We start from the raw sequence: 71,809 nt of genomic DNA on the forward strand, positions 1-71,809 counted from the left end.
GGCAGCTCGGCATCACATCCTGATTTCTCATCAACACACAGTTGAGACCACGCTTAGCTAAACAGGGAGATGTGAAAACCTCAGAGGTGAAATATCTGCAGAGATAAAGTGTGGTGAGACTGTGTTGTCTACAGGGACTTGTACTTCACAGTTTATATAAAGCCCATTCTAACTCAGTGGGAGTTTCTGCAGCAGGGCAGTATTGCACAAGTAACTTCCAGAGTGGGTTAGACCAAATGGCTGTCCAAAGGCAAATTTTGATTGGAATAATGCGTGAAGATCTGATATTCAAGTTTCCTCTGCCCATGCAGTTCAAAAACGTTCTGTATTTTCAAGTATTTCTTAATCTCGAACTGTATTGTAGTTCTAGTATTATATCTACATCTTCAAGCAAAAAGAAATTGCTTTCAATATAAATAATACATTTGATTGATGCTTGTTTATTGTCTTTGGTCATCAGCACCTGCCCATACCAAACCGTCACACATGCCTGTAACTGTAGGCAACATTTTCCCATCCTGATTCATCCCAAAGTCCTGGTAACAGGTTCACCACTGGCAAATGTAGGCCTGATTCCCCAACAACCAAGTGGGGCTGTACTACTTGACGGCAGTATTTTATATTGGCCTCAAATCTAAATAGTCATAATTCCATATTTCATACTTTACATTAAGTTTTGTAACATTTGTGTGTGCTATAAATACTTTGCAGGTTCTCTCATAGCCCTCTGCTTAAGACAGGAGTCCTACCTTTAAAGGCATACAGGCTTGGAAATAACCAATTCCACAAATTCAGTATTAGAGCAGTAATTTATATAAAACCTTTCATCCTGCCTGGCACTGCAGAATTGATTATCTGAGCCCTCCAAGTGTGATTCTCTTCTGAGAAGAGACCCAAACATATAGACTTTACTCCTTGCACCCTGCATTAAATAAATGCACTCTTCTCTGTGGTAGACGGCAGCAACCATCTCTGTCTTACCACATTACATACCAAGGGAAGGACAATTATAGTTAAGGATATAAAGCTTCCTTTTCTTCAAAAAAAGTGCCACATGGAGCTTTCAGTACATTCCATCTGAAAGAAGACCATGCAGGAATCATCACGGTCTTCATTTTATCCTAGTCAAATATGAAGATCTGAAACGGACCTTCTCAGTTGTGAATCTTTGGTTCCAGAAAGTCTTAAATAAAAAGTGGAGAGCGCTATACCCCTATGGCCTTTCCAGACTCTGACACAAGGGCAGGAGAGAGCTATGAGATACTTGTGTATCTACACAGGTTTTTGGAATCAGAGAGTTGATAGTGGAAATACTAAAACCACTGGACAACAGTTGTGTATAACACTGCAATTCATGGCTCAGTACTGCATAGTGCTAAGCACCCTCTTAAAGGCTGAGAATTCTTCACTCCCAATGTCTTTTCCAGCACTTGAAGGCCTTCAAATCCTTCCAAGTTTGAAACACCTTGTCTCTTCTGAGATTGGCAGTCTCTGTAAAATTCCATGTCTCAAAGCTTCCTTGCCTTACACATTAACCAGAAATTATTGTTCCAGAAGAATGCACCAAGGCACAGTTTAGTCAAAATGAAGCAGTCCACTTCTTGATGACTCACAGGTGTTTTTTGTATGTGTCTTGGAAAAGGCAGAGGTCCTCTCAGTGTTACATGATTTAGTGTTTGCAGTGCCTCAGTTAAGCAAAGAATATGACTTGGAAGTGTTTTCAGAGGAAGAGGTGGATGGCTCTGAAGAAGATACTCTGTATTTTCCTGCAAAACAAAGCATAGTGGTTAGACATAGGGACAGATAGTGTGGGACGTGTTGGCATTGCAAAGTAAGGACAGTTAGACCTGTCCTGGCACCCTGGGTGGCTTTGACTTGATCTGCAGCCCTGCTACTAGCTAGGTTACAGCAATTCCAGCAACCACAGAAGTCAATATGTTTGGTGACATAGCCAGGATACGTCAGCTTGAACTGACGATCATGCCGTAGGGTAGTAACTTACACAAATGAAGGGACTTGGTGGTCTTCCTTGAGCATGAGGATGCATCTATAACACATGTTCTTGAGATGAATCCCAGCTCCCTGTTGTGACCATGGGGGGTCTAAACTAAGGCCTAGGTGTACGAAGCCCAAGAGCACAGCGTGGAAGGGAGCGCTAATAATATGGGAGTTTCAGGTGGCAGCAGCATGGAAGGCAGTTGTAGGAAAGTCCTTGTCGTGGGAGGCCTCTGTATCTGACTAGTGTACTCATGTAAAGTTACTGTAGCACGCTCAGAGACCAACTTCTTGTTCCATTATCTGACTAATAAACCAGCTCTTAAAAAGCAGGTGCTTGCCTACATTGAACTCCTTCATATCCCACTTTGACCATCTTTTCTGAGCAATGGTTGGATGCAAAGAAAGATTGACATTTAGGAATGAAATTATTCATATTATCATCAACAATTCTTGCAAAATAAAGTCATAACTGAAATGGTGACATCCAAAAGAAGGCCAAATGCAGGTCCTGCACATGGGTTGGGGCAATCCCAAGGTGGTGAAGAGTACATGAGCAGTAAGTGAACTGAGGAAGCACTGTGTCGTGATATCATTAAGCTCAAAAGAAAGCTCAGTTAGTGGGTTTTAGAATTGATGAAACATGCCACCATCCAATACTTTTTTAGCATTAGACAATTACGCTGCTAGCGTTATACTACAATCATGAGTGATTATGCTAGTGTTTCCAATGACATATTACAGCTCTTTCATATTGGAAGATGAGATACCATCTATGGATGCATAGACAAATAGATTGGTAGATACCATGATAGACAGACCCTGACAGTGACACTGCAGGCAAAACCTTGTTTATGCTTCAGTAGGAGAGCTATAGTCACATACCTGTTTTCCCACATAAGTTGTTAAAGGTTCTTGAAAATGGGTAGCTCATAGCAAGCATTGGTGTCACCAGGATCAGGGAGGTTGACTGTAAGAGAGAAAATTACTTTTTGTCAAAAGCCTAGGACTTGGTTTGTAGCCATATTGAAAGGGGGGAGAAAAAAGCTTACAATAAAAAGGTTCAGTAGTACAAGAAGGCAATCCGCAGAGTGACAACTTAGATGTTTTTGAGGCATCAGGTTCACCCATTTGCACATTTGTGATGGTAATGAAGGAGACAAACTTTAAAAGAAACTATAGGACACAAACAGCCTGTTCCTAACTGTTGGCCAGGGAACACGGCTTAGGCTCCAGAGTCTACCATATCAGACAGTACAGAGTTCTGGTCCCTTATCTGAGGGAGTATCTCCATTAAGGTAGCCAGAAAAGTAAAGATTTATAACCTTGGGGATGATGGTTGAGGGCCAATAACCTGAGATAATCAGAGGCAAATTTAACTTTACACACTAGAGGGCATTGAAACACAACTTTCCCCAGTCCAGCTGCAAAGGAAGAAACTTTTTGCTGCTTAAATGAAGTTTCTTTTTTTTTTTTTTTTTTTTTTTTTCTTATTCTGGAGTCGTTTGAGAATCTAATGGGCTTCTTTCAAAAGACGTATTAAAAAATACAGAATACACATCTTTTTCTGTTCCGTTCCTCTCCATTAATTAGGTTGTACTATGGTGGGGGAAATTGGGCAGTTTTGTGCATTGACACCTATATCGTAAGGCAAATAGAGGAAGATGGCAAATGAGTCATATCTAAGAAGTTTGATCAAAGACTTTGATCTTACTTTATTTACTCCTCATCAGCAGAACTGCCAAAGAAATATGTCAGTTCCCACTGCGTGGGACAGGTTTCACAGTGTCAACTAGAGTTGGAAGTGCCTGGCCCAGGATATTTTGTCTGAAAATGAATTCAGAATTGAGGTCCAAGACTTAACAACTTGTTCTCTCTACTTTACTTTGTTAGATGTGTCAGTACAGGATGGAATGAAGAAGCCAATGTGCTTAACGATAGTTGTATCAGTTATTACTGCCTTCTTTACAGTTTCCTGAGAAAAAAGGAGTTTTTCCCACAGTCAGACTAATGCTACATCCAGCAGACATAATTTTCAAGCCATAAAGAAGGAATGGCACTTTAAAAATGCGTTAGGACCTGGATTCCCAGGAGTAATCCTCCTGCAGAAAACACTGGAATACTTGGAGTACCAGATAGAAAAAATCCAGGCAGATGATTCTGAGGATCCTAAATGAAGAAATGTGAGGCAGAAACTGCATCTTTCTTGTCTGTCCTGACAAAATATCTGAATGTGGCAGGTGGTTGGAGCACTTAAAGCTTACAGCACTGCTCTGCCTGGCTGGTCACAGGCTGCGTCCTCCTGGCCTTCAGCACAGTGCTGGAGGGGACATGCAGAGAGGTCACCAGTGGGTCCAGTACTGGTTTAACATTTTCATTAGTGATATAGACGATGGGAAAAGTGCAGCCTCACCAAGTATGCAGATGGTAAAAAACTGAAAGTAGTGGTTGATAGATCAGGTGGGTCTGCTGTCATTCAGAAGGACCTCAACAGACTGGAGAAATGGGATGACAGGAATCTTATGGAGTTCCGCAAAGGGAAAGTTGAAGTCCTGTCCCTGGGGAGGAACAAACCCACACACCAGGACATGCTGAGAGGCATCTGACTAGAAAGGAGTAAAGACAGAGACAGACTTTTCTCACTGGTGCCCAGTGAAAGGACAAGAGGTGGTGGGAATGAACAGCCAGGCTTTTATCATTTGTGTCCAGCGAAAGGAAGTGGAAACAAACAGAAATGCAGGAAATCACACTTAAAAATATACTTTTTTCACTGAGAAGGTGGTCAACCACAGGAACAAGCTGCACAGAGAGACTGTGGAGTCTCCATCCTTGGAGCTGCTCAAAACCCAACTGGACACATCCCACTGACCATGCTCTGCACGTCAGGGTGATACTAGATGATCTCTGGAGGTACTTTCCAACTTCAGCAATTCTGTGATTCTTGTGGAAGCTGGAACGGTTTGAGCCAACGCTGCTCCTCTCAGCTGACAGTCCAGCCTTAATGGACACCTTAATTCCTTCAGGGCAATGTGCCTATCTGTCTTAATTATGCTGGTTTTTAAGTCTGCTTCCCAGTTCTTTAATCATACCTCTACGGGCTTTTCTGAATAAACATTGTTCAGGTACCAATATGAAACTAAGCTCTGTTATCATATAAGAGTGATGCCAGGATTTACCACCATTTTCTTTTTTCACCCCAAGTGCCGATGGCTAGATTCTGATGCCTGCAATCCCTTCTGGTGTGACTTCTTTGGTAAGAGGTTATAAATGCAGAAATGCAAGTCGAAACAAGCATTTATTTATTAGAATATAGAGTTATCCATCCTCATGCAGCCATCCCAGATAGAGGTATTTTATTCTTGCTGGCTGAAACTTTTCTATATTCTGTGTCTGGGAATGTGAACCCCTCTTGTGCAGAAGTAGAGATGAACACACCTTTGGCGTCAGTGGGAAGAGGATAACAAACAACTCTGTGGCTGCAATGTCTTCTACAGAGTTCTTTGTGAGGTGGATATTAGTCCATAGCCTCAGCATGTAGGACACATCCTGGGTCACTGAGGCTATGACCCCCCGGTGTGGCCAGCCTCCTAAATTCTGATTTAAGAGGTTTGTCAAGCCTCATTGTAAAAGTGGTTAATTCGGTGTTTTTCCTCCTTTTGTTCACACTGAGAGACAATTCCCCCAACCTTTCTAATGGGTAGTGATTGCTTAGTGCCCTAAACAGTTTTGCACTTGGTTGGATCCAAGGATCCTCTAGCCCAGTTGATTCTTATCCAACGCAGGTTACAGCAGAGGCCCTAGGGAAGAGTTTTACCAAAGGAAAGCTTGTAGCAGCACACCTTCAGAATGTTCTTTCTACCTCTGGCTGTCAGAGCTAGAGGAATTCTGGAGGCAGAGGCAGGCTGTGGTGTTTAACAGCCCTTAATGGCCTACTGAGCTCACACAAAATGAAGTAAACTATAGTAAAGCCTAGCAAAATGTCCAACATCCACAACATCCAGGAGCAAGGAGCTCTATAGCTCCTCTGCTTGCTTTGAGTCTGCCACTCATTAGGCTCAGTTTTGATCCTTAATTATCAAACTGGGTGTCAGACTTGCTCCATGGCCTCATAGCAGCATACATCACTTTTACACTTCCCATCGCTCATCCAGGCTGAAGAGTCCTATGTCGCTCTAGCACAGCAGTCATCCCACCTCTTTGGCCCTTGTTCTCTGCATCTTTCCAATTAGGCTGTATCTTTTTTGAACTTAATTAAGCTCAGTTGTAGCAATGCCAGCATTTTCCTATGGCTTAAGTGGCTCTGCCTCCCTTTAGGTGTTTTGAATGAAAAGCCAATGGTGCCATGAGATGTGTGGAGGTGAAGGATGCATGCAGAGAGGAACCAGGAGCTGCTGAAGATTTGAAGGTGTGAAGAGAGCAGATATGTGGCTGGCATAAGACAATCTAGCTCCATGCCTGCCCAGCAGCTTATAGCAGCTGAGCCTTGTTTTACCCCTTGCAAACAGCCACTGAGAATTTTTTTTTTCCAGAGCCTTGATCTCTGGAGTACAAATTGAAACAGAAGATATTCCATTTAATAGTAAGAAAAAGGGGGTTTTTTTTTATACTGAGGGTGGCAAAATACCACAGCTTTTAATCCAAAGTGTTAGTGGATTCTCTGGCTTTACAGAAACTGAAAATCTGATGCGACAATGTCCTAAGCAACCTGCTGTAGTTTACCTTGCTTTGAGCAGTGGGTTTGGTCTAGATGATCTCCAGAGGTTCTTTCCAACCCCAACTGTTTCATGCCTCTGTGATATCTCTCTTCTGCAGGAACACTGCCTGCTTTTGTGTCCTAATTGTATTCCTCAGCAGCCATTTTCCTGACACACTATGTAAACTTCATTTTTTCTTTTAAAGATGGCAGTGGAACTGGTTTACTCCTTTAATGTGAATGCCTATCTTGAGCAGAGGCATTTCCAGATGCCTGTACAAGCTGTGCTTCAATGCAGGAATGAATGCAAGAGTCACCAAACCAGAGAAAGTCTCTGTGCAAGGAAGAGAAGCCTTCCAGGATCTTCTTTAAGGATAATTATTTGGGGTTTTTTAGGCACTGAATGTTTTGGGTTACATGCAGGAATTTGCTGGGTATGAGACCCAAGTCTCTCCTCTTCTAAGAGTGTGGCCAGGTCACTTCGTTCCAGAATTTTGCTCATTGAAAACTGAGTCTTTGCTGCATACGAACACCACCCTCAGCAAACTCGCCGATGTCACCAAGCTGTGTGGTGCCGTCGACATGCTGGAGGCGAGAGGTGCCATCCAGAGGGACCTTGACAGGCTGGAGAGGTGGGCCCGTGCCAACCTCATAAAGTTCAACCAGGCCAAATGCAAGGTCCTGCACATGGGTTGTGGCAATCCCAGGCACAAATACAGGCTGGGTGGAGAATGGATTGAGAGGAGCCCTGAGGAGAAGGACTTGGGAGTGATAGGGGATGAGAAGCTCAACATGAGCTGGCAATGTGTGCTTGCAGCCCAGAAAGCCAAATACATCCTGGGCTGCATCAAGAGGACCGTGGCCAGCAGGTTGAGGGGGGGGATTATCCCCCTCTACTCTGCCCTGGTGAGACCCCACCTGGAGTACTGTGTCCAGTTCTGGAGCCCCCAAGATAAGAACGACGTGGACCAGTTGGAGAAGGTCCAGAGGAGGGCCACGAAGATGATAAAAGGGCTGGAGCACCTCTCCTATGAGGACAGGCTGAGAGAGTTGGGGCTGTTCAGCCTGGAGAAGGGGAGGCTCTGGGGAGACCTTATAGTGGTCTTCCAGTACCTCAAGGGGGCCTACAGGAAAGATGGGGAGGAACACTTCAGTAGGGCCTATTGTGATAGGACTGTGGGTAACAGTTTCAAAATAGAGGGTGGTAGATTTAGATTAGATATTAGGAAGAAATTTTTTACACTGAGGGTAGTAGGACACTGGCACAGGTCACCCAGAGAGGCGGTGGATGCCCCATCCCTGGAAATATTCAAGGCCAGGTTGGACGGGGCTCTGACTAACCTGGTCTGCTTGGAGATGTCCCTGCTCCTTGCAGGGGAGTTGGACTAGATTACCTTTTAAGGTCCCTTCCAACCCTAACTATTCTATGATTCTATTCTATGATAGACATGATTTGACAAAAGGTTCATCCTTCATCCCATTTTCTGTTCCCAGCATAAAGTGCAGGCTTACCTGTCTCCTTGCCTCACGAGTTCAAGTTGCAGCATTTCCATCCTTTCCTGCTTACAGCTAAAGGGCATCTTCCCCAAGAAGTTCCTTTTGCATTTCTCTTAGATTGTGAATAAATAATGGTGCCTCTGAAATGTTCTGTTTTCTAACTTAAAGTTTCAGTTACATTTTTTGGTTTATTTCCTGTGAAATTTAGAGCAAACACCCACCAACCTCCTTCTCATTTTTTTACCAATTGTAGGTGAAATAATGAACTTTGAAAAAGTGGGTGCATTTGTATTTATGTTTTTAGTGTCTTCTCATTCTCTGACTAGTTCTAGTAAATAATTTAGAATATAAAGTGCATTTGACTTAGAAGACACTTGGAGAATGTTAGACCACTCAGCAGTAACTGAAATATGTTCTTAGGTCAATGTTCTGACCTTTGTTTGTTGAGAACTCCATTTGGACATTGAATTCCTCTTCAGCAGGGCTTCTTGTATCTGTTTGTTAAAAAAAAAATAATCAATCAGTAAATATAGCAATTATGTTCAAATTCCAACAGTATTTTCACATAATATAAGAAATAGTTTGAATTCTTACCTTCTTGTCCCAGAGAGTCCCAAACACCAAAATGAATAATCCCTAGGAGACAGATAATTACATGCAGTTTAAGACACCAACCTTTTAATTGCAGTACCCCATAATTAACTCAAACATTTTCCATGTTGACTATATGAACTCGGAACTCTTTGACAGAGGACATTTTTCTAACCGCCTCTCACATAACGTACTGCTGATGTGGTAGGAGTTCTCCAGGCCTGGCCTACTTAAACTGTGTGTATATCCCGTGTACAAAAGTGACACAGATAGTTTGCTAGCACTAAACATATTTGGCAGAAGGGACCTTTGTGTGTGGAAGACATGCCCTGCTTATGCTCCCCAGAGAAGCTAGCAGGCTCACAATATAAAAGGCAAGTGAGTTTGGTCTGAAGGATACAATTTTGAGGCCATTCTTAAGAGGCAGAGTATACATAACTATTGTGTCCTTAAGAAATCCCATTCTATCGGCGTCCTACCAGCCACTTAAATATGTTCTCGTAAAAATCATACTAACTGAAAACTCTCAATCATGTGTATTTTGGTCGGTCCTTCTCTTTATTATTAGTAGTACTCAGTTGTTCTTGGTGACTTTCATGTTGTTTATACTTCCCCATTACTTGAACCCGCAAGAACTTAATATGATGCCTGCAGATGCACTGTAAATGAGACCAGACTTACTGAGGCTTCCCCATAATAGGGCTATTTTCCTCATCTTCAGGAATGAAGTTCTTCCCAAAGCTACTGGTGAAGCTGGAAGTTATCTTTATGTCAGCTTTATCTATAAGGCACATCTGTTAAGGCAGCCGAGAATACAAAATACTGCTGAATTCCTGGAATGGATTTCCCAAAGGGCCCTTTGGGAATAAGGATGTGTAAGGCAACCTCGAGCTTTCCTAAGCTGTTTTTGTTATCCCTCCAAGTACAGCACTGCAAGAATGTCACTACACGTTAAATGGTTGTAGAGGAAACAAACCCATGCATATGTGTAACTCACCTGCAAAGCATTGAGCACAGCAAAGAGGATGTGGAAAGCTCGATGGCTGTTTTTGATGACGGTAGCAAGGCCAAATCCCCAGGTGAGGCCTAACAGTGGTGTCAAGATGGCCACACTTTTGCCAATTTGATACAAAGAGTTCCTCTCCTGCTTATTTGTCCTATCCCCAATAGTTGGCCTCAGTATTTTTATAATAACAACTGCGGTGATGAACAAATTCATGGCCACAATGATCAGGGCAGGTATGATGAAGGCCAAGAGAGCTTTGCTCTCCTTCCAGTTGAGCCAGCAGATGTCCTTTCTGGTGTAAGTGTTCCTTGGCAGTGTGACAGCAATAGTGATGACTGCAATGACAAAAGGGCACCCATATCCCAGACAGAATGCCATGGCTTTCTGAGCGGTCTTGCTTGTGTCATGAAAGATGAAGATCAGTCTGTAGAAAAGAATGAGGCCCAGGCTGAGCATCCAGAAAAAGACGCACAGGTAGAATAAATGGATGAAGAAGGTGGCCACAGAACAGATACCTCTGCTTATCTGTTGGTTTTGATCGTTGATGGAGGCAGTGACAATGAACCAAACGTCAGCAATCAGGAGTGATGTAGCTATGTTGAGTATGCAGACATGGCGCATATAGGAGGTTGTGTTGTTTGTCACGTATTTCCAGACTAAGAATTCAATTATAATGCAGACTACCAAACTCAAGATTGAAATAGCCAGGCCAATGTAGGTAATATAATCTTCAAAGATTAGCTGGGAGGAATTATCAGGTGACATCAGAATGGAGAATGATGTCAAGTGGTTGCAGGAGCAAGTGACATAATCTTCTACCTCTGTGGGTGTGCAACCACGAGTATCCCAGCCTCCGCCATCTTTGTTGAGTGTGAAGTTCCAAAAGACACATTGGGGCATCTTTAGACATGAATTTTTCTTTGCAAAGGTCATATTAATATAAAAAGTTGGACTTATGTTGCTGCTCACAGTTGTTGTTACCAGTAAGCCGTTCACATACTCATGCTCATTCCGAGGCAAAATCTGTCCAAGTCTTGAGTACATCACACTGACAATGGTTGAATTTTGGGCTACAGACTGAATTTCAGTTTCACTAATGAACACATTAACTGTGAGATTTTCTGTACTGTAGAAGTTCTTATTATAATCTGTGTTCCTATTTTCTGTGACAACTGTACCTTGTAGCTGAAGGGTGTCTGCAGAGACAGGAGGAATGGTATCATTAATTGGTTGGAGGTGCAGGGAGAAATTTTCTACTGAACGCAGTAACAAAGAACTTTTCTGTGTCTCCTTTTTATTCAGGTCTTCCCAAACTTCAGTTGTAGAATCAGCAACAATAACGTCCACTGTGGAGAGGAAATTCTGGAAAAACAACAGAATAATGCTGTTACTGAAATCCCATACAAATAATTGTTGTTTCTGATGGTAATTGCTGCATGGTCCTAGAACTGCCTTTTGAAAAAGCCCAGTATTTTCTTATTTTGCTCAATCCATGTGAAACTTTCAGTTGTTAACCCTCTGCATGCTCCATTTTCAGGTTAAGCTCTCTGAAAGTGGAGCTGTGTGGCTTTTTTTTACAATTTATTTAGTATTTTTTATTTTGCAATCTTTCCCCTCTTTCTCAGCCTTTGTGCTGTCTTTGATTTCTCTCTCTCTCTCATGTAGAGTTCTCCAGCTACAAAACATTAAGTCTTTTTGGACTTTTCTGCTCAGAAGGGCAGTACTTCCTCTGTACCTCACAATCGTAGAATCATAGAATGGTTTGGGTTGGAAAGGACCATAAAGATCATCTAAAGTTCCAACCCTATGCCCCAGGCAGGGACACCTCCCACTAGACCAGGTCACTCAAGCCCCATCCAGCCTGGCCTTGGACACTTCCAGGGACGGAGCATCCACAAGTTCTCTGGGGAACCTGTTTCAGTGTCCACTGCCCTCACAGTAAAGAATTTCTTCCTTACATCTAATCTAAATCTACCCTTTTCCTGTTTAAAGCCATTACCCCTTGTCCTATCACTCCAGACCCTTGCCACAAGTCCCTCAGCCCCCTTTAGGTACTGCAAGGCTGCTATAAGATCTCCCTAGAGCCTTCTCTTCTCCAGGCTGAACAGCCCCAACTCTCTCAGCCTGTCCTCACAGGAGAGGTGCTCCAGCCCTCTGATCATCTTTGTGGCCTCCTATGGACCCACTTCAACAGGTCCACATCATTCTTATGTTGGGGGCTCCAGAACTGGATGCAGTACTGCAGGTGGGGTCTCACCAGAGCAGAGTAGAGGGGCAGAATCCCCTCCCTCGACCTACTGGCCACCCTTCTCTTGATGCAGCCCAGGATGGGGTTCGCTTTCTGGGCTACAAATGTGCATTGTCAGCTCATGTCCAGTTTTTCATTCATCGTTGCTTGTCCTTTCCTCTAACTTAGAATGCTAGAGACATCTATGGGCCCCTAGAATATTTCTAGTTGCTATGCATGCATAGGTTCCTTGTCTTCATAATTTTAACTTTTCATAAACTCTTCTGTATCTTTGCTGTCATTTCATCTTTGTTGCCATTTCTCTCATTTCCTTGATACTTTTCTGTTCCTGACCCTAACAAACTGTAAAAAATTTTCAGGGAGAACATCATCCCCTGTGATAAAAAGGGCCAAAGGGCTTGATAAGTATAGGTAAGATGTTAAATAAAAGCTTACTTGAATAGTGAGCTCCTCTGCATCTGCTGGGATAGAGGAGATCATATCCAGGATGGTGACAATTGCACCTAGGTTTGCAGGAGACCTGTCTATTGTGCTTTGTTCATTTTCTGTCTTTTCCTTAAGCTCTGCAAGGTAGTTGGGTAAGTTTGCTTTTGCATCAGGACTGTTGACCAGGGACTGGAACAGAAGATATCAGTACATCACATGTGTGCAATTTGCCTGGACCTTGAGCCTCCTTCATAATGGTTACCCCCATGCTAGTGAATAAATAAACAGAGCCAGGGTCATTCTAGTCACACTGGCAGCATTCAGCTCTCTGACCATCCAGAACGGGTTATCCTAGCTGCCTGTTGAGAGTAGTCTCGTCTGTGCTAACTCGCAGACTGCTCCTGGAAATTTTGGGGGAGAAAATAAAATCGTTGGCCTGGGCCCAAACCGTACGAGGGAACAACCCATCAAGTTAAGAAAATACATAATTGAGTAGCTGTACCTCTGCCTGGGACCTTGCTGTGCCTGATTTACTAAAATAAGCATAGCAGTATTCGATGAAAGAAATATAATTGTTCTCATCTAACTTTACTGAGACAAGGGTGACTGTGGATGGTTTTTGGGAGTGGTGAGCATCTAAGGTGAAAATCAAGGCCCAGTACTTATCCGTGAAGTGTAGCTGCTGAGGGAGCTCGCTAAACAGCGCCTGGGTCTGAGGCTGGGCAGTGGCCCAGGGCTGCCCCTTCTGCGTCATTGTTAGTGTACTCCGTAGCATGCTTGGCCAACTGGTGTTCACCAAAGCAATGCCTGACCGTGGTTCAGGGAACACCCCAGGCCCGCGACTGCTCCCGCTGGACCTTATGAATAAGGTCACCTTGTCTGGGGAGAGAACGTTGGTGTGCATGGATGTCAGCCATGCAGTGCCACCTGCCCTCTGGGCCAGAGAAGGTGACCTAGGCTCTCTCACTGGCTTGTGTATGCTTAGCCAATAATTCTTTATATCTTTTAAAAGATAGTTGTAACTAAATATTTTATTTTTAAACACTTCATATATTTTAGATTATGTTAAGCATAAAACCACCCAATAAAATTGTTTTCTCTCTCCTACCCCGCTCCCCACCCCAACCTCTAGGAAACTGTAAATGTTACCTCGGCACTAGCCAGCAGGTTGTTTATTGGTATGGAGAGGCAGTCATTCCTTTCAACCTCCCATGATCTGTTGGAGCACTTGTAAATTTTATTGCCTCGGGTAAAACCATATGAATTATTTGACTCACGGCATGGCTTTGTTAATATGGCCCCTTCTATTCCAATGCCAAAGCTGTCTGAGCAGGAAATTTCCTTATCTGTATCAAGAAAATGGCACAGAGGTAGAAAACAAGGAAGCAGGGAGATGAATGATTTACCCCCATCAATCCTGTGACCTTCTGCATTTCAGAGGTCTTTAAATGAGCTATGATTTCAATTTGCTCTCTCCGTTAATTATGACCTTTCAGAGTGTGTATATCTTGCGTTCCAAATTTTTTGGAATAATGAAATGAAAAAGGAAATTTAATAAAGCCCCTTGTTTTTGAGTACTGAATCAAATCAACAAACCAAAATGCAAAGTTTTAGGATCTGTCAGTTTTTTTTTCTGCTAAGGGACTCCATGCTGCTGTAGTACTAACAGAAAATTCATCAAGACCTTGATAGTGAGGCCTCAACATCTTTTCAATGAACAGTGAGTCTTACTAATTGGCTTTGATTAGGTTAGTCATAGCACTAAATATCTGTTGATTAAAGTAAAGTGTCTGCATATTTATCGCCTAAGAGAGTGAAATCTGACCAGTTACAGTGGTTCAACAGCAGGCACCACTACTGTGGAAAAAATCCAAAATGTCTACATTATGGGATGTCCAACACTTATTTATTTCTAATTTAGAATAAGAAGCTGAAATATCCAAACTCTGGTCAGAACCAAACATCAAAATTGGATTTAGCGGTGTTGAATTCTAATTACCCAGCATTTCCTGCAGAGCTGACCTGAAACTGAACCATATCCCAGCAACACCTCATGAAGGTTGCTGCATTTAAAGTGGACATGCTTTCCCACAGGCTGACCTCCCGAGCTAGACAACTTCTTCCTGAAGCACCACAATCTTTTATCCATGCTAAATGGTTGGTGCAAGCTAGGAGCTGCATGACCACGCTTCAACGCAGGAGACAAAGCTTGGTGGTGCAGGCTGCACCAGAAGGAAGTAGGGACAGAAGGTGATTGAACTATACCTGCTCGGGAGCATACCGGGGCCACTGTCAAACACGGTGAAGACAAAACATCTTATCTATTTGGGTTTTTTTTAGTTTCAGCAAAATTGATATTTTCCTCTGTATTTCAAAATTTCCCATCGAAACAGGAGACAAAAATTCTTGGCTAACAAAACCTGCTCCTGTTAGGTGACAGTAGTAATAAATAAATAGGTATTGGGATTTCCTATTTAACGACTTTAAATAGTAACTTTTTCCTTACCAGGTATCACGCGCAGTCTTATACTTTCGCTGTCGACTTCCTGTCCAATGCGGTTAACAAACTTGCAATACGCTGCGAGTTCTTCCTTTGTGCTGCATTCTGTTTCTGTGTAATTGTACACGTAGCACAACAAATTGCCTTTTTGCGTTTTCCCTGTATGGAAGGATTAAGATAGATTAACATGAATTAACATGATAGATTAACAAGAAAGCTTCTGCAAAATTTTATTTTCTGTGGGTCCTAGAGAAAAAAAAAAACTTCCTTTGTGGAAAAACTTCCTTTCTGTATGGATCTCTGTCTCTTACTTCCCACTTAAGCAAACCCTGCCCAAACCCTCTCTTACTGTACAGGAACCAAAATTTTCTTTCAAAACTGTTTTGGAGAATACTCATCCTGCTTCTACTTCTGTTACAGGAGTTTCATTTAGGCTATGATACTTTTTTCCTGTTCTTTTCTGTTTCTTTTGAACTCAGGTTCTGTACCACACTCCCATTGCTTTTCAGTGTGCCTGTACCTGAGGATCCCTGACCACAATCTCTTCCAAGAAGATCTTGGCATTTTTCTTAGCAAGTGAAGGAGCCCTCAGTCTCCACCTGCTTTACACTTCAGCCTGTTGGTTTTGCACTCCTGTACGTTTTCTGTGTTAGTTCAGTTGGGTCTTTGCTTTTTTTTTTTTTCAAATTAACTGTTTTGTAACCCACTTGAAAACTTCTAGTACACAAAAACATGCAGGGAAGCCGCAGAACTGCCCTAAATTTGAAGACATAGAAGCTTAGGCTTTTGTGCTGTTGGAGATATGTTACCTGTATCCTTGATGAAAATAGAACAGTTCTTTGAATTGCATTCTTAATGTGTTATTTTACATTTTTAATTAATTAGTAGATCTTCTTCTTAAGTAATGTTTCCTGAATACTCAGTTAAAAAAACTGGCAGAGTGGGAGATAAAAGCAAATAAATGGAGTTATGGAGTTCAGCAGTTTGGAATCTGAACAATGATGAGGATGCTCACTTCTCACTTCCTGGCAAGGCAAACCAAGCATTGAATTTACCTATTTACCTATTATTACGTATTCATCACTACAGCACTGGCTTCAGTTGCTCTTCTGTAAATCTCAGCCATGCTCCCCAAGCATGGCAGCCATCCTAAAAAAAGTCCATTTCCCTTTTTTTACACTCTCACAAGTACTTGTGGGTTGTCCTAAGTATGAACTGATTACATGGACCTAACTGAAAACAGAAAACCACAGGGACTGGGTTGTGACACATCGTGTGACTAGCGATTCTGCAAGTTCATTGTTTCTTACCAGCTTGGTATGCATTTTGCTGAACCATGAATGTAACAGCGTAATCTTCCACGGTGTTAGCACTTATGCAGCACTCAAGGGCCTGTGGCACTTTGCACCGTATAGATGCTGTGATGGGGTCTATCAGGATGTTCTGCTTCAGAGGCAAGGAGACAACCTTGATTGTCATGTTGGCAGAACTCTCCAAGTCCTTCTGGGAGAATGTGCAGATGTAGGTGCCTGAAAGAAGTGAAACAAAAACTATGTCTCAGTCAATGGAAGTGCTCCTCTGGTTTTAGAATCGTAGAATCATAGGATAGTTTGGGTTGGAAGGGACTTTAAAGGCCATCCAGTCCAACCCCCCTGCAAGGAGCCTGAACAAGTACTATGTTGTTGGTGGCATCACGTCTTGCTGTTCTCCAGCAGTTATAATTTTAACTTTTTTTTTTTTTTTAAATTTACTGCACCTGTGCTTCACAGTGATTTGCAGGCCTAGGGATACTGTAAATGATCTGATACAGAAATTTCATTGCCTTTGTAGCCAATACAAACCAGATTCACTCACCGTTCCAGTCCTGTGTGGCAGTTTGCACTGTGAGCATAGACGTAGCTGGAAATCTGCTATTTATGACGCACGTACCACAATCGACAATTTTTGTGTTATTTCCAGACTGGATTTTCCAACTGATACTGTCATAATTGCTCACATCACTTTTACACGTTACATTGAATGGATATCCCTCGGAAATGGATGAGTCTGTGCTCGAAGATATCGTTACGTAGGCTGAGACAACACAAGATAAATGTTATATTATTGAGAGTCGCTTCTTCTAATCATTTGCTTGCAAATGGCATGTGCCACAGAGGCCACCTGCACGTTAAAGTGGATGGTCTGTTACACGCCACCTGACTCTTACCTGCCCGTAGGTACGTCACTTTGATGTTTTGACTGCGCGTGGCACCGTATCCAGTCTGCAGCTCACACGTATAGGTCGTCACTGTACCTGACTTCTCAGGTGGGCATAGTGACTCCTCGATGTTGAGCTTGTATTCGGCGCAGTTTTCAGTGAAACTGGGGGCTCCTGAAGAGAAATAAACATTCCTTGAAGGGCTATGGATATCCGAAAATTCCTGAGCGCTGGAAATCACAGTCAGTCTAGCTAAGGAAAACCTTGTGGAGTTGTATGTAACTTTTAACAGCACAGCACTTTTAACTCATCATTGCTGAAGTCCATTTACAGCCTTTACTCTGGCAACACTCACACTGATCTTCCAAAGACCTGGAGACGGCACTCAGCACAGTGCTGGGCATCTGCTGCCAAAAATCGGTCTAACAAAGAGCAACTAGACTCTTTGGATACCTCAGAATAAGCCAAAATGAAGAGTCATAGAATCATAGAATGGTTAGGGTTGGAAGGGACCTTCAAAGGTCATCTAGTCCAACCCCCCCTACAAGGAGCAGGGACATCCCCAACCAGATCGGGTTGCTCAGAGCCTCATCCAACCTGGCCTTGAGTAAATACTGCAGATTTTAATGCCATCTTTTTTTTTAAATAAACATTTGGAGATACTTCACAGTCATTCAACTGTAAACCTGAAGAGTGCTGGTTTAGCTAGAAGGGGAAAACCCCACTAAAGCTGTCCCATGCTGCAGCTGAAAGTGCATGTGGCATGAGAACAGAGCTCCTGGGAAAAGCCTGGCCGCAGAGAACCAAGGGTGAACCAGCTCGTTACAGCGGACCAGGATCACCTCTCTCTGCACGCACTGCTCCACACCAGTACCTGTCCTCTGTGGAAATGATGGTGCACGTGAGCTTTGAAGGTTTTTCTCTCGTTTTCCTGTCCTGCTTTCTGCTAAATTTCATTTGTAACTAAAGGTTGACAATAAACTGTTAGTCCATACCTATAAAATATTAAGAGGGCAATACACTGTTTATGACTACGGTTCATAGACATTTATGAGCCTTTCTGTGATGTTATTTTGTAACTCTTTGTAACACACATACTTGGCACTTTATTAACTCTTCATATTCCTATTAACTCTTTGTGTTCATATATTCTCCCTGGAGAAAGGAAGACTCCAGGCCTTCCAGTGCCTAAAGGGGGCTGATAGGAAAGACAGGGAGAAACTTTTTAGCCAGGCCTGTAGTGATAGGATGAGGGGTAATGGTTTTAAAATAGAAGGAGGTAGATTTAGACTAGATATGAGGAAAAATTTTTTTATAATGAGGGTGGTGGAACATGTTGCCCAGAGAGGTGGTGGATGCCCCATCCCTGGAAACATTCAAGGCCAGGTTGGCTGGGGCTCTGAGCAACCTGATCTGGTTGGAGATGGCCCTGCTCCTTGCAGGGGTGTTGGACTGGATGGCCTTTAAAGGTCCTTTCCAACCCTAACCATTCTACGATTCTATGATTCTATATTAGAAATATAGCTTTATGGGATGCCACTGACTCAACTTGCATGTGATGTATCACAGCTACAGGTGAAAAGGGAGACTGTGCAGTCAGTATTTAGCTATGCTGCAGCTGTTTCAAAGTGTACCACCCATGTCTTGATTGCCAAATTTTGGTATGTGGCACATAGAAGCCTTTCATACCCCGAGGGTGATTCTGAAGACAGTCGTAGAAATTATTACTCATCCTTGGTCTCAAAACTATAGAATGCAGAAATAAGCTTTTTGGAAAAGGTCAATATGGTGCTGGTCCAAGCAGCTGTTTTCATCCAGGGTGGCACAGTTTTGAGCATCAATATCTGCACAGTGCATGGAGATGCTCTGGATGCCACTGACAGCTGCACAACACACATGCAGTCTGTACCACACTGTCCATTCATCGTCACACATACACCTTTGGAGCATACTAGGACTTGGCTTTTGGGGTGGCCAATTAGGAGGAGGTCTTTGAAGAACAAATCTAGCAGATGAAGACAATCTTTTGTTAATCTTACCTGTGATATTAATTGCTCCATTTACTTTCCAGTCAACAGTAAGTGATGGTAAGGGTCTGTCAACACAACAGGACAACACAGGACCGTTTGTCTGCATTTCAGGACTGTTGCATGTAACATCGATGTCGTTTAAGTTTGAAGTGATGTCCAGCGGAGAGATTGTTATTGTTTTTGTGGCCTTGTATATTAGTTTGTGAAACAGATTGCTGTTTGTGAAAATGCAACTATAGGAACCTGTAAAACATAGGCAATATCTTAGCGTTGAGAACACATTTTGCTGTTTTTTTTCTCTACATTTGGAGTTGAGATCTGGGATCTACTGCCACACCTCGTTTTCACATCTCCTTGCTCTGTAGTGGCTCTGCTACTTGCTAATCAAGATGTATCCTCAGGTCATCTGCAGACTCCTGGTGCCAAAAGTATCCAGATAGGACAGCTTCAGTGTGGATGGGTACTTGAGAAGAGACCAGCACTTTGGGACTGAGATTCTTAAAATATGGCTGAATTGGTGATTTGGGGATCTGTGTGTTGCCCCATAGTCCATGTGGCAGCAATATGTCACGGTAAGAATGCAGACTGACTGTGCAAAGGGTTCCTACACAGAGTGAGGGAGAGATGGGTGCCCAGGGTGGACTCCACAAGAGCTGGCAATCTGAGTGTAGGCACGTACACTGCTCAGAAAGTATTGGCAAAGAGCATGGAGTATTTATCAGCCACTTTCCCAGGCACTGTATGCAGCCAAGCTTCCTTTTGAAACCGGTCATCAGATTTCCAAACTTCCTTCTTATCTTAGGTACGTGGATTACCCTTCCCCACTGGGATAGCCAGGTGAGTAGACCATTATATAGGAGTGGAAGAACTAAGGTTCAGGGCATCCTTAGCCCAAAGAAGTTTGGACCCATGACTCCTACCTCCAGTATGTGTGCCCAAATACCTGGTCACATGCTACCCTTTTTGAAGTTGAATGTAAAATTCACAGTCCAAAGAGAAGAACCGAGCAGGAGCTCGAGTCAAAGCTCTGATGATACATGATAATTTCCCTGATAACTCCTCCCAGCAAAATGCCATCAATTTACCTGTTTCTGATTTTCAAAAAGCCCTGAACATGAACACTTTAAAAACTGTAACTCTGAGCTCTGACTAGATAGGTTATGTTTGCAAAGGAGGAAAGAGCCACCAAGGACAAATTCAACCACAGGCTCAAGTTACTACACCAAAAGTGTGGGAAGTTCTCACAGCCGTGTGAATCACCTCTGTTTCCTGCGATATGACACTGAAGCCCAGCACTGAGAGTGTTGAGGACTATATAGTCACCTGAGTCAGTTCACAATTTACTGGCAATGACAGTCAGTATGTAGTTCATTAAAGAAAAAAAAATTGCAGGAAAATTATGAGGGACAGTGTATTTTTCACATTTACTATAGGAAAATGCAGTTATTCCATTCCTCTTTGCTTTTTGTAGAACTAGCCACACTAGAGATTTACATCTGATGTTTTAAGGATAGAAAATCATACCGGAATTCTTCATCGTAGCGTTGATAATTTTAAGACTCGACATTGAGTTTGTCGTTGTATTGTTTTGCTCTATCAAATGCTGGAAGCTGTTTGAGATTAACTTATCAAAGTGATGCCAGGTCACATTCTCAGACATTGAATTTATCTCACAAATCATTCTTACTGTATCCCCTTCAAAAATGTCCACAGGACTCACAGTGAAGTTTGTCTGATCTGGGAAGACAAAGAGGAACATTCTGCATTATTGTCATTTCAGCTCACATCATAAATCACAGAATCATGGAATTATAGAGTTGTAAAATGATTTGGATGGGAGGGAACCTTTAAAAGTCATCTGGTCCAACCCTGTTGCAATGAGCAGGGACATCTACTAGATCAGGAGCCTCATCCACGCAGACCTTAAATGTTTCCAGGGATGGGACTTCTACCACCTCTCTGGGCAACTTGTTCCAGTGTTCCACCACTCTCATAAAAAAAAAAAAAAAATCTTCCTTATATCTAGTCTAAATCTACCCTTTTTTAGTTTAAAATCATTACCTCTTGTCCTATCACTACAGGCCCTGCTATATAGTTTGTCCCCATCTTTCCCGTAGGCCCCCTTGAGGTACTGGAAGACCACTATAAGGTCTCCCTGGAGCCTCCTCTTCTCCAGGCTGAACAACCCCAACTCTCTCAGCCTGTCCTCACAGGAGAGGTGCTCCAGCCCTCTGATATGTATCTGACATCTATATGGTGTCTTTCTTCTGATGGGAATTCCAGGTCCTTCTCAATTAATATGCACTCAGCATCAGTTGCAGGGCACCACCTCTGATACAAGCCATGCAGTTTTCCCACAACATATTCTTCTACTATCTTTGTCAGCCAAAGATCCTAGAAGGTACTATGCAGAGAGCCAACAATACTACCACCACAGCTACTTTCTACGTAGATAAACTGGGAGGAGAAGCAACCAGGTTAAAGCAATCCTCTGAGGTGGACAGTCCGGCGCTGAGTGTGCTGAGAGTATGGCACCTCTGGACCACTTCATCAGGGAACTGGATTGCAACACACTGTCCAGTAGCAGCATGGAAAATCTGCTGAGGAAGCCAAGGGAAACCTGTTCTCACGTAAATTACATTTTTTTTTTTTTTTTTTTTATTTTTTTATTTTGTTTGAACAAGTGAGAAGTGTTTGTAGCCTGATTATGTTAAGAGCAGTCTCAGTTCTGGAAGTAACCTTAAAGGTGTTTAATCTCTCTTCCATGGAGACACTGCATCAGGGTTCAGAGTAGCTGGAAGGATTTGGTTTTCCATGAGAGGTACTGCTTGTGTGGTCATCTCATGTAAGTCCTAAGCTTTGGTGTCATATGATGAAATGAAACAGCCAGAGAAAAAAATTTTTTTGAAGGTTCAGTACCAAATAAACAGTAAGGTACCTACATGGTTCAGGTTAGAAATACTAAAATAAAGGTCAAAGGAAAATACTCACAGAGCTTTAGACTTACTAATTATTTCTGTTGTGAAGGTATTTTGGTTTAGCTGGTACAACGCATCTAGAAACTGTGGGACAATGTTGTTGGAATTTGTTATCTGATTGAAGCTTGCTGCTCCTGCTTTTACTTCGTAGTTCACAATAATACTCCCAGACCTAAAAAGACACAAGAATGAGAGAAACACCAGAATGAAATACCCCTGCATACAAGTGGTTTTCTGTGTTGTGGTGACCCTTCTTGCATGGCTAGGAAGGCTTCACAGGGCTCACCTGTGAAGGCTCCTTTCATGACTTAGGACTTGTTCTGGTATGCGTGAAGGTTGTGCTACAGCTCTTCCAAAAGTAAGAACACCTTTACGTAACATCTCCTTCATCTGCTATTTCTAGTAAAACTCCCTTAGAAAACGTAAAATACAGCTGCATTTAAATATGTATGGACTTAAGTAATGTCTCTTTTATCCGGATCCAGTGTGATATCCTGAGTCAACGACTAATTCATCTCCCTGATGACCTAGGAAATTATGATAGGTTTACTTGCATCCTCTTCCCATGTTGGGTGGAAGCCAGTCTTTCCCAGAAAAGGCTGGGATCCAGATGATTATGTTTCTTAGACTTTCACACAGTAGTGAATTTTACCTGCAATCCTATTTCCATGCTAATCCTCGGGCTTTCCTTTGCAGCTGTTATACTGTTATTCAGTATGCATACGCTGGGCTCTAGCCAGAGTGAAAGTAGTCTTTGCTGACCAGTGTCTCCTTGAGACTGGACAGAAAGATTTGTGTCCTCCAGGAAAAAAAGGAAATTGTTCACTTACGTGAAACCAGTTACTGTTGCCGATACAAAGCCTGGTAAACATCTGTAGCTAGCATTAAACTGTAAACAAAGACATATTACATGATGTAAGTCCTTTGTGCATTACTCTGATGTGTTTAAATAAGCAACTCTCCATGCAGCATTGATGTAGCGTACCTATAGAACAGGCCTGGTGCTCTCCCCACTGTCGTGGGATAAATTTGTGTTGATGGTTTCATTCTACGTGTGCTCATGTGGATTAAAGCTGGGACTAATAATGTGATTTCTTTTTAAGCTTTTAATGCAAAAGATTCCTAAATACTTCCCTGTCAGCCAGCATATTACAATGAATGGGACTATTGTCATTGCCTTTCAATGGAGGCAGCTTTGGCCAGCTTTGTAGCTACCACTGCTGCGTACTTCACAGCTCCCCACAGAGACAGTGACAGTGCACCCTCTTTCCCAGACACTTAAGGTAAATATTATATTTCTTAGAGGGCTTTCTACCTCCAGAGATGGAAAAAATAAAGTCATTACCGCTTTTTCAAGGTCATCTTTGTATTTTTTGTACAACTCAGAAGAAGAATTCCTGAGTTCATCCCAAAAGTCTGTGTCAAGTCTGACTGACATATTCATTACAATGGGTTCTCCCGTACCGCATGACTCTGTAAGGAAAAACATAAAAGTAAATGTAAAAATAATCAAAAGTTATGCTTACAAAGTGATTTCTTAGCTCTTTCTTCTGACTTAATCATAGAATGTTAGAATTGTAAAATGGTTTGTGTTGGAAGGGACCTTTAAAGTTCATCCAGTCCAACCCCCTCTGCTGTGGGCAGGGACATTCAACCTGACCTTGAACACTTCTAGTGATGGGGCACCCACAACTTCTCTGGGCAACCTGTGCCAGTGTCTCACCACTCTCATTGTAAAAAATTTCTCCCTTATGTCCAATCTAAATCAACCCTCTTTCAGTTTAAAACTGTTGCCCCTTGTCCTGTCGCTGCAGGCTCTGGTAAAAAGTCCTTCTCTGTCTTATAAGCTCCCTTTAAATATTGAAAGCCCACAATAAGGTCTCCCCAGAGCCTTCTCTTCTCCAGGCTGAACAATCCCAACTCTCTCAGCCTGTCGTTATAGGAGTGATCTTTCATCTCTGACCATTTTCGTGGTCCTCTTCCAGACCCACCCTCTGGACCCTCTCCAAGAGGTCCATGTCTTTCTTGTACTGGGGAACTCCAGAGCTGGATGAAGTACTCCAGGGGGAATCCTATGAGAGTGGAGTGGAGGGGAAGAATCACTTCCATTAACCTGCTGGCCACACTTGTTATGCAGACCGGAGTATGCTTGGCTTTCTGGGCTGCGAGCACACGTTGCTGGCTCATGTCCAATTTTTCATCCACTAGTATCTCCAAGTGCTTCTCGTCTGGGCTGCTCTCAATCCATTCATCTCCCCATCTGTATTGATACTGGAGATTGCCCCAACTGATGTGCAGGACCTTGCATTTGGCCTTGTTGAACTTCATGAGGTTTGCACAGACCCTCTCTTCGAGCAGTCAACATCCCTCCAAATGACATCCCTTCTGTCTAACAGATCAACTGCACCACTCAGCTTGGTGTCATATACAAACTTGCTGAGGATGCACTCAATCCCACTGTCTATGTCATTGATGAAGATATTAAATAGTAAGGTTCCTTGAGGACAACATTCATTACTGGCTTCCACTTGGGCATTGAGCCAATGACTATAACTCCATGGGCGTGGCCATCCAGCCAGTTCTTTATCCATTGAACAGTCCATCTGTCAGACCCATATATCTCCAATTTAGCAGCAAGAATGATGTAGGGGACTGTATCAAAGGCCTTACAGAAGTCTAGGTAGATGACATCCATAACTCTTCCCTGGCCCACTGATGCAGTCACTCGACCATATAAGACCACTAGATCAGTCAGGTGCAATTTGCCCTTGGTGAAGTCATCCTAATCCTAACGCAAAATCTTACAATTTGCCAAGATTCATCTGCATGATAGGAAAATTGGGATTCTCCTAACTTTTATATCTAATTTCAACGCCTGGTATCTGCTAGTTATCTAGACTCTCAGGTTGATGTAAAGCTGTAGACACCTTCAGAAGATGACACATTCAGAAGGTGATAGACAGCTTTCCTACAGTGGTTAAATTGCTACTTTGTTCCAGTTACAGAGAGTTTGGATGAGTATCTTTGACCAGATCCTTAACTTTCACATAGTGAAAAGTTACACAGGATGAATTTCCACCTATGTATCACTGAAATTAGTGAAAAAATCCTCAGTTACTTTGGGCGGGTAATATTCTGGTGAAGACTCATCAATGGGCAAAAAATAATATAAAATGCTTAGAGAGAAACTGGAATTTTCTAAGTTGTGTCCATTTAAGGACATGTCTATACCATGCAGAGGAACATTGTACCCACGACCTTGGGCTTCTAAGGGGTGTGGGACTTCCACATGGAAGAGATATTAGCTCTAGTCCTGGAAACAGTACAGCACTACTGATATGGGGCTGCTTTGTGATGAAAGCATTGCCTCTGAGTAGCATTGACTAGAATGGGCATGCTGACAGCACTGGACTGCTTCTAGCTCTAGAGCTGCCTCCGTGTATCTCTGCGTGCTGCTCCATCACAAATCAGAGGCAGAGCCTTGTAGGGTTTTGTCTTGGGGTGCAGATACAGCAGGTAGTGCTCCACCCCAGCACTGCCAAGCCTACATGTCCAGTCATCAGTTAGGTTCCTAAAAAGTCATGTGCACCTTGTCACAAGAGTCATGAAATAAGACCAAACAAAAGATACACGCTGGGATTTTTTTGTTCCTTCTCTTCTCTTGAGCATTATGGCACACTTCAGTCACATTTGTAAGTGCCTCTGTTGAAAATTAGATGAGATAAAACTTCCTTTGTTTAGTGGAAGATGAAAGTCCCGAAGAGGCATGTGAGTGATTCCAGGAGCTGGGGCTCTATCCTGGCACTAAATTTCTCCAAGTACTTGTGTCAAGGTGGACCCACATCACAAAGAGAAGAGCTCTAGAGTGTCTCTACAGACTTTCCACTTTTAGCTACTCAATCCTGACGTGCTGCTTGATTGTACCTTTAACACTATTCCATCTTCTAACCAGAGTCGTGCAACGATGAAGTTCAGCACTGCTTCTCCTTACCTTCAGTCTGAGGCTCGCAGTAAGGCCCGTAGAAAGGCATTTCCTTCATGTAGCTGCAGGGCAGGTCGGGCGCTAGGCTGACGGAAGGGCAGGTTGTCAAGTCACTGCACACCGCACTTGGCCAGGCGTATCCATTTTCACAAGAACAACAGCTACTGTTCTCACCATTGGGTAGACACACTAGCATCAGACAGAGAGTACTATGAGAATGGTAAACGGGGAATAGCATATTGCATAATTTATGTTTGCCCTGCTGTATCTTTATGCTAGCAATCTCAACTAAATGTTACCGTTCTTGTGAATTCACTTGAATGATGCAAGCGTGATGATCTGACGCCTTGCAAATCTTACTGTATTAATTATAAATGACTAACCAGGAATTGGAATCAGACTGGTACAGGGACAAACCTGATCAATTACATTTAAGCAATTCAATGGAGATGTGAGGCTCAATCCTAAAAATTTACCTGGCATATTGGCTAGGGTTCTATGATAGTTTTCAGATCGGATATTTCTATATTGCCTAGGCTGAAAGCAAATCCATAGGCTTTTAAAGATTATAAGAACATGTAAAAGTCATTAAAAGTCCCAATGGCTAGTGAGATGCTGTGTCTTTTTGACTGTATCCTGACAGACACCGCATAAGAGAAGGTGACATTATCATAAAGTTCTTTAAAGACAAACGGTCCCTTGATTAATAATAAAAAATCCACCTCACTGTAAGTTTTTCTGCTTTTAATGTGCCATTAGCAAAGTAAGGTATTAACAAAGTGATTTTCACAGATTGCACGTGATCCTTTAAAAGATCCATTTGCATGTTGTTTTGAGAACCGATGAACACTTCCCATCACTGCTTTACGGGCAGTGCAGCGATAAGAAGGTACCAAATCTCCTCCTCTGCTGTTGTAAATACTTGGCATATTTGTATATATCCCCTGCTGAGTTGGTTACTGGATGTGATGTTGCACAATCACACCCCATGTAATAAAACCCATACGATATCTTGCCCTGTAAGAATACGTTTAGTGGGTTGTATCACTCTGTCAGGGTCAGAGTACAGCTTCTTACAGCGATTTACTTTCAAAATGCAAGTGGAGGGAAGTAAACAGTCTGATAACCGCTGTCGCAGCTCCCTGAAACTCGAAAGTAACTCAGACTGCTTGTTAGTCAAACTGGAGCAAGATCCTTTGGCTCGGGCTTCCTCTGGCTTTGTCCCTTCCTTAGGAAAAGAAAAGCATTCAGGGCTATTCCTAATGCCAGCATTGTATAAAGAGGAGCGGTGGGATGCAGATAACAAAACGTGTGCTAGAGCTTCAGTCTGATTGGGTCTTTCAGCAGTCAGCAAAGACAGTTCAGTTCTGCTGATTTCTAAGCGTGATGGATGGTAAAACTGGGAGAGATCAAATACAGACTAAAAAGCACATCACTCAGAATATTAAAAATAAATAACCAACTCACCTGTTGTAATGTTGATGTTTGAAATTGTCAATTCTACATTTGAAATATTTGTTGAAATGGCAAGAGTAAGGTTTTTTAAATACTCTTTGACTGGCTCCAGAAAAGATGAATCCATAAGGCTTACTTCAATGTCAACAGTGTACTCCAGAAGGGGAAGGTCAAAAGTAAGCACTGAAAGAGAAATAGCATGAGACTGCAAAGCTGTGTCTGAGGGTAAATTAGAAAACTGATGGCTTCTGTTTTGAAATGTGCGCTTTGTTGCTCTTTGACGGTTGCTTACTGCGGCATTGTGCTTAGGAAATCTTGATTCCTGCTCTGCTGCTTGCCAGATTTCTTTGGCCTCAGAGCAATAGGAAGCTGATGTAAATGGCATAGTATATATGGAGAAAAGCTGTCTCATCCTTTCTCTCTTTTGACTCAGCAAGTGGATGTGTTGTCAATCACAGACTGAAGCCATTCAGGATTATCTTGTGACCCCTGTTCTACTAAGAAGCTCTGGGTTTTTTTTTCTACACTGTGTATTTAATCTTGCATAGAAGCTGTACTTATATATGTCAATCTCTGACCAGACAAAAGTTTCCATCTCTTTTGTTTGTGCCTTTACTACTGTACTGATTTTGACTTGGGTAGAGTTAAATTTCTTAATAGTAGCTTGTATGGGGATATGTTTCAGATTTTTAATAAAATCAGTGTTGCTAACACAACATTTTAGTTATTGGTGAACAGTGCTTACAAAGCATCAAGGCTTTCTCTTTTTTTTTCTGCTCTGTCCCCCCAGGAAGTAGACTCGGGGTGCACGAGAAGTTGGGAGGGGACACAGCTGGGACAGCTGACTCCAGCTGGCCAATATGATATCACACACCATTTGACCTGGAGCATGATGTCCACAACATATGTCATCATATTCAGCAATAACAGCTGGGGCAAGAAGAAGGAAGGGGAGGACGTTCAGAGTTATGGCGTTTGTCTTCCCAGGTAACCGTTGTGCATGATGGAGCCCTGCTTCCCTGGAAATGGCTGAACAGCTGCCTGTTGATGAATTCCTTGTTTTGCTTTACCAATTAAACTGTTCTTATCTCAATTCATGACTTTTCTCACTTTTACTCTTCTGATTCTCTTCCCCATCCTACTAGGGGAGAGGGAGTGAGTGAGCGGCTGTGTGGTACTTAGCTGCCGGCTGGGGTTAAACCACAGCAATTACCTCCCCCTTGATAGTTGCATTTCAATACCTCAAGAGATGCTGTCCCCAATAGTGATTTCACCCTTGGCTTACTAGAAATCTGCTGTTACCGTAGATTCATGTACGTACTGTTTCGCTTCTGTCTTTGCATCTCTGACTGGAAGCTTTCCTCTCCTAGCACACTGTCAATCTGTGGAAAACAGAGAGTGAAGCTCTGTTAACAAACAAAGTGAAGCTTTAGCTGCTGTTGTTGGCATGAAGGAATTAGTGAAGAAAATACCAGCATAGATAATTTTTTTCCTTCCACCAATTGTTGCCCTTCCCCATCCCCGTTTTCCTCTTTAAACAGAATATTTATATCTATCAAGCAGGGAAATGTAAACACCAGCTAAGGGATGTACTGAATTTGCAGATGTCTATTTGCATATTTCTGCAAGGCAATTGTTTCAGATTAGCAGAAATTCTGTGTCTGAGCTGGAAACTGGCTATGGGACTGATGCAGTGGTCTCAGCCCTGGGCTAGCCTTGCAAACTGCTTGGGAGATCTGATCACTCAGTCTTTGAATCCAGAAACTGGAGTCATACAACCCTTTGCTTTCCTCTTCACTCTGAGCTTTCAGCTCTGCAGCAGCAAAGCCAGCCTGAGTAGGAGTAGAAAGGGGATTGAAAGATCTTGGCTCCAGATCAGGTGTCAGGTCAACTGTTTTGTGGGCCATCAATAGCACACAGTTGACCAGGGCAGTGGTGGCATAATTTCAGTACGACTGGGTTCACACAGGGTGCAGCCAAATGAGATGCAGACCATCTTACTTTTTAAATCATGTCTAAAAATACATTGGCACCACAGCTAGCAAGAAAAGCTAAAGAACAAGCAAAGACGCAGGCAGGAAATTCGCAGCTTTGCCAGCTTCTTGAGTCCTACTGGAATCTTTATTTACAGAAAGGGTGAATAGCTTGGCAGCTCTTAAGTAATCTCTTTACATAAAGGAACCATCTGGTGTGTGATTAGAGCTGGGCTTCGTATCACAGCTGTGCTAGTGGTGAAGATCCAAAGGTGCATTGATATTTTTGCCCTGCTGAGGTTACCACCTTTCACCTTAGAGGCTGGCTGTAAGAGCTATGAAAGCCCAGTGTGATCCAGTTCTTCCCCCAGGTTTGGTCTCAGTGATTTCCTTTTTTAATTATTCTCCCAAACAACTGCAGGATATTACTATGTCGTTAAATACTTCACATATTTCACACACTAAGTGATGACACATTTGCAGGATCAGTGATGCCAAAAAGTGAAATCTTACCCTTTTCATAAAAGTGCCTAAATGCTGAATTGGAGACAGTTTGAAAAAAAAAAAACAGATCAAATAAGATACTTGGTTACTATTAGACATCTGCCATAGAGCAGAGAGAGCTGCTGGAACCAAGACCGTCAACAGCTTAAGGAGTTCTCACATTCCTCTTCACCTCTCCTTGCCTTTTTTCAACCTCCTTGAAAAAGAATCATAGAATTATAGAATGGTTAGAGTTGGAAGGGACCTTCAAAGGTCATCTAGTCCAACCCCCCTGCAAGGAGCAGGGACATCCCAGACTAGATCAGGTTGCTCAGAGCTTCATCCAACCTGGCCTTGAACATTTCCAGGGATGGGGCTTTCACCACCTCTCTGGGCAACCTGTTCCAGTGTTCTACAACTCACATTGTAAAAAAGTTTCTCCTAATATCTAATCTAAATCTACCTCCTTCTATTTTAAAACCATTACTCCTCGTCCTACCACAACAGGCCCTACTGAACAGCCTCTCCCCATCTTTCTTGTAGGCCCCCTTGAGGTACTGGAAGACCACTATAAGGTGTCCCCAGAGCCTCCTCTTCTCCAGGCTGAACAGCCCCAACTCTCTCAGCCTGTCCTCACAGGAGAGGTGCTCCAGCCCTCTCATCATCTTCAGGGCCTCCTCTGGACCTTCTCCAACTGGTCCATGTCCTTCTTGTGTTGGGGGCTCCAGAACTGGACACAGTACTCCAGGTGGGGTCTCACCAGGGCAGAGTAGAGGGGCAGAATCCCCTCCCTCAAACCTGCTGGCCACGCTTCTTTTGATGCAGCCCAGGATGCAGTTGGCCTTCTGGGCTGCAAGGGCGCATTGCCGGCTCATGTTAAGCTTCTCACCCACTATCACTCCCAAGTCCTTCTCCTCAGGGCTGCTCAGCCTGTATTTGTGCCTGGAATTGCCATGACCCAGGTGCAGGACCTTGCACTTGGCCTGGCTGAACTTCATGAGGTTGACACAGGCCCACCTCTGCAGCCTGTCAAGGTCCCTCTGGATGGCATCCCTCCCTTCCAGCGTGTCGACGGCACCACACAACTTGGTGTCGTTGGCGAACTTGCTGAGGGTGCACTCTATCCCACTGTCCATGTCGCCGACAAAGATGTTTAACAGGGCCGGGCCCAGCACGGACCCCTGAGGGATGCCACTCGTGACTGGTCTCCACTTGGACATTGAGCCGTTGACCACCACTCTCTGAGTGCGGCCATCTAGCCAACTCCTTATCCACTGAGTGGTCCGTCCATCAAACCCATGTCTCTCTAGTTTAGAGAGAAGGATGTTGTGCTGGACATTGTCAAAAGCTTTGCACAAGTCCAGGTAGATGATATCCGTTGCTCATCCCTTGTCCACTGATGCTGTCACGCTGTCATAGAAGGCCACCAAATTGGTCATGTTGGCTGTCACCAACCACCTCCTTGCTCTCCATGAGCCTTAGCATGGTTTCCAGGAGAATCTGCTCCATGACCTTGCCAGGCACAGAGGTGAGGCTGACTGGCCTGTAGTTGCCCGGGTCCTCCTTGTTCCCCTTTTTAAAAATAGGCGTTATGTTCCCTCTCTTCCAGTCATCAGGGACCTCACCAGACCACCACAACTTCTCGAATACAATGGCCAGTGGCTTGGCAACTTCATCCGCCGGTTCCCTCAGGACCCGCGGATGGATCTCATCAGGTCCCATGGACTTGTGCATCTTCAGGTTCCTCAGACGTTCCTGAACCTGCTCTTCGAGTACAGTGGGGGTTCTGCTCAGTCCATCAGAACTAAAGTCTCTGTGGTGCTAGAGGCTGAACATAGATGTTTTGGCTTGATAGTGTTCATAACGTAGAAGATAAAATATGTATTTTCTGGTCTAATAAGAACTGTGATACAATAATAGAATCACAGAATAGTTTGGGTTGGAAGGGACCTTTAAAGGCTGTCTGGTTCAACCCTCCTGCAAGGAGCAGGGACATCTCCAACAAGATCAGGTTGCTCAAAACCCCCCCGTTCAACCTGGCCTTGAACGTTTCCAGGGATGGGACATCCACCACCTCTCTGGGCAACCTGTTCCAGTGTTTCACCACCCTCATTGTAAAATTTTTTTTCCTTATATCCAGTCTGAATCTACCTCCTTCCAGTTTAAAACTATTACCCCTCATCCTATCACATCAGGCCGTGCTAAAGAGTTTCTCCCCGTCTTTCCTGTAGGCCCCCTTTAGGTACTGGAGGATCACTATAAGGTCTCTCCGGAGCCTCCTATTCTCCAGGCTGAACAGCCTCCACTGAGCTGGTAGATTTGTAGACTAGTTTTCTTTACCAGACTATATTAACTTCCATTTAGTCAATCCCTTTTTTTCACTGTTCTTCTTTTGTCCTTTCTAGTTATGGACTATTTGTGCAGAAACTGTTACCAGACTCACAGACAGGACAAAGCACGAAACAGCTTTGTATAATTCACACTATTGATGAAGCAAAAGAGGTATGTGAGAACTATCGAAGAAGTGGGAAACTGAAGTGAAGTCTGAGTACAAGCACAACATCTAAACACAAGTCACTCAGAGTGGCATTTTGGTCATGTGTACTCATGTCCTACTGTCAAGAGAGTGGCGAGACTCTTGTCACCTACCTGTAAGCACCTCTGTGCCTGAGCTAGTTTTCTTGACACACTAATTCTAGGCAAGATTTATTTGGTGTCTTTCTTTCATAGGATGGATGAATCCCATTCAGGAACAGTGCCAGAGTAACTTGCCTGCTTAGCCACAGGGACAACAATTTAAATGCCTTGCAGACTAACACAGGTGAGAAACATGGACCAGCTGGAGAAGGTCCAGAGGAGGGCCATGAAGATGATAAGAGGGCTGGAGCACCTCTCCTATGAGGACAGGCTGAGAGAGTTGGGGCTGTTCAGCCTGGAGAAGAGGAGGCTCCAGGGAGACCTTATAGCGGTCTTCCAGTATCTCAAGGGGGCCTACAGGAAAGATGGGGAGAACCTCTTCAGTAGGGCCTGTAGTGATAGGACGAGGGGCAATGGTTTTAAAATAGAGGGTGGTAGATTTAGATTAGATATTAGGAAAAAAATTTTTACAATGGGAGTTGTAGAACACTGGAACAGGTTGCCCTATGAGAGAGGTGGTGGATGCCCCATCCCTGGAAACATTCCAGGCCAGGTTGGACGGGGCTCTGAGCAACCTGATCTGGTTGGAGATGTCCCTGCTCCTTGCAGGGGTTTGGACTGGATGGCCTTTAAATGTCCCTTCCCACCCAAACCATTCTATGATTCTATGAGTCTATGATAAGTTTTGCTTAGTTTCTTCTGGAGAGGCGTTAAGATTGGGAAGCAGGAAGAGCCTAGTTCCTGGATGTCTCCATCTCTTTTACACACTAGGGAGACTCTGGGTTCAGTTTCCCTGTCTGATCTCATACTGAGTTCCTCCAAGGTTTTGTGGATGTGAAAGAGAGGTATAGCAGCTGGGTGCTACAAGCAGAGACCAAATGAAAAGCAGTGGGGCTGGGAAGGGATACTCACTGCATATGGGAGGAATGGATCAAAGCCCGAGTCCTGAGATGTCTGGCAACATGCTGTGACGAGTAGAAACAGACAGCAGAGACCTGCAGTATTTTTGGGTGGCATTTTGTCCAGTGACTTTGCTGTACAGCCTGAAAAGAAAACAAAGCAAAAGGATCAGGGAATTTTCAGCTGACTCACACGGTCGGAAATACCAGCACACTCCACAAAAACAGCGTGTTCAGGCTTTTTCAGAACACTCTACCTCTTCACTCATCCAAGACAGAGCATGGAACAAGGTCTGTAATTATTCATATGCCACTATCACCAGACTGTTTCCCTCATATATCTTTTTTTTTTTTTTTTCACTTTGGCTGTACATACTCAAAATGGAAGGAGAAAGAAATCGCTTGGAGAAAGCGGAGTCCTAAGCAGATTCCTAACAGGAAAAAGTGAGATGCTAGAAATTCATCTGCCATGAGAAAAGTTGACTTTGGATCTTCAAATATTCATTACAGTGGTACTTGGCAAACACGCAGCCAGAACATGAGGGAATACTTAGAGATTTCTGTCTGTTACCCCTTGACTAACAAGGGAAACAATGAAAAGTGATAAATCTCATTTTGAGTTTTTAGCATACATTTCCATTAATTGCACTGATGTTAACAAGCAAATAACCTAGAACACAAGAATACCGGCACATCAGAATATAACGTGCTGCCTGAAGTCAAAACCCAGAAAAAGTAACCTTTTCCAGCTTATTAATATCTAAGCTAATTTATTCAGGTGGTTTCGATGACGAAATGTAAAGGGAGAGATAAAACATGCATGGACCCTTGTAGCAGGTACAGAAATATTTTGTGCAACCAGAGGGACTAGAGAAAGGGAGATGAAGAATACGTAAAAATATGTATTTTGCTATGAATATGCACTTTCTGATTATTCCTAATAAAGCACTTCTGTAACTCCAGAATTAACAGCTAGGAATTCATAAACAGGAAAAGGCAGAACCCAAGCAGATTGTGAAAATCATTTTAAGAAAGGAAAGCACTGAGAAAAGACTCTTAAGAATAGTGCTGAACTGTACTGGAGTGGATAACATCGATTTGATTAAAATCATCAGTTTTTGTAAAATTATGATCTTTTTGTGTTGAAAAGGCCATTCATACAAACTGTTCATACAAACGTAGGCTTTGAAAGGCTATGAATCACCAAACCAACACAGAAAAATCAGCACCTCCTGAGATGACAATGAACATTGGCAATGGTACCTAATTGCCACTACATTGCACATCAGAACTAGTGCTTCCAAGAAGAACTGTGACTTTCCTGCTCAAAAGACCCCATGATGGAAAATTATAATGTGAACATTACCCGTGGTCTCACCTTGTGAACGGGTAGAGGACAGCAATGAGCTCACAGCCAAACAATATACTTGATGTCACAGACGTGGGTATCCAGCAGGGATTTATCAGAGTTTCTCACCACAGGTAATTCTTAGAGAGATTCATCTGCGCTGAGACTTCACCTGGATACTGACCTGGTTAAAAGATAGGAGATACAAGCAGGAAGAAATTATTTGCTTTTCCAATAGAAAGATGTTGTCACCAGAGCTCCGCAAGAATGTGCGTGTAAGCCTGTCTCTTACCCTCTGTTCTCAGGTGAAGTGGAAAAGACAGTGATAGGTGATACAACACTGTGGACAGCTTCAAATGATTGAGACTAACAAAAGCAGGAAGGAATCACAGGATACCGAGTGACTGGGTCGTGGAATTCAGCACTGATAAGTGTAAGGTAGGAAGAAACTATCCTGAGGTTATGTCTTCTGCGATGGGCTCTGAACTGACTATTACCACTCAGAAATGGAGTCTGAAGAAACGTCAAATGAACTCTTAGAAGTAATTAAAAAAAAGGAAAATCAATTTAAAGATATTCTAGGGTAGCAACAGAGATAAAAAAAAAAACCAAACAACAGAAAACTGTGCTATCTAGACATTTGAGCTGATCCGGTATGGCTACTCTTATGCTCTTACATAGGAATAACCTGAAAGCAAGACATCTCACCGATTTGGAATATCTTCCCACCCCAAAATCGATCAACAAAAAGACTGTTACAGGCTTTTTTTTTTATCTGATGGATGAATGGCTGGTAGAATTGGGGAAAAAAAAAGGTAGGGAAAAGGAAATGTCTCTTCAGTTTCCTGGGCATGTCCATCAGTATATCCAGCATTTTACAGAAGATACTATTTCGGTGTTTTGAAGACATCATTCACTTGCAACAACCTCAAAACTTCCATGGATCTGGCTGATCCCAAGACCAAGACGGGTCAAAACGAATCAAGAGGGAAACATTGCCAAGTTACAAGCTGTGACACAAGTCCTTGAGATAGTGACACGACTTAGCAATAGAAACACTAACAAAACAAAGATTTCTGGTAGTTTTGTACATGTAACATATCCTTACACCATATGGTATAACAGCTTAATCTGTACCAAGAACAGTAATGAGTTGATAAGACAGATAATAGAAGGGAAAAAAGATCATGAGATTAAACAGCATCTGCTACAGTTCTGTATGTATCTTTTGTGCTGCTGAGAAACTTGCATTCATATTCAAATGTTGTGGGTCAGCCTTTAATTTCAAATACGCCCTTTGTGCAACTGCGTACTGTTAATTGTATACAATTAATGCCCCGTTAATTGTATACATAAGAAACCATATAGAGAACAACTCTGCAAATGAGAACCGTGTGGCTACTCAGGCTTTGGTTGCTAGTCAAAAATAAAAAAAATCCCAAAGCAGTATCTAGAGAGCCAGGATACTAATAAACAAATATCAAATTGCACATGGGAAAAATATTAATGTCCTTCTCAAGTAATGTGGCTGTGCCTCTTATTAATTTAGTGACTTGTTGAAAGAAGAATTGCTGTAAATGTCTCAGCAAGCAATTTCTCAAGTATCTATCTACCTTCAGTTGGCAAAACAGAAGCTACGTGGACACATTCATCGTTTCTCATATGAATTGTCTCCTGGCAGACAATAAGTATCTTTGATTTATAAAGCCCCAGAGGACTAAAGAAACCCAGGTTTACTACCAGATCTATTCTTCTCCACAGCATTCAGGTTGAAAAATGTTGCTTAAAGTTAACTTTAAAGTGCGGGTGATTCCTAGAGTTAAATAGCAAGGTCTCACTTTAACCCAGGACATAAGTGATCTACATTACCTCATTTTTACTTTTTTAGTAAGTTTATCTTTTTCATAAATGTTGCAAAATAATTCCACCCTCTTTTGCAAATCCAGCACAACCGTTACCACCGCGTATGTTTTAGAAAATGAAGACACTCAGAGATATAATATAATTTACCTTCTCAGGTGATTCAGAAAGAAGATCTTCTAATTAGATCCATCTCAAACGTCCTCTGCTTTCTACTACAGCCCAGGCTGCTCTTTCAAACAGAAATAAAAACACAGGAACTTATATAATTAGCTGAACATGTTATCACTGCCCAGAAAACAAGCCTCCTCTAGAGCCGGCACTCAGTTTTCAAGTGTGAGTCTGATCAGAGATGCCACTGCAGAAAACCCACAGGGCATTTCAAGAGGAGATATTTCCTGATACCATTCATCAGGCAGTGTTCATTATTTCCTCCTACACTGATCTAAGTCCTTCAGTTTCTTATCTGCAGATTAGTTTATCAAGTGGACTAACTTGTTTAGCTGGTGTTACTCACCTGCTCTGCTCTAACAAAAGAGGGTGCTGAGTGGTAAAATCATGTTTTGTAGCTATGGCAAAATGTCTGTGGGCTTTGGCTTCAATAACAAGGGAAGAAAACCCTAAAGTTTTCCTACCCGAGCTGGCAGCACGCTCGCTGTGGGCTGGACCTGGAAGGCAGCAGGAATATATGTTGGTGCCCTTGGAGGAGCTGCACAGCAATGCAGACCTACAGCTCCAATAGCTGCTGTGGAAGGTGGGGATGAGCAGGGAATTTCCAGAATCCAGGGGAACCTCTGATATGTATGTTTCTACCTCGAACAAAATGTGGAGCCAGGAACCAACTGCACAAACAGGGGCCATCTGTCCAAATAACAACGGGGCTGTTGTCCCTACAGTGTTTGATCACAACCAGTTTATCGATGGAATTTGTTTCCACAATACTGTGTGTGACGCAGAGACTCATTGAGCTCGTGCAGCTTCTGTGGAAAAGCTTGGGTTTAAACTCATGTTCTGGGGAATTATTTTTTAAACAGTGATTAATTGAGGAGATAGGTCTATGGAAAGAGCTCCTGTTCCCTCAGAAACTGGAAATAGACTCTATGGAGATCCTGATTTCTCATCAGAAGTCCATGGGGGTGAAGACTCATCGGGTAGACAGATATGCCCCAGGATCTCCATGGCCACTGTGCAGCCACTGAAAGCCAGGTGGGACACACCAGAGCATCCCAAAAGGGCACATATCACCAAAGTACACAGCTGAGTCAAGCTGTAAATGCCATCATTTTCACACCGCAGAAGGAAAACAAAAAAAAAAGTTAATAAGGTGCTTGATAAGGAGACATGCGTTTCCCATTTTTACACTACTTCCCAAATTAAGGAGTTGTGACATTGGGGCTGGTCCAGCAGTTACAACAGGGATATGTTGCCAGCTGACATTGACTGCTTTAGGGGATCAGGAGGGATGGCTGTCATGGCAGCATAGTTGCGGTTGCCCATGGTGTTAAGTGTCCAGAGTAGTACTGGTCATTTTTGCGTCGCAGTGAGCTTGGACCAGGTGTTCAATCCTCTATCAGCTGTCTGTGGTGAGTGTGCTGCCTGCTCCACTTCTAACAGCCCTCAGACATGTCACAGCACTTTGCCTCTTGCTGGGTCTGAGCCATAAAAAGCAAAATATGTGTTTAGAAAAGTTTGCCCTGCAGCCTTTGCAGGTGCCAGCATTTACTACGGCTTCTAAGGATATCACGGTACTTGACTGTAAACTTCTCTTCATGAGCCACCTGGAAGGTGCATTGTCCTTGGCAGCAATACAACCTATTCCTATTCCTATTCCTATTCCTATTCCTATTCCTATTCCTATTCCTATTCCTATTCCTATTCCTATTCCTATTCCTATTCCTATTCTCTTTTCTGCAAAGCTGGTCACCTACTTCTTCCCACAATGTGGTGAGTCAGCCCTCAGCCTGCCATGCTGCCACAGTTTTAAGGTGATTAAATTGACATGATTGATGCCCTCGTTGCCCTTCACAGCTTATCCTCACTGTTGCAGTGGCATCGATCTGGTTTATTGCCCATCCAAGGTGGTTCAGGAATCCGAACAAGCAGAAAACCAAGGGTACATCTACAGCACTAAATGTAACCACCTCTCTGCAGACAGGTTTTACTGGTGGCCTTGTGCTGGTGCTTTCCAGACCCCTGTCTGAGAGGAGGAGATGTGTGGCCCCAAGCAGAAAAGGGGGAAGGAACAGAGGTGTGCAGGAAGGGCAGGAGGGGAAAGAGAAGGAGGACGTCTTCTTTTCTGCCCTGACAAGCAGTTCAGCATGAGCTCATGGTCCGTCCCTACAGAAAGAGTTGCGCAGTTTTCACCCAGCGTTGCTCCCTTGGCTGGTTTAGGTAAGCAGCAGTGCCAACGCAGGGGATGGCATGAAGAGATGGACAGGCTTGGCTTAGACCAAGTTAGCTGTGGTGGATCCACACTTTTCACATTGCCAGCCCTTGACTGGAAAACCAAATCCTCCTACCCCTCTCCTTTTTTTTTTTTTTCCTATGGCTTTCAAACAATTTTAATGAACAGCACCAAAAGCAGTCAAATAGTGGGGTGAATCACCGGCTGTAAAATACGACTGGACAAATACCGGAATCTGATCAGATCAAGCAGTTCAAAGAGTTTCTCGGAACATACAATAAACTTGCAGAAAATTGCTTCCTGAATTGCATAAAGGATTTCACTAGCAGAGAAGATAAACCAGAAGAGATGACTTGCTCAGACCGCTGCCCACAGAAGTATTTAAAAATGACACAAAGGATCTCCGTTGGATTTCAGGAGTACCATATTCAGCAGAATGAAGTTCTAGCAGCTGAAGCAGGACTGCTTGGCCAGCCTCGATAGATTTAAGCACTCTGTTCACCTTGGGCTGTGGGAATGGGAAAGGATGTCAGCAAGGGCAAAGGATCCCTTAAAAAAGGGTTTCTGTTCAAGAGACTGTGTCATCAAATTGCAGCCGAAAGGGATGAGAAATCTTGGTTCTCCTTGCAGGAGAATGTGAAAATTGCACAATTTCAGGGCATGAGGTATGTAATCAACTTGGTATGTGAGTACAGGGGGATGTCCTGATTGTCCTGCTGGTTTTTCCTGTATGCATTCATCATGTACTGTCACGTCACCAGAAACTGCGAACTTCCTGGATTTTAAAGTTTTGAAGTTTCAACTGCAGAACACTTCTAGCCTAAACACTGCTCTTTCAGAGCCATCACAGGCTCAGGAAAGCACGCGGAAGGTGTATTAGAAGAGATCTGCTCTGAATGAGGAGCACTCATCCAAAATATAGCAGAGCTACGCTGATCCTGTAATTCACTGGAAACGTGCCGTTACAAAAGCGTATGAACACATTTCATCTGGCATGTCCAAAACAGACCAGGGTAATGTTCCCACAGAGGCACAACCTGAGAGATTCTGTTTAAAGTACAAGTAAATGTGGAAACAAATTTAGAAATGAAGTTAACAAGATATAGCCCTCTTGACTCATCCATCTTCATTTCAGTCCTGGCTGTTAAGATGTCAGTCTGCTCTCTAGAATCTAACCTCAGCGAGCTGGGTAATCAAATCCCACTGCCACTTGTATCCCAAACTCAGAAAAAGATGGCAAAATCTCTCAGAAGCTGGATGCAACACTGCAGGTTCTTACATCATTTGCTATTCTTTTTGAGTCCGATTTTTACATGGCCAGCTTCTCAGAGAGATGCATTTAAGAAATGAAAGGACAGAGTAAATCCCAAGCATATCGGAATTAATAGGCAGATAACTTTAAGATAAAAGGTTTTGGGGTGAAGCTGGCAATGCCTGGGGCTTCAGTTACTATATCTCTGTCATGAATTGATATAGTTTTTCCCACCTCAGTCTTGCAGGAAAGAATCTGGAGGGAGTCCTAGCAAATTACTACCTAAATCTACACGATGTTCTTGAAAACGGGGCTAATCTCATTCTGAAGCTTATTAACAGGTATTTTTAATTTAAGACCTGGAAGGTAACAAAAGTGCTCTACTTGATGCTGTTGATGCCTTGGCTGGAGCGCTGTGTCCGGATGTTGCTGTATTGGAGAGCATCCAAAGGTGAGCCATGTGAACGCTAAAACATGAGCAAAGTACGACCTTGTCAGCAGGTTGAAGGTTGTTCAGCTTAGATAGGAGAAGAGTCAGGTAAAAACACAATAACAGCCTATCACTCGGAAAAGGATTGGCATAAAAGTTCCCAGCAACAGCTGGGTGAGGGATGACACGAAATCCTACAACCTCAATGTTGGTGATTACGGAAAATGTGTAACTGTGAACGTTAGAAGCACTGAATTAGACTACCCAGGGCAGCTGCAAAGTTCCTTTCATTGGAAGTTTTTAAGAATAGACAAGAAAATTGCTAACATGGGAGAGAGCCCTTGATTCTTCCTCCATGTGAGTTTGTGGCCATGGGACACTGGGTAGATTGTTTATTGATCTCTTCCAATTACCTCATTCTGTTTCTTTACACTGCTTCAATTTCTGTGCAATAGATGAGTTCAAAGAGATTCAGAGGAGACGTGCAAGACCACCGATCTGTGTACTGACAGCTGTGTTTGGACTCTGCTACACCCACTCTTAGACAAGTTCAGGAATTCCTCTCTGGACCATTCAAGCACAACATTCCCACTGGTTTAAGCACAGAGGAGGGGAACTCTACAACCTTATAAAGAATTTCCCCAAAATGATATTTCCAGAAGAAGGGCTCTGGTTCACACCCTTTTCTACATAAAGTAACATTTTCCATCCTTGTTTGCAGAGCATATACTTTTCCTTCTTGACCTATGACTTTAAATTCCTCTATTCATCTGTAAGCTTTCCAGTGAATTGGTGATGACCTTTTTACATACTCAAACAGTCTTCATGGAAAATGAACATAATTTAGTCCCAGCTATCTGCAGATCAGGCGCAAATCACACCATCACCAAGCAGGACTTGCTGCAAAAACAAAATAACTCTGCAAGACTCATGTTTGCAAGGCAGAGTAGCTGAAATAGGAACCACTCAGACAGATAATTGACAACACAGATCACACTGCCCAGCTGAAAGGCCAAATTATCACATCCTTCAAGCAGTTCTAATTCTCTGAGAGCAGCTGACAGAACTTTCCATGAGCATTTCAACATAGTCTGGACAGTACATCATCCCAGCTCTCCCAGAGCAGTTCACAGGTGGACTTACTGCTCGTCAGTACAGAACAGCTATCTGCTGCATCAGCAGGGATATTCTGACATGGATAAGCATTAGCTGTGATAGTTCTTGGCTAAACATTAGCTCAAGAAGGAGGAAGGTGCAAACCAGTCTGCCACATTTGGCAAGACACTGGCACTGTCCTGGTTGCTGGCTAGCTGTACAACTGATGAGAATGATCATAGAATAGTTTGGGTTGGAAGGGACCTTAAAGATTATCCAGTTCCAAACGCCCTGCCCTGGGCAGGGACACCTTCCACTAGACCTGGTTGCTCAAAGCCCCATGCAACCTGGCACCTCACTGCTCTCACAGCAAATAATTTCTTCCTTATGTCCAATCTAAACCTACCTTCTTCTCTGGTCTACCACTCTCATGTGGCTAGGTAACAAAATTCATCTGTCACTTACAGCCATTTCACTGTGTTGGGATAGGAAAGGCCTGCTGAGGACTAACTCTTTTTCAGAGTCCATATCTCTGTCTTTGACAGGGAGATGACGCCCACAAAGCTCATGCCTTCTACGGCCTTTTTAGTGCAGCATGGTGCAGAGAAACCTGGGTTGAACCACAGCCAGAAGTAATATATTGTTGATATGCTGTATTATCCCTTGCAGCAGGGTTTGGTAGCTCATGTCTGGTGGCCAGGCTGCTTCTACAGACACTCTTACAGCCCTGTGGATTGTTAATTTGGTTCCCCAGCTCACGTAACCTCTGTTTGCTCTGCAGGACCTGGCTTATTCCACCTTATCCTTCTGACTCCCAGATTTCCGCTCTCTTGTCTCTTGCAGGCTGACACATTCGGTAGCTTCTCTTACCCTGCCCAGCCATGTCTTCTTTCTAGAGTCTTTTTGACATTTCTCATTTGATACTAGAGTTAATGATGAGAAGCTTTCCTGATTCTGGATGGATCTGAAGCACAGGGTCCAGTTCTCAGGCTCCCCAGTACAAGACAGACACATACTGGAGCAAGTCCAGCAAGGGCCAGGGAGATGATTAAGAGGCTGGAGCATCTGTTATATCGGGAGAGGCTGAGAGACCTGGGACTGTTTAGCCTGGAAAAGGAAAAGCACAGGGGATCTTGTCAATGTCTATTAATAACTGATGAGCGGAACGAAAGAAGCACCCACCCTGGAGTGACTTCTTTGGTGAGGGATTATGAATGCAGAAGCGTAAGCTGAAACAAGCATTTCTGTGTTAGAATACACAGCGTTATCCATCCTTATGCAGCCATCCCAGACAGAAGTATTTTATTCCTGCTGGCTGAAACTTTTCTATATTCTGTATCTGGGAATATGACCCCTCTTGTGCAGAAGCAGAGACAAACACACCTTTGGCGTCAGCAGGAAGGGGATAACAAACAACTCTGTGGCTGCAACGTCTTCTACCATCAGAGTTCTTTGTGAGGTGGATATTAGTCCATAGCCTCAGCATGTAGGGCACATCCTGGGTCACTGAGGCCATGACCCCCCGGTGTGGTTGGGCTCCTAAATTCTGCTTCAAGAGGTTTGTCAAGCCTCATCGTAAAAGCAGTTAATTCTATGTTTTTCCTCCTTTCTTCAGACTGAGAGACCATTCCCCCAACCTTTCTAATGGGTAGTGATTTCTTAATGTCATAAACAGTTTTACACTTGGTTGGATCCAAGGATCCTCTAGCCCAGTTGATTCTTATCCAACGCAGGTTACAGCAGAGGCCCTAGGGAAGAGTTTTACCAAAGGAAAGCTTGTAGCAGCACACCTTCAGAATGTTCTTTCTACCTCTGGCTGTCAGAGGTAGAGGAATTCTGGAGGCAGAGGCAGGCTGTGGTGTTTAACAGCCCTTAATGGCCTACTGAGCTCACACAAAATGAAGTAAACGATAATAAAGCCTAGCAAAATGTCCAACATCCACAACATCCAGGAGCAAGGAGCTCTATAGCTCCTCTGCTTGCTTTGAATCTGCCACTCATTAGGCTCAGTTTTGATCCTTAATTATCAAACTGGGTGTCAGACTTGCTCCATGGCCTCATAGCAGCATACATCACTTTTACACTTCCCATCGCTCATCCAGGCTGAAGAGTCCTATGTCGCTCTAGCACAGCAGTCATCCCACCTCTTTGGCCCTTGTTCTCTGCATCTTTCCAATTAGGCTGTATCTTTTTTTGAACTCAATTAAGCTCAGTTGTAGCAATGCCAGCATTTTCCTATGGCTTAAAGAGCTCTGCCTCCCTTTAGGCATTTTGGATGAAAGGCCTATGGTGCCATGAGGAAACACTATAGGAAATTTATTAAGAAACACTTCTTTACTGAGAGAGTGATCAGGCACTGGAACAGGCTGCCAAAGGAAGTGGTGGAGTCACCATCCCTAGAGATGTTAAAAAACCATGTAGATGTGGCACTTTGGAACATGGTTTAGTGGACATGGTGGTGTTAGTTTGACGGTTGGATTTTATGATCTTGGAAGTCTTTTCCAACCGTAAAGATTCTATGATTCTATGAGATGTGTGGAGGTGAAGGACACATGCAGAGAGGAACCAGGAGCTGCTGAAGATTAGGTGTGAAGGGAGCAGATATGTGGCTGGCACAAGACAGTCTAGCTCCATGCCTGCCCAGTACCTTATAGCAACTGGGTCTTGTTTTGCCCTTTGCAAACAGCCGCTGAGCATTTTTTCAGAGACTCGATCTCTGGGGCTAAAACCCTTGTTTTCAGTAACTGTCCAGTTTTTTCTTACTGTGCCACAATAGAGAGCTTTCCTTTCTGTGTATAAAACATGACCTTTAGGTAGTGCGTAATAAATTGGATGGTGAGACAATGTTTGTTTCAGACATAAAACACACAATGACTTTAAGAAACACACACCCAGGCACAACAATATTTCATGGGAGAGCTGGCTAAAAGGGGAAAGGGGAGCAGGGGAAGTTGCGCTGACCTTAGATAACACATCTGAATGAGAACAAAAAGAAAATAAACACAAATTAATCAAGGACACCAAATCGAACCCCTTAGTGATAAGGATTCAAACAGGCAATAAACAGGCTGTGAGATACTTTCTCTGTGATGTTGGAGGAACTGTGTTATTTCAGCTTTGTGCCTAGTGTGGTGCAGGAGGCTGAGCTAGCTGGTATGCTAAGGGGTCTGGAGGACTAGAGCAGAAATACAGTTTCCAGGGGGGCTGTGGGGGCAATTTTTATTTTCTATGAGTTAGTTGCATGCAAACCAATGCCATGGCACTCATAAGTAAAGGGATGAACGCTCCTCATGCCATGTGGTACATTACTATGCAAGGCTGAACATAGTGGTAGCTGAAACCAAGCTGAAAAAGGCCTTAAATTCAGTACTTCACTGGAAAAAGAAAGCCCTGCCCAGTTTTGCCTTCTTCCTGGTATTTCTTCCTCACCTCTGCTCAGGAGGTTTTTCTCAACTCCAGCTAAGGCCTCCTGTTTGACCTTCATGTTGGAGTTGTGTAGAAGGATCCAAGAAAAAAGAAAAAAAAAGAAAAAGCAAATCAATGAGTTCTACTCTTCTGTTCCAGCTCTTTGCACTTAGCTGAGTACCGTATGTTTTGAAAGGCTGTGAAAAAGCGCACACCAGCATACATTTCCTCACTTCGGAGGGCTGGGATGGGAGAAGGGAGGTAGCCACAAACTTTCACTTCTTCTCCTCATCCTTATTGGAGCATCTGCAGTTATTAATGGCTGGCCTATCTCACAGCTAGCATCAACAAAGCAAGAGATTTGGAGCTTAGCACTGTGTGAGTACCAGGAAGGTGGAACTCTCCGTGTACTCCCGTATCGATATAGTGAGGTCCAATACATCTGCTGAAGTGGAATTTCCATGAGCTTCAATGAGTTTTGGATTAGGTCCCTGAGTCAGGCCTGCCACGGGTTACTTCTATAGACTGAAGTGCTAGACAGTCTGATGACTGCATGTTTCCTGCTCGTTTCGTTTTATTAACCTCTTGATTTTTTTCCTGTTATTACTGCGAGTGCAGCTGGCTGTATAGGAAGCTACTGCACATTGTTTAGGTGTCAGCCATTTGGAGTTTGTATGATCCTGCCCTGGGCCGCAGGAGTTTCCTGCCTGAGGGCTTGGCCTGTCACACCTAGAAACAAAAATGTAGAAGTACAAAATAGCATCCACCTTTCGCTCAAAGAATGATATAAATGGAGGGAAAGTTCCTAGATCAGTGAAGGCAGGTGTCTGTTGTCCATATCTCATCATTCCCTTCTGTAATTATCAAGCCTGAGAGAAAAAATAATTGTTTATATTTTGTTCCACTGATCTCACGTCCAGTCTTACTATTTTTGTAGTGGTCTGTCTTTCAGAGGACAGAATAACTCAGAAATGCTAAATAGTGCTAGTATTTAACTTCTTTGAAGGCTACATTTGTCTATAATATTTACAAAATCATCAGAGCTCTTTCATCTTCATCATTGGCATTAGGTGTGAGATCAATACAGAATATCATCAAAACGGATGGGACTAGTTTGTTTTACGAATATTCAGAAGTCTTTAAGGAATATTGTACTTCAGATAGATGCTTGGCCCGTTACAAAATGGCATAACACTTCAGATTTAGACCAGGGATGGTCCAGCCTTGTGAACCTCTATGGTGCACAATGAGCTCACAGTGTAAAAGCATGGCAACACAAAGACAGCTGGCACCTGAGAGCAGGTTTGCTCATGAGATCCAGCACCGAGCTGGGTAGAGGAGTGGCATTTCTCAGGCCTCGGAGTGCCTTTGGAGAGCTTAAACAAACACCTGCCATGAGACACAGGGCCAAAGTAGATGACCTGCTGAAGTCTCTTTCTGGGAGGCCTAGTCAACAGTTAGCCTGTTCTCCGCCTCAGCCAATGCCGAAATTCACAGAAACAATTTGATGGACAGTATGGGCCAGGGGCCAGGGGCTGTTCCCAGTCAGGCACAGCCTACACTGCCTTGTTTTAGAGGGAAAAGGAGAGTTCAGGAATACGTGCTCTGACAGACGGCCTCAGGGTTAGGGAACTCCTCCTGTCTCTCACACTGCACTGTTGCTGTTGCATGTGTTTCTCCTAATCCTAGCGTGTCCTAAGGTAAAATGTACGTTTCAAAATTAGAAACATTCTTTAGCTTCTCTTCCCTCAATGAGATGAGGTTGGTGCCTAATTTTGGTGACATCTCCCGTAGCAAATCTTCAGAGACACCTGTGTTTCTCTCTGCTGATTGTACAGGCAATCTAAGTCTTACTACAGTAGGAATCTCCTCTTCTTCAACACCCTCAAAAGCATCTGCACTTATGTTAGCGACAAAGGAAGCCTCCCTTAACTGCTGTCAGATAGATTAGGTCTTCACCAAGTTTGGTTCTATGATGCTGAAGTAGTGCTGGAGCCACCATTGCAAGGCTGGCCAGAAATAAGGCATTTAGGAAAAGAGCAGGCAGCTTTTGAGACAGATTTGCATTAATAGCATAGATACCTCCCCTGTGAGGACAGGCTGAGAGAGTTGGGTTTAAACTGGAAGAGGGTAGGTATAGATCAGATATAAGGAAGAAATTCTTTACTGTGAGAGTGATGAGGCACAGGAACAGGTTGCCCAGAGAAGCTGTGGATGCCCCATCCCTGGAAGTGTTCAAGGCCAGGTTGGATGAGGCTTTGAATGACCTGGTCTAGCAGAAGGTGCCTCTCCCAGGGCAGGGTGGTTGGAACTAGATAACCTGTAAGGTTCCGTCCAATCCAAACCATTCTAGGATTCTATGATTCTAACATCTTGAGGGTCTTTACAGAGATAAGGGACAGTAGATATGAACAGCGATTTGACTTCCTGAGCCGTAGGCTTGAAACAGAACTGATAGTGAGAGAAAGGAAGGAAGTGCCATCAGTCTTGTTTTACAGCTGGAGAGACTTGAGGCATGCACAGCCTTGTCCAAGATCTTAGCCATAGGATAGATTGACCCAGAATTTTGGGACACCATGCAGGAATTTAAAGAATTTCTTCCTCAAGAAGGAACAGTAAAATAATTTCAGAGGCAAGGTGTGTGCTGTGAACAGCCTGTTGTAAGGCACGTAGGGACAACTTTGGAATGAAGATGGATTTTACACACTCAGCCTGATGGCTGTCGAGGGCCAAGCCTGCGGTCACAGGAGCAAGCCGAAGCAGGAACTCTAGTAGAGCTTTTCCTCTGTGCATGAACAATTGGGGGAAGCTCTGCTGTTTTGAGGAATTTCCGAGGACAGTAAATTACATACTAGATCACAGCTCTATTATGCTTTTGGGGAAGAGAGTTGGGGCTGTTCAGCCTGGAGAAGAGGAGGCTCCGGGGAGACCTGATAGCGGTCTTCCACTACCTCAAGGGGGCCTACAAGAAAGATGGGGAAAGGCTGTTTAGTAGGGCCTGTTGCGATAGGACGAGAGGTAATGGTTTTAAAATAGAGGGGGGTAGATTTAGATTAGAAATTAGGAAAAAATTTTTTACGATGCGAGTTATAGAACACTGGAACAGGTTGCCCAGAAAGGTGGTGGAGGCCCCATCTCTGGAAACGTTGAAGGCCAGGCTGGATGAGGCTCTGAGCAACCTGATCTAGTCAGGGATGTCCCTGCTCCTTGCAGGGGGGTTGGACTACATGACCTTTGAAGGTCCCTTCCAACCCAAACCATTCTATGATTCTATGATTCTATGAAGATATTTGGAAATTAATGTTTCGTATTAAGATTTAAATGGGGAATACCTACAGCTCTGCTCCTCACAGGTATCCTCAAACCTGGCCTGTCACAACATTTTCCTTCCTGTTGAGGTGGGTTTAAGTGGAGCCTGGGTTGACAGCAGCCAAGCATGTAAGTAGACCCTCGCTATCTCTGTGCTTCAGTTCTCTGCTGCCAAACAAGGATGGTATTAGCTGTCCCTACTTCACCAGGTGTTTAGAGAACCTGAGGCAGAAATAACCCATCAGTGCTTGGGCTAGCAGCCTGATAAAGCAAGAGCTGTAGAAATACCTAGAAGATAAAAGAGACGCGATTCCCCTTTCAGCCAGAAGGAAGGATTTCGATGCCAGGAGTGATGAATTTTAGGTGACCTTTGAGTTCTTCCTGATACAACTATTACTTTGTGTAAATCAGCTGATTGAGATGACACAAAGGAGTTGAAGATTTTTTTTTTTTCTGAGCTGGGAAAAAACCCATTATTTTTATTCAAAAGTTGTCCATTAGAAGATGTCTAAAAGGTGGGCTAGATAGCCTATTGTGGTAAGTTGACCCTGGCCTGCAGCTAAAAGTACCCACACAGCCACTCACTTATTCCCCACCTGCCAGTGGGATGGGGGAGAGAATAGGAGGAGAAAAAGTGAGAAAGCTAGTGGGTTGAGATAAATAAAGGTTAATAAGGGAAAGAAAGAGGAAAGAAAAAACAAGTGAAGCAAAGGCAATTGCTCACCATTTCCACAAGCATACCAATGCCCAGCAAGCCTCCAGGCGACAACCACCTTGGAAGACAATTCTACCCCTCGCCCCTGTTTTTTATTGCTGAACATGAAGCTATATAGTTTGAAATATCCCTTTGGAGAATTTAGGTCAGCTTTTCCAGCTGTAGCCTCTCCTAAACCCCAGCCCATTCACTACAGAGGCAGAGTGGGAAAAAGAGAGCACCTTGATGCTGTTGTAGTCACAAATCCAAAACACAGCACCTTTTGGGCTATTACGAAGAAAGTTGAAAGTTAACTCCATCCCAGCCAGACCCGGTACTCCCATCTTGTTTGGCTTGCTCAGATGGGAGAGGGGAGGGCTTTGGGGCAGAATTCATTGTAGGTTTCCACAGGGATAAACTGAAGTTTGGAGACAAGATATGGGATGGGTGCAGAAACGATGGATTAAGGTTACAACATCCATGCCATGTCGTAAGATGGATGTGAGAGTGAAACTTCTCTTGCAGGCCACCGCCATAATCGGACAAGCCCTCAGAATAGGCTGCAAATATCATCAAACATTCCTTAACAAAGTCCACTGGTGCAGTATTATAACATGCAAATATAGTACTGTAATTACTAGACAAACTGCTACAGTAAGTTAGCAGGAACTGCTCTTTCCCTGTGAGTGGGTTGTTCCTCCATGAAAGAGGACAAGTCGTTGCAAATCATCTTTTACAAGCTCTTTCTCGTGCTCCCTGTTCCTGCACACCCACCTTGTGCCTTTCATCTCACCCGCTTTCCTAACACAACCCCTCCAGCCCACTGTAGGACCACCATCACAGCCCTCCGGTTTCTGGCCTCACCTAGCGCTGGCTCGGTCCTTCTGCAGGATGCTGCTGAGTGCAGAAAAGGGGACAAGCTGCTGCTCCATTACCACACACAGCAGGTGCTGGATCAGATTAGCTGATGGGTGGTAGCTGCCGACGGGCATGCTGAGCAACATGCAAGATGATGAGAAATAAACTCTGCATAATCATGCAACTACTGTGAGTTAGCTGGGCAGTTGAACCCCTCTTTGAAATGACAATCCTATGAGACTCTTTCATGGAGAACGGTTTTCTGAAAGGTGTTTATTTTCACTATAGATTCATCCCATCTAGTCTAAAAAAGTCACGATTCTTACACAAGGCTGAGATTAATCCCAGCAGCAAATCATTTCTGTTTCAAGTGCAAGTACATTTCATTTACAACATGCAAATACAGCCCCCAAAACCAACGATGCCCTCATGGATGATGCAGCTCACATCCATGCTTGCCTACTGTAAGCCTGTGTTTCTTCTGGCAAACCGTGAATCACAGCCATGAACGGTGGCAGCAGCAGGGAGGCTTTCTTGATCAAGATGAATGGGTTAAAAAAGGACCTCTAGTAAAGGCTGTCCTGCTCTTTTGTGTTTTAACAATAAGAGGAAGCTCTGCCTAGTTTGAGGAATTTCCCACGTCTCCGATTCAGACTTCGGAAAACTGCTTTATTAAGCCTGTGTAAGAGGTGTTAAAAAAATAAAAATAATCAAGGAGATTAGGACAAAGATATCTTCCCAGAGCCTACGCATGTTCTGTTTGTTTGTTTTTTAAACCTGGATTACCGGAGGCAAAGTCAGAGGAATCTAGGGAAGTTAAATAATGACAAATGCCAAATACTCACACCAGGCTCCTGCTGAGCTGGTCGAGCCATTACTGAACTCAGTCAAGTGTCACTGCTAAACAGATGTTAAAGATTTGCCCCTAAATTTATTTACGTATTACTTCCTTCTACAATGTTGCCAGGCATTGCAAGACAGATTAAGAAATAGCTGATGAATTTTCTGGGTGAGAGGAAGATCTATAGGTTGAGAAATGCCATTTTCGCCATGCAACAGTGAGTGACGGAGCAAGGAGAAACGGAGCCTCAGGATTTCAAATTACCAGTGTCCTTTCCCTTGCTATTCCCTTGCCTGTTACAAGCTCGCTGCCTTCCATAAAACTGTCACCGAAAGCAAGAGTTACAGCGTTTGAACAATTACACCTTTCTCCCCTAAATCTGAAAGCTCCTATGGCATGTAGGTGAGCATCACTTTCCCATTGATGGGGAGAGAGGAACAAGGTTGTACAAGGTCACACCACAGATGTGGTTTTTTTCTGAATCACAACCATTTAAGCAATTGGTGGATACTGCTGCACCAGAGAGGTTTGGACTTTTGAGGTTATAGACACCAGTGGAGGTGAAAGCATCAGAAAGCATTCCTGCATCCCCCCCTGACACAAAGCACTGGCAGCAGCACTCCAGCACTCCGACATACCACCATAAAACTGGCTTTCATTTAAGCAACTCAAAAGACAGTTAGAAAAGAATGGGAACAAGATAAATGTAACACTCAAAGACCCTACACAGCAGCGATTCAACCTGCGGCCGTGTGTGCTCCAAGTCCTTCTCCCCTATCAGCAAGCATCACCTGATATGAAACTGAAGGGGGATGGAAGAGATTGCTCTTAAAAGAAAAAAAAAACCCATCATTTTATATAGCTGACAAAAATACTGTGCCTGTTATCTGCATTGCAAATCCCAGCCACTGTAAGCATAAAACAAAGGGGAAAAAACCCAAATGTTACTGCAGTTGATCTGTTTTTTTTTTTTCTGAAACTATATAGCATTCCATAGGAGGTAATAAATGCAGTCTGGATTAGCACAGTATTTCCATGCACATCCCTCCTTACCTCTGCAGCCCTGAGCTTAAACTAGATTTACCATAGCCTCTACTAAAATTCACTAGCCAAGCTAACAGACGGTAGCACTTTTTCAGAAGTTTGAATGGTTTAATTCACAACCTGAAAAGCCAAAAGCATCCTACAGAAAACTCTCAACTAATCACCACAAACCGAAACGTGCGCCAGTTGCAGTTTTCCCAGTAGAAACCCGCAGGAAGTTTATCGGTCATGCAAAGCTCACACTGCAATGCCCTGAAAATTCCTTCAAGCCGCCTTCACCTGCCCCAAGCAGTTAAACCGCACGAGGAGACCGATGCTACGTTTCGCATGCATCATCCATACCTGTAGGACAACAAGTGCTGGTCGTGTCCGAGACTTTCCCAAACTTGTCCTTCTGTGCTGGGAAGGAAACTTCCCATCCAAGTGTCAACTCCTGCCTCAGCCTCTGCCCTCTGTTTTCCCAAGAGCTCGAGACACACTTGCTTTTCTGGGTGTGGTGTTGTGCTCAGTGGTTTATTTTTTTTTTGTTTTGCTTTTATTTTTTCGGAACAAATCAAACAGCCTGTAAGCAATTCTCGGTAAGCAGGAGAACCTTCTGGCTTGTGGCGATTTAATCAAGCAAATCCCGTGACCTCCCTTTCCTGCATCAGTGGGAACTGGTCCCTTCCCCACCAGCGCGGGGTGGAGTTGCAGCTAAAAAACACGAGCCTGAGAGTGCTGCGCTGGGTGGGCAGGGCAGATCTTCCTTCTCCGTTTGTTGTGTCAGGGAACATGGTGATTCCTGCTGGTCTGAAACACGGAGATGAACTCTGGCCAGGAAGGAACCTGAGAAATATTTTCTAAGCAATTTCCTGGATGCAAGTAACACTTGGGTGGGGATGCTCACAGAGTTGCTGAAAGGTGTCATTTCAAGATGAGGAAAACACTTTTTTAGCTTTCAGGGGTGTGGAAGTGAAAGAAATTGCTTTTTTTTTTTTTTTCCCCCCTAAGGTAAACTGTAGGTGCTTCTCAGACTTTCAGCAGCAAAGCCTCTCATGCTAAGAGGTGCTGAGATACTCGCAAATTCATACAGGAAAGCCTTTCCACATGGAGCTCACATCCAGCAACACCCCGGCGATGCAGCTGTGGCACAAGGGCTCCTTCTCAAGGTGCGGAAGAAATCTGAGGAGGCTTATGCATCCAGAAGGACAGTTATTCCTGGAATAACCCCCAAACTGTGCTGTGCAGGTCCTGCCACCTCACACTGGGGCTACCAGAGGGGAATTTTCATGCACTGGCTAAATGACTGCACCCCAGGAAAGCGGGGATCGTTCCCCAGGGCTCAGTCCCAGTGCAGAGGTTATGCTGATAAAATGAAGAACACTCTAAAGCCCACTTTGCTTTTATCTCTCCTGGCTTTGCACCATCTCTGATGTTCTTGCACGATAACACATTACAGCACCATGGTCCAACATCAGCACATCAGATGGCACAGGGCACATGCCACCCGTCTGTGATGAGTATTGCTTTCTGGAGCTACCAGCTTCTGCTTCTTGACCGTAGATGCAGATGAGGACAGCTAGCCTCGCTCTGTTTAAGGGTCTGAGTGGGGTGAATCTGGACCATCTTTCTGAGGATGTCTGGAGATGGAAAATTGTATGTAGGATTCCAGTCTCTTCCAGTTAATAGCATCCTTCTTTCTGGACACAAGAATTTATTTGAGTATCTTGGCATCTCCACTCAGGCTCCTTATTTAGTTACCCTATCATGATAGTTCGTACCATAAAAGCAAGAAAGGACATTCGAACACTTCGCTGCTGAGTACACCTCACCCATGTGCTCACTGATACACACTTGTTTTGCATGGAGAGTGAGAGAAAGAGACAGAGAGGGAGCTGTATACCACATATTTATGTTCTTTTGATTAATTAGTGTGTATTTTCTTATATTTAACAGCAGCCTCTATATCTAACAGCAGCCACTCTATTTCAGTGAGCTTTTCAGTTTCATTTCCTTTTGTCTGGCTAGAGCTGGAAGTTTTATTCCCATTTATCTCCTTCTGCTGACTGGGATGAGTAAAATACAATGATTGGGAAACCTAGGAAAGAAAATGCTGCGAGATACTTTGAATAGGGTGACAGAATAATTATTTATTTAAAGTAGACCACTCGATTGATTATTTTTTTTAAATACATAGAAAGCACTCCTAGTGGGTTCATTGTTCAGTCTTGTTTTCCTGACTTTTACTCCCGTCTATACTGCAGTTTGCTTGTGAGTTTGGTGGTGGGTGGTTTCCACCCCCATGGTAGTTTCCGAAGTTTCAGAACTGTTCCTGTTCAACATCGAGATAAGTGTAAAATCTTCAAGAAAACCTGGGGCAGATGTTACTGTCATATCTGGGAACTGGAGAGAAATGGGTACTCTAGAGAAAGGTTAGATAAATATCTAAAACAGCTCAGGAGAATGTATCTAAATCGGCTCAGACTAGAGGTGCTTATTCTCACTATTGACTTAACAGGAGCCTTGAGGACTACCTCAGGAGTAGGGATCTACACTGCTGGCATTTCCAATGAAGGGAGAAGAACGTACTCTTTGTGGAACAATCTTGCTGCAATCAACGTGTCGTTATATTATGCAAAATGGAATGGCTCTTTGGACTTCAAGATAAGAGCTGACAGGCATGGTTCAGCAATCGCATCACCCAACAAAAATTCAATTTTCCCAAGTGCAAACTGGTGCTTAGGCTGGACTTACAAATTTTGAAGGGAACAAGGAAAGCCTGAACTCTTGATATTTGAGCAGGAGAGAGTAAATGCAAGGTATGTCTAGGTTTGGATTAATCTCTTTTAGAGATAAGGAAAGGCTTGCAGGACCTCAAGAGAGTCATAGAATCATAGGACACTTTGGGTTGGAAGGGACCTTCAGAGGTTGTCTAGTCCAACCCCCCTGCAAGAAGCAGGGACATCTCCAACCAGATCAGGTTGCTCAGAGCCCCGTCCAACCTGGCCTTGAATGTTTCCAGGGATGGGGCATCCACCACCTCTCTGGGCAACCTGTTCCAGTGTTCTACAACCCTCAGCGTAAAATTTTTTCCTAATATCCAATCTAAATCTACCTCCCTCTATTTTGAAACCATTACCCCTAGTCCTGTCACAACAGGCTCTATAATATTTCTTTCTATATCCTGTGCTCTGTCTTTGCATGGCAAAGCTTAATCGGTTTGTGCAGAGCTGAGCACTACGGGGCTCTGAAGTTGGCTGGGGCACCTCAGTACAGCTATATCCAATATAAATCATTGAATGCCACAGGTCGCTAGAAGGATGATATAGCAGGTATCTCACAAGCCTGTCCTGTCATCAAGGAATGTCATGACCATCAAGGGAGCTGCAATGCTCTAACGTGCATGTGAACAGCAAAAGGATATTTCAGTTGTCCTGGTGATCCTGGCAGAGAGCAAAGAATTAACCTTTGCTCATACTGCAGACATCAAATCTTGACTCGCTTTGCTCTAATGTGCCGAGAAGGAAGGAAGTAATGAAATGTCTCATTATACATCTGACTCGAGTCATATATTTAGAACAGATGATGGTGCTGAAGGCTGTGTGATTTCATACCAAAAGGAGCGATATGGTCTGAACTGTCTCTTTGCAGCCAGTGATCAGTTAACTGAAACTATTGATCTGCATGAACAAGGTCCCTGAAGATTGCTTTTTTTTTCCTGAAGCACCAGGAATTCATTGCAGTGATAGTATTATTCTTGGTATTCGGAGTACTTCGGTTGTGCACTGCCAATGCCCAGCTTTACGGGTTTCTTTCAGGTTTAAGTGACTTGGGTTTATAACATGGGTTTTTTTAGGCTAATTATCACACTTGCCTGAATTTCATCATCGGAGAACACTGACTATGATGATGCATAATGTAGTCATTGTGTTGGGAAGGCACAAAATGTTAAGTGGCTATTTAATCTTATAGCGAAAAGCACAGAAAAAGTAAATGTTGGAAACTGAAGCTGGACAAATTTAATTCAAAAGCAAAGGTCCATATTTTTAACAATCCTAGCAATCAACCATACATGCAAACTTCTGTGCCATTCACTAATACTTGACACGTTCATATCACAGCTGGTTGCTTTCCTACATGAGATGCTTCATTTTTCTTCATTATTTGGCTTAGATATACAGCCCTTTGATGTCCCGAACACAGGACCTGCTCTATCAGCCTTTAGACTTGCTGTAGCTCTTTTATCATTAAATTAGGGATCAGGGTGTTTTAGTGTACTGTGGTTTTAATGACATATTTTGTCTGGGGTTATATAAAGCTTCACGTGCTAGCAGCAGTATTGACAGTAGGTAACAAAAGGCTTTCATAGCCAATAAGAAATCCCAGTTCAGAGACTCAGGTCAAAGCAGAGACTTCTGCAGAACGATGGAGAACTCATTGAGCTCTTGCAAACACCGATAGAGGAAGAGGAAAATGTGTAACTGGTAGCCTTTGTGTTCATGTGATTGTTGGATTTCCCCTAACAGAAAACATGCAGTAATTCCCCCAGGGATTTTTGAGTCCCTACCCACAAAGCACAACCCAACCATCCCTTTCTGAAATTTCAGGCAGCTTCCCTTGGGTTAGCTGGGCCCTGTTTAAAATAGACGGCTCCAGGCAATGTTCTATTTTCATATCCTTTCTTCTGACAATGAACAATGAAGGAAACGCTTTTTAATAGTGCATTACCAAACAGAAGTGATCACCTGACAGATTTGGGTGTGGAGAGCTCTGCAAAGCTGCATCCTATTTAACATAAGGCTTGAGGACTCCATACCATGCAGTGTGCTGTGGAATTCCCACTTATTATTTGAATTAGCTGCGCATAAAAGTTATTAATAGACGTAAGAGTAACAACACAGAGCAGCCCAGCAGCCAGGAGGATACCTTTGTGTTGAAGTTGTACAGACCCAGAGCTCCTGCTCCAAAGAGCATCTACAAGTAGTAGATGAAGATACAGAGATGGGAGAGGACAGGGACACAAGGAATGGTCCTGGTCCTGGCGTGTCAAAGGGACAAGTTAGGGTGATTCTCAGGCTAGCATGATGTGTGCAAGAGAAGATATCAGCAGAAGGACATAGAAGAATGTTGTCATCATCCAGGTGGTGCCATCAGCAAGATAGCCAGAAGCCAAATGGGGATGGAGGGAAGAGAATATCTCCTGGAGCTGGAATCAAGCAGAACCTGCAAGATTTAGGCAGAATGTGAATGGGAGCTCTTGAAAAGTTAAAGCTCCAGTAGTGCACAGACTTTGGCATGGGAGTGACCTCATACACAGGAAGAATCCAGCCAGGATTGCTTTCAGGGCCAGGACATTTCTCTTGAGGTCTGGTCAATGTGATTTGCAAGAGAATCCCCACATGCTGGGGGAGATGATGTGTTGGATTACGATTAAAAAAAAAATGTATTCTTCTCCTGGGGCAAAGGGGAGGGTGTAGGGAAGGAGCTCCAGGAGCTTTTCTTCTCATCTTGTCCTCATGGCAGACACATGTCCTCCCACACACAGTGGGGAGATAGACTATACAGCATTTTCTTGTGTTCTCATGCTCCTCACTTAGTAGTCTATTTACTTAGTACTCAATTTATATACAAGAGAGAGAAAGTCTTGTGTAGGCAGGCGTTAAGATAATAAGCTTGCATAGGAAGATGTGGATTTAAAATCCTTGCCCTGACAGCAAATATGATATTAAGGTACAATACCTTGGGCAGGTCCTCCAAAGTATTTTCTGTGCTTATGAAGGTGAAGAAGAAGGGATCCACCATCTGTGAGAGGCTCCAAGGTGAAAGAATACGGGCTGTACAACCACTCCTGACTCACGTGTAACGTGTGCTGGCTGAAGTACGTGTCAGTGGGTTGCATGCATATTCAGTTCATGGATTTGCATATCCTTTCCAGTGAAAAGAGACCTTTCGACCCAGCTGGAACACGTTTATACATCATGCTGATTACTGGTGAAGAGCAATCTGGTGATACAGCTGCTTCCCAGTCACCCTTCTGCCCTAAATGTCCATCAGCTAACTGCAAATTCCAAGCAGGCAGGAGACAATGAAGGTCAGATCCCTCCATGGGAGCCGTGGAGTCACCACATGGATGACTAGAGGCAACTGAGCCCAAAGAAAGGCAAATACAAAAAGAATTTATGAATTCCAGCTTGCAGAGAGTCCGTATGTACACAGTCCATTCATTCAGCAAGCCATTTCCTCTTTTGCATAGAAAATTACTAGGCAAAGCAGAAACTTCTGGCCACAGAGAAATCTTTGTATTGAGTACGTCCCTGTGAAAGGCTGTGTGAATCTGATCTTTTTTCTCCTTTGCAGACATGAATGAGTTGTCTTCACCATCATCTGTCCTTCTGACCCACAGGTGCAGCTCCCAGTCCTATTTTTTAATTAAATCAAATTCTTCTTTGCTGTCCTTCTTTGCTCTGAGACAAGAAGTGCTGTTTCTGCTGGTGGAAAAAAAAGACAACGTTGCCACAAATGTTGCCTGGCCAGTTACCCATGACACTTTTAATGTCACCAAAAAGAGACAACAGCATGTGTACTGGCAGAAGCAAACTGATTTGAGGAAGGTTATTTTTTTTAGCCATGAGTACGCTTTGTGTATTGCAATGTTTGTAAATTCCTTCCCTACCACCATTTACACTGACGACACAGTATCTGTGAAGGACAGAAATATTGTAATTTCTTGTAATACCACTAATCATAGAATCATAGAGAATCATAGAATGGTTAGGGTTGGAAGGGACCTTCAAAGGTCATCTAGTCCAACCTCCCTGCAAGGAGCAGGGACATCTCCAACCAGATCAGGTTGCTCAGGGCCTCATCCAACCTGGCCTTGAATGTTTCCAGGGATGGGGCTTTCACCACCTCTCTGGGCAACCTGGGCCAGTGTTCTACAACTGTCATTGTAAAAAATTTTTCCTAATATCTAATCTAAATCGTCCTCCTTCTATTTTAAAACCATTACCCATTGTCCTATTACAACAGGTCCTACAGAACAGTCTCTCCCCATCTTTCTTGTAGGCCTCCTTGAGGTACTGGAAAACTGCTATAAGGTCTCCCTGGGGCCTCCTCTTCTCCAGACTGAACAGCCCCAACTCTCTTAGCCTGTCTTCATAGGAGAGGTGCTCCAGCCCTCTTATCATCTTCATGGCCCTCCTCTGACCCTCTCCAACTGGTCCATGTCCTTCTTATGTCCTTCTTATTCTTCTTATGTTGGGGGCTCATAACACCTACATGTTTCCTGTCAGAAGCTGGCTAAAGGACAAATACCTAAAGGGCAAGTACGTTTTGTTTTGCTACTGAGCAGCTGGAAAAGATGTTCAACTAGTCAAACACTAGTTTACTGTTGCTAACTATATGGTGAAGTCTTTTGTCAGGCCAACAGCCAGGTTGAGCTGGGCAGAAGTTGACCGATAGTTTATACTATCAGGAAGGGAGGGAGAGTATAGAAATGAATTGGGGTGCACTGTGGGGAGATAAGGGATAGCCCTGTTGGAAATACAGAAGAGAGTTGGGAACAGAGGCATGAGTGAAGGTGAAGGCACAGGTCCAAGCTGAAACCAGGAGGTCATGTCAGTTGAGTCAGTGTTGGGATTCGCAAGGTACAAGGCTGGGCACAAGCAGACGCACACCATGGCTTGGCAAAGGACCAAGGGCAAAACTTAAATGTGGCTCCTGAATCCCCAATGAGACAACACCCAGCTTGCTCTCACATCTTAGTTGTCTTCCTGGCAGTCTGATCTGTGGTTACACGGCTGCACCCTTGCAGAGCTGACCTTGGGTAGAGGCAAGCAAACCTCAAAGAGAGGAGGAAAGAGCTTGCAAGCCTGTCAGTGCTCTCAGGCCTGCGACACTTGCCCTTAGACATCCCAATCCACAGGAAATGACTACTGGGAGTATTTCAGTGTGTAGGGATGCAGTTACATTGCAGAACTCGAAGACCCAACATGAAGAGGTAGTACCTCACTTATGAACATCTTCTCCTACCATAATACTTTGCCCTCAGTTCAGTGTCCAGGCTTGCGATTTTACATGCAGAGGACTGGTTGCCTTGGGGCTCAAATCCAGCTGAGACAAGAGTGAAATACAGGAGAACAGGGTAGTATTTGAGTACTAAATCTCTTCTGCCTTGCTAGATACAGGATCCTTCTGTTGGCAGCCTCACTTAGAGGTTTTTCCCATGGTTGGGGGCCTTGGTTGCATTAATGTCTTCAGTTTGCTGTGCTTTCTCCGTGTTGAAAAAATAAATTAAAAAAAGGAGAGAGACTAATAGAGAAAGACAGATCTGAGCAGCTAAAAAAAATATTTTCTTAACAAGGAAAACACTCACCTCAGAGTTAGAGGCCAAAGGGGTAGATGCCAAAGGGGTCAAATGCCAGACAGAACTTTGGTTTGCCACTCAGTTCCCCAGACCTGAGACCAAAGTCTGGCTTTTGTTCAGCCCCTGAGCTCCCTCATTTGCCCACACCAAAAACACCTCTGTGGTAGGCAATTGTACTGGTCTGATCCCTTAGGCTAAGCTGGACATCTTTGCCGCCCATGCGGAGCTGATCTAGGTGTTGCTGAGCAACTGCAATCTGAACCTGAAAGGATCTGAGTAAGACAAGCATGTGGGTGAGGTAAGCGTAATGGCACGGCCTGCTTCGCATCTCCTGGATGGGCCGAGACTGCATGGCAGTGGTATTTCTGAAGCAAAACAGATATGGGTGTGAGGTGCTGGGTCTGAAGCCTGTTTTTTTTCTGGAAAGCTCCTATGCTTTTCAAAGTAGGCAACTCCCTACCTAAAATTAAGTGCCTATAGGGATGTAAGTACTTAATTGCCTCTTCAGGTGCCAAGTTCTGTGTTCATTATCAATACGCCTCCTAAATATGCTGAAAGCTCCCATCAGCCGTTGCCTAAGCTGATAGATAACCTCTGCCTGCTCAGTACTTGTTTGGGTGGATCCCTGATCAGCTTTGCAGGTTTCTGAGAGTCTCTTCCCGAAGAGCTCAGCCTGAGCCAGATCCAGACATCATCCACGTAGGGAAGTGCTGCTATGGTTACAGGCTGTCCCTGCCAAGCCAAAGATCTTGGGCTGCATGTACAATTTATTATTTCTTCCAGGCTTGTCCTGTCCCAATATCTGTCTAGATCTCACCTCTAGAAATGTCTGGAAAGCCTGTGGGATTTTGGCACAGGACAGAAACATCACCTGTAGAATAGATCTGGAGAGATAACGTTTGCTGCAGATGCCAAATCCCCTTAAAGAAAGAAAAATGAACATGAGAGGGTGCAAAATCGAGCTATCAGGTTAATGCAGCCTGCAAATGCCTCTTATGGATGAAATAGGTTTGTCTGTTCATTAACCAGCATATCTGACCCTTTTATTACTGCAGGACAAAGGTGGTTCTTTCTTAATGTTTAGCACAAAAATGGAGAAGAAATATCAAAAAAGGACTGTATACATGAAAATAAACCCCAATCTTAGGGCGTGCATTCAGCAGGCTCAGCTGATGTTGGACACACGATTGACCTCCTCACTGGTTCCAGCTGAACAGAAAGGACAGCGAATGTTCAGCTTGAATTTCCTCTCCCACATTTCTGTAAGACTTCATTTGTAACAAAATATTATTTAAAACAAAAAAAAAAAAACCAAAAAAAAAAGTCCGTGAAGCAGACACATAAACTTTCAGCACTGGCTCTTCTCCTTGTTCCCATCTGCACACATGGTTGGTCCAGAGCAAACTTACTACCTTTGCCTGGGTCACTTGTACATTTCCTGCAATTATTGTTTCCCCGCTATCCTTCCTGTTACAAAAGGGATGTTGGCAAGATAAATTTACTGGACTAGTCTACACTTGAAAGCACTGGCCCTATCCTAACCCCAGTGAGGAATGTGTGGGGACATGTGCTGCCACCTAACACGCCTCGGAGCGGTCTTCTGGAGAGCTGAGACAACACTGCTGGCAGCAGGTGAAAGAGACACCGTGGAAGGGGACTTTGTTGGATGGACGTGACATGTCCTCTGTTTTCTCTCCTTTCCCCAGATCCCTTGCACAGTAGCTGGCTCAGCACACTGCTGGCTCATCCAAATCCACCATTCTCACGGTCCCAGCACTGTGAGGCAGGAGATAATATGACATGGTGCTGCAGATACACATGACAGAGGCTGCTGCTGTGTAGGCACGACCTTGGGAGCTATACAGGCAAGTATCTCAAGCACAGACTTAAACATATCCCTCTGGTTCCGCTGATCGCATGGGGCTTGTGCTCCTGGGGTAGATGGGTGGGATGTGGTCGCTCTGAGACCTCTCTCCACTGATGCTCTCTGTTGCAGGATGTTTCCCAAAGGAAAAGCATCATTCCCCCTCCCACCGGCCAGCACAGACCATGGCTGCTCACTGCTGGAGAGTTTTAGTCCTGCCGAGGACTGCATGCTGCTACCAGCCCATGCTTACCCATTTATGCACTTCTGACTGCAAGGGGCCATGGGACAACACTGATCTCTGCACACATAGCCACAATGTCCACTCCCATGGCCAAAAAACAAGGTCAGATGGGACCGGTGCCTGTCCTTTCTGGGAAGAGCAACTTTTGCTTTCTCCCTCTGTTTCAAAGCTTTAAAGTTGGTCAGATGCTCCCTGTGGAGCACAGCCCAGCTTTCGCATTGGTTCTGCTTAAAAACACACATTGATCTAGCTCAAAACACCGGCAAATCTGACTGGCCTGAGCTGCGTGCTCGTGGAGCTGTCTGTTGCGGTTGTCCGGTTCAGACTACAAAGGATGCTCGTAGGATGTCTCTAAGAGACCTCAGATGAGCCAATGCTGTCTTATCTTGAGCAAACAGGTGATATTTTCTGATAAGCAGACACGATAGAGGCAGGAAGGAAAACCTGAGGTTATGGTTGTCCACCAGCATTGCTCAGCTGAACAAGAAAATAAATCTTGCCTCTTTACACGGTTGGGAGAGTCAGGAAAGCCTTTCATCCAGCCTGCTCATTTTAAAAGGAAGTAGTTCCAAGAATGCAGTATTTACTTAGTACTAAATACAATCTTTGCCAAGTGTTGAATAGGTTTAGCTGTTGCTGTAGTTGGCTGGTGACCCCTGTCTGTCCACTTTTATGTTAGAATTACTGCAGAAATCCTGAGAGTTTTGTACCAGACTCAAAATTCGCCCAGGCAATTCTGGCCAGCCTTTGGCATCCTTTCTAACTGGGGGATCTGAGACGTGGAGCGCTAAGCCACCAGCAATATTCAAAGCCTTTGGGGGACACAGCTCTTCCGAACAGCACAATCATCATTCGGTGCTTCCCGGACTCTCTCCCCAATTTTAAGAGTAACTTTTAGCTGGCAAAAAGCTCCAGCGGGATTACGTGAGATGCTCCAGCGGAGCTGCTGTAACAGCTCGCCCCTGCCATACACGGGCGTGGCTGCTCTGGTTGCCTGCCTCTTCACCTCCCCTGACTCCCGGCCGATGCCCTGCTAGGGCAGCTGATTCAACTCACCCAGCCAGCAGGAAACCTCGTGGATCTTTGCCGGGCTGGTTTGTGGCCAGCATAGCGGGATGAAGCAAGCGGCGGATGGAGGAACGGGCTGAGCACTTGAGATGCTGCAGGGCACGGGTCAAGGAGGGGAAGCTAAGAGGGGAAGAGGTGATCAGCTCTGTTCAAGCCCTCATGTGTCATATAGAGGAGAGGAAAAAGAGTCAGGTGAACTTACCCGTGGGAATTTTCTCATTTGAGCGGTTTCAGCAGAAAATTTGTATCCTCCTTGGTTAAATGTTTTATTTAGAGAGGAATTTTGCACAGTCCTACCAAGGAGTCCTTGTTTTACGCAGCTAAGCAAGAGGCTCACATAGACACTTCAGGCACAGCACCAATGACTTCTTAAGATGTGAAGAACAAATCCTTTTAAAACAGTTCATTGCTCCCTTATGGGGCCGTGCATTTCCATTTTGCTCCCTAAGCAAATGAAAAAATGCTCTATGTTGTCAACCCAATGGGCTGCTTTGAATTTTCTCCCAGGAAAGACTCTCTAGATCCTTGTGCACAGGTGAAATATTAAGGGAATTAAATGGACAAATTTTTTTGCGTTAGTCTTTGAGCTACATTTGCTCCCTGCTACCCTGGGCTTGTGATAGGACGTGGGGTAATGGGTTTCAGATAGGAGGTAGGTTCAGACTAGACATTAGGAAAAATTTTTTTTACAATGAGGGTAGTGGAACACTGGAACAGATTACCCAGAGAGGTGGTGGATGCCCCATCCCTGGAAACATTCAAGGTCAGGTTGGATGGGGTTCTGAGCAACCTGATCTCGTTGGAGATGTCCTGCAAGTCCATGAGCACTTTTAGGCATAGAAGGACCCCGGGGGCAGACAAGGTCCCCATGCGAGTTGTGTGAGCTGGCTCATGTTTATGCAGCAGCACAGCTGCACATGGGCCCTTGTGTTTAGGGAGCAAGATTCTCATTAATTTTATTAGTGCAGCAGCTTTCTGCATGCAAGAGCTAAATTTCCTTGTGCGCTTACAGGGAGGGTAGCTCCTCCAGGCTTTAGGACAACCAGCAGTTAATAGGATTTAATGGGAACCCACCAGAGGTGGGTTCAGATGTTGAGGATCACTAAGAAACCACCCATCTTGGTCCCTCCAGCCAGAAACCTGGCTGAAGTAAACGAAACTGAGCACTGCTCGTCTGGTGCGTTGGCAAAGGATGAATCGGTTGATTTAATAAACAACAGTTTCGCAAAGAAAATAAAACGATAACAGGAAGATAAAGAGTAACACAGGATACCTAATCACTCCTGCAAAGCTTGATCCTAACTGGTTGCTGTGCTTATCTCAGTGTCCCCAGGGATATAATTGTAAGATCAAAAGCTCTTAAAGTGAGAAGGTGCATTTCTGGTGCAATGAGCTGTGCAGGTCTCTGAGGACTAACGATGTGGTGGCATGCAATGACTGGAGGCGTATGAGCAAGCTGCACAGGAGGGAAGGACAGATCTAGCATAGCTGAAATATGTAGGGTCTCCTCCTAGAGAGGTGTTTGTGGAGAAGACAACCCCTGTGAGAGGTTACACATCAGCTTTCCAGCAGTGAGGGGCAATTCTGCCACCCCTGCTGCTCACCCTCAGTCCGCAGCTGGAGATGGGCTTGGTCCAGCATGTTTTTTCCAGTCTGCTTAAAACAATCTTTGGTATTTATGGCTGATTCAGAGCCAAAAATATGTCCAACACCCAGTAGTCAGCTGGCTTTGAGCTACACAAATCAAATCAGCCCTTAATTGAATCCCCCTCTGTTGAGGCAAACTGGAACTCGAGCACTGGGATTTCCTTTGATTGTTCCCAGCTTTCATCCAGTTTCGCTTTCTCGTCTGGCACTTCTTAACGAATTCATATAGATCTGTATGCAAATTGGCTTAATGAACTAAGGATGCTCTCAGCTGGCTGAGGCGAAGTCAGAGCATCAAGCCATTAGTGTGGTGTGTTCAGGCCCCAACAGCAGTGTCAAAGGTGTCACGCCAGTCACCTAGTGCCAACAGCTACTGTAGATGTGAGACTGGGTGGATTAGACTGCTCTTTCCATGGTCCCACCATGCTTCGTCACTCTTTGCAGTATAATCTAAACTGCCCTATAAATAAACTTCAAAACAAGGAGCCTCATGAGCCATGGGGAGCTTCTGCTCTGCAGGGAGGTCTGTGCTCCATGTGGATGCTGAATTCCTCCATCAGTGGACCCTGGGGAGCAGGTAGATGCCCCTGGCAGCCCCTCATACCCACAGAGATATGAACCCCTGGGGTAATCCTGGGCAGCTGGGCCAGGGCTGCATCTGGACTTGCCAGAGGCCTTCAAAGGCACCTCCCTAGCTCTTGTTTCTTCCCTATCAAAATGACCGGTGCAGGTTTGCTGCAGATTTGAAGATGACAGAGGGATTCAACTAAGAGTCCAGGTCCTCAGGCAAGTTGAGGTCATGAGGCAGGTCCAAGGTCAAGTTGCAAAGTCAGCTTGCAAGTCAGGGTCAAGGTCAGGGTCAGGATCAGGCCTAGTGAGGGTAACCAGGCTTAGACACAGCCCAGTGGTCACTAGACAAGTCTGTATGGGTGAGGCAGGTCCAAAGGATGGGAAACAGCCCTCAGCTGTGCCATCTCCAGTCTGGTCACACGTCCTGGTAGCCAAACTACTAAAGGGGATATGCTGAGAGTGCTGCCAGTACCTAATTTCCAGGCAGGAGAGACTCATCTACAGCAGCATCCCACCGTCACCACAAGCAGACTGCAGGCACTGCTCAATCACCTTCCTCCCAGGCTGTAGGCAGTTTTGGACAAGAGCTCGGACTCAGAGGAAGCTTTTCACAGCAATGAGCCTTCACTCACCATGTACGGCTCTCCATAGGACACCACAAGTCCCACAGAAACCTTGTGCCCTTCTTCCCTTCTCCAAGAGGTGACAAGAAGGAGCACCATTTTCCTTTCTGTGGTGACAAGGCACCATTTCTGGCCACTTCAACAACCCTGGCTGCTCCCCATCCTGGGGACAGCCTGCCACCTTGTGTTGAAAGTAGGATTATCAGAGTGGATTTGCTCAGGACATTGAAAACGTCTCAGTCATTACTCACTTGTTTGCATTTAGGTCTCCTAAAGCCTAGAAGATATTAAGAAGACCTCGAGAAGTTCAGCAATGTGGGGGAGTCAGGGATGCAACAGAGGTCACCCCGGTGTCCCCGGGCCTGGCTTTGGTGGCACAGTTGCGTTTCACTCCCCAGGCAAGGGTGAACATTTCCTGGGTCTCCAGTGGCCATTTTGGACTGTTCCTTCTACAGTGGAGAATTTTGATCCAGTCAGGTTGTGACATCCCCTGCAACTGGATGTGACCTTTCCTGCGCTTGAGCCTGGCACGTAATTTGCAGCACCCATGCCAAAATGCCTATGGAAGCTCTCCTGCTTTGCTTCACTGAAGGTCCCAAGCATCAAGGTGGGCATTGAAGACACAGATACGGGCTCCAGGTGTAACGTGGGATATCAATAGCCACTGAGTGGTGGGTGGAGGCCATGCCAGATGATCAGAGCACCTCATGCAGCCCCAAATGTGAGTGTGAGCCAAGGGCTCCAGGTCCTTACACACCTCAGGGGCTTCATCTCAAACCAAATCCTGCTCAGCTTCAGCCTGGCTTCTTTTACTTCCTCCACTCTTAACAAGCATGAAGTGTTCATTAGACAAAATAGATGTTTATAGGGTGTAAGATTCTTTCCAGATTATTTTTTTCATTTTTCTAAATACTCGCAAAAGTGTGACAAATTCTTCTCACAAATCTTATTAGTGGTTAATGAACCCAGAGGGAGACATGCCATTGTCTTGCCAAGCTCTACTGTAGCTCTGTACAGAGGCTCTGTTTTGTTTCTCCTGTCTTTCATAGTTTCTTTCATATTTTTCTTTTCTTCACCATCAGCCTTTTTACCCTCCTTACCCTGTTTTCCTCCTGTCCCCGTTCTTGCTGCGAGAGATGTTATGTACTACACGTGCCCCATTCACGGGACAGGCAAACAGCGCACATGTGATGTGCAGCTGCTACGCAGGATGGCAGGTACAGGTAAAACATTCACAAAAAAAAAAAACATTTGCCCAGCTGTATTGACTCTCGCAGCTCCCAGCCAAGGGGTGACGGCAGCTGGGTTAGCCGTGACGCCCCAGTGGAAATGGAGGCGGCTGCCTTCGCTCAGCTATCACAGCAGAAGGTAGGCACTGAGCTGGAAAGTGGTGATGGTTCAGAGCCAACTTAGAAATGGGGAAAAACATCATTTCATCCTCCTGGGTTTGGATTTCCCTTCTTACACAGACCTGATTCCTCTTTTGAGGAATCATATAAAAAATAATAACATAAAGACCTTTATTCTTTGCACAGGCAAAGGAGCTGCCCAGCTGAGAAAGGCCGAGTTTCGAGTTCCTAACTCACAAGCAATGCTTGATTTTGGAGATAGTGACTTCAGAGATACCTATATGCTTACCCAGCGGGTCATGACTCAACCAGGCACAAGGCAGTGCTCAGCACAAGCATGGCAAAAGTAGGTTTTGGGGACTAAGTGGAAGTACCAGCTGCTTCCTAAAATGGGTTGAACGTCACGTGGCATGTCTGTGTCGCTGGTGTAACCCGTTGGGGTCACGGCGAGATGGTGCAGTTCTGCCTCATGAGCGATCGCAGGCTAAGGCAAAGCTGTGCTGATTTTTCTAAAACGACCTTCCCTTTCTTTCTCCTCTGGCTGGGCCAGCTGAGAATTAGCCTGCAGTCTTAGCTCTCTGTGTACGCTGAGATGAACCAAAGAAGAGCTCAGCTGCCGTGATTTTTCCTTAATAGCAGCAGGCTGCGGGCACAGCCTTGCAGCATAGCACCCATTGAATTCTGCCTGGTTATTGAAGAGCCCCTTGGCAGCTCTGCTGGAGAATGACTGATGGGTTTGTTTACTTACTAGGGCTCCGACTCATGCTCAGCGTAGGCCAAGCTGAGTCAAATATTCACATTTTGCTAATACGGCGTGTGCACATCAGGCATGAGGAAACATGCTAAAACTGCGGAGGCTCAACTATGTGTGTGCGCTCTTTGGTTTCCTTGTTCCTGCAAACCCGTGCTGACCGAGGCAGAAGGTAAGGCGACGGCAGACCCTATTGTCCCTTCAAGCCTTGGCTGCTGACCTGCTTATCCATGTGCAAAATGATGTGTAGGAAGATTAAATAATCTTCTAAAGAAGGTCTGGAATCCTTGCTTTTCCAGTAAACAGGCAGGTAACTGCTTACTGGCACACTGTGAAACCCAGCCAAGAAATTGTGCAGAGTGCTAGCAACATCGAAAAATGACCCCATGTGTCCTTGTAGGAGCAGTCCTTTAATAAGATGAGGAGCAGGTACAAGGCAGCTTTCCAACTGCTTTAACATGCATAAAAAATCGAGTTGTGCCTGGTCACGACTTTGCGATCTTTCAGTGGAATTGCTATTCAGTACCGACTTGCTCTTGCATCTTTATTGCTTATTTAAAATGTGTCTCTGCTTGGACTGGAGTTTTGTAATAGCGGCACTTTGGGCTTCCACATCTATTGCCTCGGAAAACATCACATTAAAACCTGTTCAGCTGTGCAAATCCCAGCCCTGCAGACAGAATTCAAAACACTGCTGGCGCCTTCCTGGGCTTCCCGTAAAGCACTGACAAAGCTGACCCCAAATCTGCGGGAATGATCCCGTCCTTGTGACTATCCCCCTCCTACCACGTGCTATGAGAGTGCAAGCGCCCTTCTGGCTTCTGCTGCGACTTAATAACGCCAGGGCACATCAGATGTTCTCCACCACTGAAACGCATTTACCTCCACTCCTCCACCAAAAGATATTTACCTCTGTTGTAAAGCACAGCATTAAATTATTAAGCAATTTACTGCCTGCGGGAGCTGGGAATGGTACTGCTCACATTAGGAGGTGCTGGGCTGCACAAGTGTTGCAGTAGTTAGGTTTAGCTGGTGTTGTCCTGCTCCCTACTCTAGTGGCACCTACTAAGGCTTTTGTGACAAGTGTCTCCTGTCCCAGCTTTGTCCTTTTTCTGTGTGGTGGCAGGTCTCTGGTCAGATGTCCAAGAGCATCAAAATCTGTGAAATCTTTTGCTAAAATGTAATTTGATTCATTGACACTATTTAATATCCCTGAAAAAAGGGGAAAAAATCTCTTTTTTCAGCCCTCCTCCACAACCAGTGCTATGCTTGAGGAGGCATCCTGTTAAAATCATCCCGAAGCCCCCCTAAAATGGTGATTGGGGCAGAGCAGACTGCTCCCCATTCCAGGTCCCCCTGCACCCCATGCCTTCTCACAGCTCTTGTACTGGGAATTGCTAAGAGCAAACCCAACTGAGTAGCATGCTCACAACAAATAGTTGCTTACACACTGAAAGAGGTCCCTTGGAGGAATTATCTGCCACCTGGCTACAATGGCTGTGAGTTCCCCTGAAGTCTCATGAATGCACACGATTCCCCAGAAGCGCACAGCAGGAAATGACCTCACTTTATTGTTGAGACAAAGAGAATTGTTTGGGTTTTTCTTTTTACTTTTGGTTTGCTTTGTAGAAGGCATTGTCCTAAGTTCAGACTTATCCAAGTGTGGGAAGAGTCATTTATGGAGGTAAACGGACATCTCCTCAAGTCCTGTATGAAGATCCAGGGTGCTGAACTCATGGCTGAGAGTTCAGGTGCTGAGGGACCAAAAAAGGTCAAAGCCTGTTGAGCTAAGCCCTACACAGACTTCCTGGTGTTGGCATTGAGGAACTATGGTGGCTGGTGGTGGCCCTGGACAGCTGATGAGCTGTTGGTCCTGAGCAGTCTGCAGTTGACTGAGTGACCTGTGGGCCCTGTGAGCAGCAGAGCAGGACCTTGACAAGCTCAGGAATGGGACGTCAAGTCAGCCCTGTAGAGAATTTAAAGGACAACCCAACCTTAGCCTGTAGGACTGGACCAGTGACACAGGATAAACCTTCATCACTTGTCTAGGCCAAGGACCAAGAACGTGGCCAGCCCCATCTACGTTTTCCTTATTACCTCTCTCCTGTTTGGACTTTGTTTTCCCACAATCTCTGGTTTTCCCCTCAGAAAAGGCTTGTGCCTTTCATTTTGGGAGCCCTGTGGGATGGAGCTGAACCCATGCAGAAGCATTGAATATTGTGGAAGTGGAGGTGGACACCTTGTCATGACGGAGCGTGAAGCTGGACAGGGGAAGAATGGGGCACTTGGCTACTTCATGGTGTTGCACGTCTTCTCTCCCAACCATGAATGGTGATGTAGACCTGTGACATATTGGGGGAATGAGGCAATTTTTTGAGCTCTTGAGATGGTCACAGTTGGGCAACTCCTTCCTACAGATGAATGGAAGGCAGGGTGGATGTAAGAAGCAGTGGATGAATGTTTCTAAGGCGATGGAAATGCAGTAATCCTTGGTGCCCCTCACATCTGTTATGTGTTCTGGAAACAAGATCCATATCCACAAAGATGTTTAGGAGCATCATTCCTACATAGGCTCCTGACCTGTGTCAGCACCCATAGGTGTTTCTGCCACAGGCAGGAGCTAGTTTCCTGCAGCTGTTTCACACATCTGGCTTCAAGCTGTCACTTTGGCAGACCTGCAAGGACCTGGCCTGGCTGGAAGAGAGCAAACACAAAACACAGGGTGACCTGCGTGGGAGCATTGGTCGGGAGGGGACGTTCTGCATCTCTGCCTCTAGCTCACTGAATCACATCACCCGCACCTGGAAAATGGCCTTCATCGGGCATGTTCTTGGCACCGTGCCTCCACACGCAGCATGTTTTGTGTTCTTGCTGAGACTCATGAGGCTGAGCTATGTGTTAGCTTGCCAGAGGGTGAACTGAAGGCTGGCAAGAAAAGTGCCGAGGAACAGGAGGACCTCATGGGCTATCAGGGTCTCCAGGGAGCTGGGGCTGTATCGTAGCAGAAAGACATAGGGAAATAAAAATCAGACAGATATGTAGATGCTGCTAGACCAAGCCCAGTGTAAACCGAACCTGAGTCTAGGTTTTCAGCTTCACCCTTTCCCCCCAATATTTATTTATCAAGGAAAAAAATTACTGTTTTTCTCCTGTGGTTCTAATTTGGTTCAAATAAATTGAATTTCAAAGGATAACCAAACATTTGATTTTGAAAATTTA

The 71,809-nt window shown here is 44.3% G+C and overlaps 1 protein-coding gene across 5 annotated transcripts; it reads right to left on the reverse strand.

Annotated features, from left to right (window-relative positions):
* Positions 1–420: 420 nt before the first annotated feature.
* On the reverse strand, positions 421–52,699 carry ADGRF5 (adhesion G protein-coupled receptor F5). Of its 5 annotated transcripts, none has more exons than XM_086745240.1 (23): positions 52,473–52,699; positions 36,949–37,025; positions 34,969–35,122; positions 33,604–33,734; positions 28,920–28,980; positions 27,611–27,781; positions 26,153–26,332; positions 23,507–23,634; positions 22,992–23,050; positions 22,191–22,333; positions 20,708–20,920; positions 19,193–19,426; positions 17,163–17,327; positions 16,811–17,029; positions 16,267–16,485; positions 14,963–15,115; positions 13,606–13,802; positions 12,466–12,645; positions 9,774–11,144; positions 8,780–8,821; positions 8,620–8,679; positions 2,881–2,965; positions 421–1,766 (listed from the first exon to the last, which is right to left on the reverse strand). In XM_086745240.1, exons 4-23 carry the CDS (start codon positions 33,706–33,708, stop codon positions 1,687–1,689), a joined length of 4,065 nt encoding a protein of 1,354 aa, XP_086601366.1. In that variant the 5' UTR covers positions 33,709–33,734; positions 34,969–35,122; positions 36,949–37,025; positions 52,473–52,699; the 3' UTR covers positions 421–1,686. The 5 variants fall into 5 exon arrangements, with proteins under 5 accessions (XP_086601366.1, XP_086601365.1, XP_086601368.1 ...); XM_086745239.1 differs by having other exon boundaries at positions 36,949–37,030; XM_086745242.1 differs by having other exon boundaries at positions 34,957–35,122; positions 36,949–37,030.
* Positions 52,700–71,809: the final 19,110 nt, after the last annotated feature.

The sequence above is a fragment of the Chlamydotis macqueenii genome, chromosome 3 (genome assembly GCF_036417535.1).
Source record: "Chlamydotis macqueenii isolate bChlMac1 chromosome 3, bChlMac1.mat, whole genome shotgun sequence".
Taxonomy (NCBI): domain Eukaryota; kingdom Metazoa; phylum Chordata; class Aves; order Otidiformes; family Otididae; genus Chlamydotis; species Chlamydotis macqueenii.

Coding starts and splice junctions, on each gene's coding strand:
- ADGRF5 (XM_086745243.1), bottom strand. CDS start 33,708: ATGCCACCCAAAAATACTGCAGGTCTCTGCTGTCTGTTTCTACTCGTC. Junction 28,981..33,603: donor ATCCATTCCTCCCATATGCA/GTGAGTATCCCT, acceptor TGTTTTCCACAG/ATTGACAGTGTGCTAGGAGA. Junction 17,030..17,162: donor AGTGACGTACCTACGGGCAG/GTAAGAGTCAGG, acceptor GTGTTGTCTCAG/CCTACGTAACGATATCTTCG.